Source organism: Prosopis cineraria, unplaced genomic scaffold (genome assembly GCF_029017545.1).
Source record: "Prosopis cineraria cultivar Desert tree isolate PC_DT_omini unplaced genomic scaffold, ASM2901754v1 PC14, whole genome shotgun sequence".
NCBI classification, from domain to species: Eukaryota; Viridiplantae; Streptophyta; class Magnoliopsida; order Fabales; family Fabaceae; genus Prosopis; species Prosopis cineraria.
Window position 1 is genome coordinate 25,803,551 of NW_026555345.1, and position 72,089 is coordinate 25,875,639.

Here is a 72,089-nt window from a genome sequence, read left to right on the forward strand (position 1 = left end):
ATTTTCTGATATAAAAAAGATTTTTTAAAATTTTTTTATCTCTAAATAAGAGATGTTGTTAGAATATTTTTTAATGAATGAATTATTACATTTTTATTAAATTAAAAAGAGAAAAAGATAAATATTCTCATTAATTTATTTTTAAAAAATTTATTTTTTATTTATAATACTTAAGAATAAAATTAAAATATTTTTATACTTTTAATTAAATAGTTAACTTTTATTAATTTATGTAATTTAATTAAAAATATTTTACACGTAAGGATGGAGGAATATATTGGATCATGTAAAAATTGAAGATTTAAAAACTGACATCCTGAGGAAAAATGAGAACATGAAACACGTGTATGGTGATTCAAATAATGGAGTTACAATTCACAAGGATTAAAAGCGGAAAATTTCTCTCGGCCTGGTTTTTGATCTGGAGGGACCTTTCAGGGGAGAGGAACTTTTCCATTTCTTTCAATTCCATTTCCCTTCACCTCTTTCATCTCAATTATTCATTAATTTTATAATGAGAGAAAAAAAAAAGTGAAGACACCCTTAATGCTCTTCTAGGCTATTATCGAAAAATTATCTGTAGCTTATGAGTTACGAATGCACGAGCATGATAAGTGATAGGAGGACTTGAAAGATCGATGACAACGAGCGTCAACTAGTCAAGCATTGTTGAGATTTGGTTCTTGGGAGGAAGCATTATCGGAGTGAGCAATAAAGACAACTAAAGAGTAAGCAAAAACAGGATCAAGAATGACTTGTGAGTTATGATGATAGGGATGGGGACGGCGATGTGATGATTTGCTGAAGAGCAACGACAACTTGTAGCGGCAAAAAGGAGAGAAGCATATTGAAGAAAGAAGAGTAAATATTAAATTGAATGAATCATTATCATGAATTTAGATGAATTAGGGGATTTAAGGTTGGTTTTTTTTTTTAGAAGATAGCAGCTAAAGATTTCTGTGTGAAATTTATATCAATTAAAAATCAGTTGTTGTCAAAACCTGAATGAAAAACAAGCTACAATGAACTATTGTTAATTTAAAATGAGTTGTTATTAAAACCTAAATGAATACTTATTAATAAGGACTAATCCGAATCCACAAGTATCCACTCGAATTTTGACAAGTGATCTTTGACTGATATAATTTTTAATCAGTGATTCTTCATTGCTATTTTTCCTCTTTTTTTTGCCTTCCATCCTTAGTAGATATGGGCTGATATGTGATGTGGAGTAAGATTTAGTTTAATTTTTTTAAATCTAAAAAGAGTGAAAATTATGAGAATTAATTAAACAAAATATGCATATGCAGGCTTAAACGGGCTGGCCCTCGGCCCTATGGGGCCGACCTGTTTAAGCCCTAGATTAAACGGGCTTAAATGGACCAGCTCGTTTAAGCCCGATTTATTATTTTGGAATCCTATTTTCAAGCCCGGCCCTACTATTATATGGATTTAAATGGGCTAGCTTGTTTTTCCGGCTCTAGAGCCACACCAGCCAACAGAGATGCTAAAGGGTAAGGTGAGCCACTTTTAGATGGAGAGAGAGGGGGAGAGAGAAGGAGAGAGAGTGGGGAGGAGACTGAGAAGAGAGTAGGGTGGAGGGAGAAAAGGAGAAAGATAGGAGGAGAAAGAGTTTTTTATTTTAAAAAATATTTTAAAATGAGGGGTCCTACTATTAATATATTTTATGATAAAAATGTTAAAAAGTTTAAATGTGGAGCCCATATAATGGGAAAATAACGTAGGGGCATGACAGACTGAATTTCTAAAGTGAATGGATAAAATTGATATCAAGTTAAGTTTAAAATTATTTATTAATTTTTGTGTATAATTTAAGAATAAAATTAACCTTTAACTCAATATATATAAGGGGTTAAGGTGATTTTTGTCTTTATATTTCCTTTTAAGAGCAGTTGGCACTCTATACTAATAAGTAAAGCACTTTTTTCTAAATTATTATTTAAAGGAGTAAAAATTTCCCTCCATTAATGATCTGTAAATTGAAGGAGATTTTTACTCATCTAAAAAATAATTTAAGAAAAAAAATGTTCTACTGATCATTCCAGATTACCCAATATTCCTCGAAGGAGAGTATAGAGGTAAAAATTTATTTTAATTTTAAGTATATTTAGTAAATTTTTCAACTAACTATTTATATTTTTTTTAATTGTTAGAAAGGACAATAATTTGTTATTAAGATTTTAAAAATTTAAAATCTGTAATTATTATTATTGTTTTTAGGAATCTCTAATTCTTATTTTCCCAAATGTTAATCCCTGTAGCTATGGTGTCAAATTAACCTTCATACATTTTACTGTCGCTTGAAGACCAAGTAAATTTTGTATGATCCAATATATATTATAATTGTACTTTAAAAATTTGAAAAGTTACTCTGTATTATTAACATATTAGAAATATGAAAAAATTTTCTGATATAAAAAAGATTTTTTAAAATTTTTTTATCTCTAAATAAGAGATGTTGTTAGAATATTTTTTAATGAATGAATTATTACATTTTTATTAAATTAAAAAGAGAAAAAGATAAATATTCTCATTAATTTATTTTTAAAAAATTTATTTTTTATTTATAATACTTAAGAATAAAATTAAAATATTTTTATACTTTTAATTAAATAGTTAACTTTTATTAATTTATGTAATTTAATTAAAAATATTTTACACGTAAGGATGGAGGAATATATTGGATCATGTAAAAATTGAAGATTTAAAAACTGACATCCTGAGGAAAAATGAGAACATGAAACACGTGTATGGTGATTCAAATAATGGAGTTACAATTCACAAGGATTAAAAGCGGAAAATTTCTCTCGGCCTGGTTTTTGATCTGGAGGGACCTTTCAGGGGAGAGGAACTTTTCCATTTCTTTCAATTCCATTTCCCTTCACCTCTTTCATCTCAATTATTCATTAATTTTATAATGAGAGAAAAAAAAAAGTGAAGACACCCTTAATGCTCTTCTAGGCTATTATCGAAAAATTATCTGTAGCTTATGAGTTACGAATGCACGAGCATGATAAGTGATAGGAGGACTTGAAAGATCGATGACAACGAGCGTCAACTAGTCAAGCATTGTTGAGATTTGGTTCTTGGGAGGAAGCATTATCGGAGTGAGCAATAAAGACAACTAAAGAGTAAGCAAAAACAGGATCAAGAATGACTTGTGAGTTATGATGATAGGGATGGGGACGGCGATGTGATGATTTGCTGAAGAGCAACGACAACTTGTAGCGGCAAAAAGGAGAGAAGCATATTGAAGAAAGAAGAGTAAATATTAAATTGAATGAATCATTATCATGAATTTAGATGAATTAGGGGATTTAAGGTTGGTTTTTTTTTTTAGAAGATAGCAGCTAAAGATTTCTGTGTGAAATTTATATCAATTAAAAATCAGTTGTTGTCAAAACCTGAATGAAAAACAAGCTACAATGAACTATTGTTAATTTAAAATGAGTTGTTATTAAAACCTAAATGAATACTTATTAATAAGGACTAATCCGAATCCACAAGTATCCACTCGAATTTTGACAAGTGATCTTTGACTGATATAATTTTTAATCAGTGATTCTTCATTGCTATTTTTCCTCTTTTTTTTGCCTTCCATCCTTAGTAGATATGGGCTGATATGTGATGTGGAGTAAGATTTAGTTTAATTTTTTTAAATCTAAAAAGAGTGAAAATTATGAGAATTAATTAAACAAAATATGCATATGCAGGCTTAAACGGGCTGGCCCTCGGCCCTATGGGGCCGACCTGTTTAAGCCCTAGATTAAACGGGCTTAAATGGACCAGCTCGTTTAAGCCCGATTTATTATTTTGGAATCCTATTTTCAAGCCCGGCCCTACTATTATATGGATTTAAATGGGCTAGCTTGTTTTTCCGGCTCTAGAGCCACACCAGCCAACAGAGATGCTAAAGGGTAAGGTGAGCCACTTTTAGATGGAGAGAGAGGGGGAGAGAGAAGGAGAGAGAGTGGGGAGGAGACTGAGAAGAGAGTAGGGTGGAGGGAGAAAAGGAGAAAGATAGGAGGAGAAAGAGTTTTTTATTTTAAAAAATATTTTAAAATGAGGGGTCCTACTATTAATATATTTTATGATAAAAATGTTAAAAAGTTTAAATGTGGAGCCCATATAATGGGAAAATAACGTAGGGGCATGACAGACTGAATTTCTAAAGTGAATGGATAAAATTGATATCAAGTTAAGTTTAAAATTATTTATTAATTTTTGTGTATAATTTAAGAATAAAATTAACCTTTAACTCAATATATATAAGGGGTTAAGGTGATTTTTGTCTTTATATTTCCTTTTAAGAGCAGTTGGCACTCTATACTAATAAGTAAAGCACTTTTTTCTAAATTATTATTTAAAGGAGTAAAAATTTCCCTCCATTAATGATCTGTAAATTGAAGGAGATTTTTACTCATCTAAAAAATAATTTAAGAAAAAAAATGTTCTACTGATCATTCCAGATTACCCAATATTCCTCGAAGGAGAGTATAGAGGTAAAAATTTATTTTAATTTTAAGTATATTTAGTAAATTTTTCAACTAACTATTTATATTTTTTTTAATTGTTAGAAAGGACAATAATTTGTTATTAAGATTTTAAAAATTTAAAATCTGTAATTATTATTATTGTTTTTAGGAATCTCTAATTCTTATTTTCCCAAATGTTAATCCCTGTAGCTATGGTGTCAAATTAACCTTCATACATTTTACTGTCGCTTGAAGACCAAGTAAATTTTGTATGATCCAATATATATTATAATTGTACTTTAAAAATTTGAAAAGTTACTCTGTATTATTAACATATTAGAAATATGAAAAAATTTTCTGATATAAAAAAGATTTTTTAAAATTTTTTTATCTCTAAATAAGAGATGTTGTTAGAATATTTTTTAATGAATGAATTATTACATTTTTATTAAATTAAAAAGAGAAAAAGATAAATATTCTCATTAATTTATTTTTAAAAAATTTATTTTTTATTTATAATACTTAAGAATAAAATTAAAATATTTTTATACTTTTAATTAAATAGTTAACTTTTATTAATTTATGTAATTTAATTAAAAATATTTTACACGTAAGGATGGAGGAATATATTGGATCATGTAAAAATTGAAGATTTAAAAACTGACATCCTGAGGAAAAATGAGAACATGAAACACGTGTATGGTGATTCAAATAATGGAGTTACAATTCACAAGGATTAAAAGCGGAAAATTTCTCTCGGCCTGGTTTTTGATCTGGAGGGACCTTTCAGGGGAGAGGAACTTTTCCATTTCTTTCAATTCCATTTCCCTTCACCTCTTTCATCTCAATTATTCATTAATTTTATAATGAGAGAAAAAAAAAAGTGAAGACACCCTTAATGCTCTTCTAGGCTATTATCGAAAAATTATCTGTAGCTTATGAGTTACGAATGCACGAGCATGATAAGTGATAGGAGGACTTGAAAGATCGATGACAACGAGCGTCAACTAGTCAAGCATTGTTGAGATTTGGTTCTTGGGAGGAAGCATTATCGGAGTGAGCAATAAAGACAACTAAAGAGTAAGCAAAAACAGGATCAAGAATGACTTGTGAGTTATGATGATAGGGATGGGGACGGCGATGTGATGATTTGCTGAAGAGCAACGACAACTTGTAGCGGCAAAAAGGAGAGAAGCATATTGAAGAAAGAAGAGTAAATATTAAATTGAATGAATCATTATCATGAATTTAGATGAATTAGGGGATTTAAGGTTGGTTTTTTTTTTTAGAAGATAGCAGCTAAAGATTTCTGTGTGAAATTTATATCAATTAAAAATCAGTTGTTGTCAAAACCTGAATGAAAAACAAGCTACAATGAACTATTGTTAATTTAAAATGAGTTGTTATTAAAACCTAAATGAATACTTATTAATAAGGACTAATCCGAATCCACAAGTATCCACTCGAATTTTGACAAGTGATCTTTGACTGATATAATTTTTAATCAGTGATTCTTCATTGCTATTTTTCCTCTTTTTTTTGCCTTCCATCCTTAGTAGATATGGGCTGATATGTGATGTGGAGTAAGATTTAGTTTAATTTTTTTAAATCTAAAAAGAGTGAAAATTATGAGAATTAATTAAACAAAATATGCATATGCAGGCTTAAACGGGCTGGCCCTCGGCCCTATGGGGCCGACCTGTTTAAGCCCTAGATTAAACGGGCTTAAATGGACCAGCTCGTTTAAGCCCGATTTATTATTTTGGAATCCTATTTTCAAGCCCGGCCCTACTATTATATGGATTTAAATGGGCTAGCTTGTTTTTCCGGCTCTAGAGCCACACCAGCCAACAGAGATGCTAAAGGGTAAGGTGAGCCACTTTTAGATGGAGAGAGAGGGGGAGAGAGAAGGAGAGAGAGTGGGGAGGAGACTGAGAAGAGAGTAGGGTGGAGGGAGAAAAGGAGAAAGATAGGAGGAGAAAGAGTTTTTTATTTTAAAAAATATTTTAAAATGAGGGGTCCTACTATTAATATATTTTATGATAAAAATGTTAAAAAGTTTAAATGTGGAGCCCATATAATGGGAAAATAACGTAGGGGCATGACAGACTGAATTTCTAAAGTGAATGGATAAAATTGATATCAAGTTAAGTTTAAAATTATTTATTAATTTTTGTGTATAATTTAAGAATAAAATTAACCTTTAACTCAATATATATAAGGGGTTAAGGTGATTTTTGTCTTTATATTTCCTTTTAAGAGCAGTTGGCACTCTATACTAATAAGTAAAGCACTTTTTTCTAAATTATTATTTAAAGGAGTAAAAATTTCCCTCCATTAATGATCTGTAAATTGAAGGAGATTTTTACTCATCTAAAAAATAATTTAAGAAAAAAAATGTTCTACTGATCATTCCAGATTACCCAATATTCCTCGAAGGAGAGTATAGAGGTAAAAATTTATTTTAATTTTAAGTATATTTAGTAAATTTTTCAACTAACTATTTATATTTTTTTTAATTGTTAGAAAGGACAATAATTTGTTATTAAGATTTTAAAAATTTAAAATCTGTAATTATTATTATTGTTTTTAGGAATCTCTAATTCTTATTTTCCCAAATGTTAATCCCTGTAGCTATGGTGTCAAATTAACCTTCATACATTTTACTGTCGCTTGAAGACCAAGTAAATTTTGTATGATCCAATATATATTATAATTGTACTTTAAAAATTTGAAAAGTTACTCTGTATTATTAACATATTAGAAATATGAAAAAATTTTCTGATATAAAAAAGATTTTTTAAAATTTTTTTATCTCTAAATAAGAGATGTTGTTAGAATATTTTTTAATGAATGAATTATTACATTTTTATTAAATTAAAAAGAGAAAAAGATAAATATTCTCATTAATTTATTTTTAAAAAATTTATTTTTTATTTATAATACTTAAGAATAAAATTAAAATATTTTTATACTTTTAATTAAATAGTTAACTTTTATTAATTTATGTAATTTAATTAAAAATATTTTACACGTAAGGATGGAGGAATATATTGGATCATGTAAAAATTGAAGATTTAAAAACTGACATCCTGAGGAAAAATGAGAACATGAAACACGTGTATGGTGATTCAAATAATGGAGTTACAATTCACAAGGATTAAAAGCGGAAAATTTCTCTCGGCCTGGTTTTTGATCTGGAGGGACCTTTCAGGGGAGAGGAACTTTTCCATTTCTTTCAATTCCATTTCCCTTCACCTCTTTCATCTCAATTATTCATTAATTTTATAATGAGAGAAAAAAAAAAGTGAAGACACCCTTAATGCTCTTCTAGGCTATTATCGAAAAATTATCTGTAGGGAGTAGGGACCTGGTATTCCTATTCCTAGCCTAGCTAATTGACTCATGCCCGACAAAATAATTTATGTCTACCATGAATATTATTTTTTTAATTTTTTATAAATTATTTTTATCAATTTTATTAATTAATATAAAAAATATAAAAAATAAAATATTCAAAATTTTAAATATACTTTTATCTAATAAATTTAAAAAATAATGTCATGTTAATTTTTTTATAAAAAATAATTTTAAAGATATTTTTTAAATTTTATTTAAAAATGATATTGTAATTTGTAAATGGGGTTAAATAAAATTTTTAAAATATGCTTTATAAATCAAAAGAAGCACTTCACATGCGTATAATTTGCTTGACTTTTTATTTTTTTTTAAATGAGGACGTCGTTAAAATGAATAGGTGCGGCCGCTTTCCAAACAATGGTGTACGAAGATTCTTCACTACCATGGAGACTTCACTTTGATCAACAAAGAAAAACAAGAAATTTCCATCACACAAATTCTGTCTCTCAAACCTAAGTCATTACGTTAATTATTATTTATGATTCTTTTTTAAAATATAATATAATTTGAAAACAATAAAGTTTTTTAATATTATTTTTTAAATGAAGAGAGAACAAAATTATATTGTAGTTTGATGCTTAATCGTGTAAAAATATTTTTAAAAATTTTTAATTTTATTATGAAAAGTGAGTTTGTAAAGTATTACTCTTTTTATTAAAAAATGCTGGGCTCATACTACAATATCTCTGGCTCCTCCTCCTTCCATGAAAGAGGATTTTCCTCTTCCAACAACATTTTTAGGGTAGAAATCCACATCTAGGATATTAACCAAGACATCGACGACTGTAAAATTCCAGAAGTTGATAAAAATGCCCTCTATAAACTTGAAGGAAAATTCTTCAACAAATTTGATTATATTATTAGATTGGTTGAAGATGTAATTCCTATCAATCTTTTAAAAGAAGAATTTTTTTTCCTATGTGATGAATCCATTAAACACCATCATAAGAATTATAAATTTTTGCACATTGGATGTGTCCAAGTTGCTATCAAACCTCTAGTTAAAAAAGGATTAGATGTCTCTTATCTTCTTTGTCTTAGGGATACTCGACATGAGTTATTTTCTGACTCATTGTTAGGCATTGTAGAAGCTGGCCTGCATGCAGGGCTAATCTATTTCAATAGCTACCCAAACAAAACAATTAGCCTTATGGATGAAAACATCATAGATGTTTTAAAACTAAATGTAAAATTACATGGCTTTTGCATGCAACTAGGATCTATCCCTGTAGAGCTTGCTTTATAGAATCCAATATAAAGTCATGAACTTTTCAAGTTCTAGAGTCTTAATACTGAAAGAAGATGGTTATACCATTGTATTCGTAAGTTATGGACAACTCATAGCTTATGTTTAGATAGTTTCCCTAAAAACTTGTCAAGATAACAAGATCAACCACCAATTAACAAAAGAACAAGCCCCAAATAGGAAAGGTCTCGATTCTTTTTGTGAATAGTTTGGGTTTTCATCCTGTAAGAAACAAAAATCCAAATCCAAACCTCCTCAAAAGTGTTACCATAAATCTCCAAGAAGAATCCCATACCAAAAGTATAAATCAAACACACCAACTCAAAAACTTAAATGAGAATTAAGATCCAAACCTCTTGTTGATATCCATAAGAAAAATATTACATGTTACAAATATGGCAAGCCAGGCTATATATCCAATTTGAAATGGAAGCATGAGTTATAAAAATGAAAGAAGGAGTCGTCACACTTCCATTCACATCACCCCCATTAACCAAAAACGTCCCAAAGATAATTATAACCAATAACTAGCATAATGTTTGTAACCTCCTTTTACTTGTCTGTTTCATTCAAAGTCCTAGTAGTATAAATAAGACCAATGGCTTTTGCTGTAGCATCGTTCATTTTTGAAATAAAGATTAGATTATCTCGCTTTGTTTGCTTTCTATATTACAAATATTATAGGCTCAGAAAGAAAGTTAGAGTCTTAGAAATTGATGAAAAGATACTTGACCAACTCAATAATGTTATAATAAAAACTTCTAATGAAGAAAGTAATGAGTAAACTTCTAAAAATCTTAGCCAAATCTAAAATGATGACCTTTCTTCCTTTGAAGAAGAAGAAATTAACATCATTAGAAAAGAACATGATTTCCTATTCGAAGTCATTAATGCCCTTACAGATCTCGAAGAAAAAAATATTATCTCAATAAGCTCAAGGAAATGTTGGGAGAAAATCATTCCCCTTCTTCAAACTATAAGACCCCTCTAATTATAGCTAATAAATATAGTTTGACTGAAACCTTAAAAAATTTAAACAAGTCCCTAAACTAGCTACAATTTAGGATCTTCAGCATGAAATAAATAATTTAAAAATCAAAATTAAAGATCTCAAAATACAACAACAAAGAGAAAGTTTAGTCTTAGAAGAAATAAAACTATCCAATTTCCAAGAATCAAATTTTGAAAATCAACCTGAAAAATGATGAAGAGCAACATGAACATAATAATGAAAATGAAGAACTTTCTAAACCATTTCTTAATTTAATCTCAAGATTAAAACTTCAAAAATTTTACATTAATGTAAGAATAATCATTAATCAAGAATTTATTTTTGATCAAATAGCCCTATTTGACATAGGAGCAGATTCAAATTGTATTCAAGAAGGTCTTGTCCCAACCAAATATTTTGAGAAACACCATAGCAATATTAGGCACGGCTAATGGGTCTAGTCTCATTGTCAGATACAAAACTACAAATGTCATTATAGAAAATCAGGGATTTCAAATCCAAACTCCATTTCTTTTAGTATAAAACATAAAAAAATTATTTTAGAGACTCCTTTTAGGGTTTAGGAAAACTTTTTTCTTTTTCCATTAACACTAATAGAATAATCATTTAATATTTAGGAAAGCTAGCTCTCTTGGAATTTATTTCCAAACTAGTAATAAAGAAGTCAATCCCATTCTTATTAAAGAAAAGTAAATTAATTTCTTAAAAGAAGAAATTTCTTTCAAAAATATGGAAACTCAATTAGTTGAACTAGAAGTTAGACAGAGGATCCAAGATTTTATAATCAATATTTTACAAAATATATATTCAGATCTCCTTAATGCTTTTTGGGAGAGAAAGAAACATTTGGTCAGTCTACCTTATGAAAAGGATAAGATTCCAACAAAAGCTAGACTAATCTAAATGAATCAAGAACTTCGTGAATTGTGTCAAAAGGAAATTCAAGAACTCCTCGCCAAAAAATTAATTAAAGAAAGTTGTAGTCCGTAGTCTTATGCTGCCTTTTATGTCAATAAAAATACAAAAATTGAGAGAGAAGCTTAAAGGCTAGTGATTAACTACAAACCATTGAACTAAGTACTCTAGTGGATTAGGTGCCCTATTCCTAATAAAATAGACCTTCTTAATCACCTACAGTTGGCAAAAATCTTCTCCAAATTTGATATGAAAATTGGATTTTGGCATACCCAATTGATGAAAAGGATAGGTATAAAACTACATTCACAGTTCTCTTTTACCAATATGAATGGAATGTCATGCCTTTTTGATTGAAAAATGCCCCCTCCAAATTCCAGAGAATCATGAATGAAATCTTCAATCCATACATCAAGTTCATCATTATTTACATTGATGATGTTTTAGTCTACTCACAATCTATTAGATCAGCATTTTAAATATATTAACATATTCATCAATATTGTTAAAAGAAATGGTCTTGCTGGTTCTAACACAAAAATTAGCCTTTTCCAGACCAAAAGAAGGTTCTTAGGGCATCATATCCATCAGGGGATGATTACTCTTATTGACCAAGCCATCCAATTTACGGATAAATTTTTTAGATTAAATAATTAATAAAACCCAACTCTAAAGATTTCTAGGATGGTTAAATTATATAGGAGAATTTGTCCTTCAGTTAAATAATCTTATTAAACAACTCCATGATCAACTGATGAAAAATTTGCCTACATAGACAGATATCCATACTCAAATTGTTAGACAAATCAAACACAAGTTAGAGAGCTCCCCTGCCTAGCTCTGCCAAACCCAACAAACAACAACAACAACAACAACAACAAGCCTTTATCCCACTAGGTGGGGTCGGCTACATGGATTGCAAGACGCCATTGTGCTCTATCATTTATTAAGCTTTTAGAAATATTATTAATTAAGAGATCACGTTCAACAACTTCCAAGAGTGTTCTCTTAGGCCTTCCTCTACCTCTCTTAATCGGACTCAAAGTTATATGTTCCACTCTTCTCACTGGTGCCTCCCTTGGTCTTCTTTGTACATGCCCAAACCATCTCAACCGATTTTCTACCATTTTTTCCTCAATAGGTGCCACCCTCACTTTTTCACGTATGTGCTCATTTCGAATTTTATCTTTACGTGTATGTCCGCACATCCATCGTAACATTCTCATCTCTGCTACTCCAACTTTATGCTCTTGCTGTCCCGTTAGAGCCCAACATTCACTACTATATAACATTGCCGGTCTGATAGCAGTACGATAAAACTTTCCTTTAAGTTTATTAGGCACCTTACGGTCACAAATAACTCCTTTAGCTTTTCTCCAATTAAACCACCCAGCTTGAATTCTATGTGAAATATCTCCACTGATTTCGCCATCATTTTGGATAATGGCTCCCAAATATCTAAACTTTTCCACTTGAGGTATAATTTGATCTCCCAATTTCACTTCCAAATTATTTTCGAATAGTCCTTTATCAAATTTACAATATAAATATTCCGTCTTACTTCTACTCAACGAAAACCTTTCGACTCCAATGTCCTCCTCCATAACTCAAGTTTGCAATTAACCTCTTCTCTTGTCTCTGCTATAAGAACTATATCATCCGCGAAGAGCATACATTTCGGGATTTCCTCTTGAATATGTTCCGTCAAAACATTTAAAATCAAGTTGAACAAATAAGGACTCAGAGATGATCCCTGATGTAGCCCAATCTTTATAGGAAAATCCTTTGTTTGACCACTAGGCGTTCTTATACTAGTTTTTACCCCCTCATACATATCTTGTATGGCTTTAATATAAGCAATCCGTACTCCCTTTTTTTCCAACGCTTTCCAAAGCACTTCTCTTGGTATACGGTCATAAGCTTTTTCCAAATCAATAAAAACCATGTGTAGATCTTTATTTTTACAACGATACTTTTCCATTAATCCCCTTAGTAGATAAATCGCCTCTGTAGTTGATCTACCTGGCATAAAACCAAATTGATTCTCAGAAATACTTGTCTCCAATCTCAACCTGTGCTCAATTACTTTCTCCCACAATTTCATTGTGTGGCTCATGAGTTTAATCCCTCTATAGTTAGTACAATTCTGAATATCTCCTTTATTTTTATAAATAGGAATTAATGTACTTCTCCTCCACTCATCAGGCATTTTCTTGGACCGTAAAATCACATTAAATAACTTAGTTAACCATCTCACCCCTTCTTCACCTAAACATTTCCACGCTTCGATAGATATACAATCAGGTCCGTTAGCTCTACCATTTGCCATTTTCTTAAGAGCTTCCTTTACCTCCTTATCACGTATTTTTCGATAGAATGACAAATTTTGTTCTCCTTCACCAGTTACTAAATCCTCCAAGTTACTAGATGAATCCTCTCCATCATTGAAAAGTTTAGAAAAATAAGTCTCCCATCTATTTTTAATTTCATCATCTGTAACTAAAATTCTTCCCTCTTCATCCTTAATACACCTTACCTGTTCTAGATCTCTTGATTTTCTTTCCCTACTCTTGGCAATCTTATAAATATTTTGCTCTCCTTCCTTCGTCTCAAGGTTCTTATAAAATTCTTCAAAAGCTTTAGAACGAGCTTCACCCACAGCTCTCTTAGTTTCCTTCTTAGCCATACGGTACCTCTCCCAATTTTCCTCATTGTTACACAAATGTATGGCTTTAAAACAGTTCTTCTTATACTTGATTTTGTCCTGTACACTATTATTCCACCACCAAGACTCCTTATCTCTCGGACCAGGACCTTTCGATTCTCCCAAAACTACTTTTGCAACCTCCCGTATCTTTTTAGCCATATCCTCCCATATGATGTTAGCACTTCCCTGAGAATCCCAAATTCCTTTATCCAAAAGATTTCGCTTGAAAATATCTTGCTTCTCACCTTTTAATTGCCACCACCTAATCCTTGGTGTTACTACTTGTCGACGTTTTTGGATTTTACTCATAATACACACATCAAGGACTAGGACCCTATGTTGTGTCGTTACAGCATCTCCAGGGATCACCTTACAATTTTTACAAAGTTTTCTATCTGTGTTCCTAACCAAAAGAAAATCAATCTGCGACCTTGAGGCTCCACTTTTGTAGGTGATGAGATGCTCATCTCTCTTCTTGAAACAAGTGTTGGCAATCTTAAAATCATACGCCAATGAGAAATCAAGAAGAGTTTGCCCTTCATTGTTTAGCTCTCCAAAACCAAAACCACCATGCACCCTCGCATACTGACCAGCTTCCCTCCCGACATGCCCATTAAAGTCTCCTCCAATAAAAATCTTTTCACTCTGTGGTATGTGTCGAATCAACCCCTCCAGATCCTCCCAAAATAATTCCTTAAGACTGGCTTCTATCCCGACTTGCGGCGCATAAGCGCTAACAATATTAACAGTCTCACGTCCAATTATCATTTTTAAAGAAATAATTCTGTCTCCAATTCTGCTAACTTCTACAACGTTCTTCTTCCACTCCTTATCTATAATGATGCCTACTCCATTGCGTGCACTTACTTTTCCTGTATACCAAAGTTTGAAACCTTGAATATCCTTAGCTTCTTCTCCACGCCATTTTGTTTCTTGCAAGCAAAGGATATTGATTTTCCTTTGAATCATAACCCCTACAACCTCTACAGATTTACAATTTAATGTCCCAACATTCCAAGTACCAAATCTAATTTTGCTCTTATGGACTAACTTCTTTAGCCGCGTGCGTCCAAATGACGCGGTAGCCCTTGCTCATTTAACACTACATCCGGGCGCCGATGCAGCGGCTCTAACTCACTTATCACTGTACTCGAGCCATGCAGCGCGTTACTTACGGGCAACGACCTAGCATTAACATTATAACGTCTATTGTCCATGTTCATGATAGATTCAACAAATTTTTACATTGGCTGTTGATGGCCTAACACAACCCTCCTCCTTTACCCGGGCTTGGGACCGGCTATAAACATAGGCGGAGTTAGCTCTGCCAAACCCACATGCATTAAAAAAGACCGATGTCTCTGATATTATATAAGAAAGAATCCTTAAATAGAGACTTGATGAGAAGGAAAGTATTATTGACTTCATATTAAAGCATTGGAATCCAACCTAGTAAAATTATTCAACAGTAAAAAAAATAAAATTTACCATTGTTTTATATATCACAAAATTTCAAAGTCATTTATTAAACTATAATATTTTAATTTTAGTCAAAGATATTTTATAAAAAGATGTTAAAACCATTGTATCAAAACATATTTTTTCTAGATGGCAAGCTTTATTAAGCATTTTTGGTTTTGATATGAATACGTCTGAGGCTCTACAAACTCTTTACCAGACCATTCACGAGAGAATTCTTGCAGGGAAGGTAAATCATTCTGCCTCCCAAGAAACCAAAAGAGATGGAGAAAATTGATCTAGCATCACTCTTATCAATTGGGTCATTGGTCCAAAAATTAAATAAGTCATCAACTCAAACCAAAAAACCAGGGTTATCCACCTTTAAAACCTTAAAGCAAGAGGCATCATCCTTAACAACCCCAAAACCATTAACTTCTTCCAAACCAATTTCCCAAATAGTAACCCCAGATCTTTATGCATTTCCAATTCAAACCATTCAAACCCTAACCAACCAAGGATTAACACATTTACCAAAAAAATCAAAGGCAGAGGTTGCTAAGGAAGAAGAAAATAATATAATATCCCTTTCTTAGCTTGTTAAGAGCCTAAAAAATAAATAAGTAACTGTGGCAAGCCTAAAAAATAAACAAGTAGTTGAGCTTCCTAAAATTGTACAAAAGCTAAAAACCAACTATATCCCATAGCTTGATAAGGCCATAGAAATTGTCTGAATTGAACCAGAATTTTTCCTAAAAAATCTAAACATATAGGCTGTCAAATTTTTCCTTTAGGGTTTTACTTCAAGCCCTTAGACTTAAACAAAATCCAATAGTTTTATGAACTTATATTAGTAGACACCAAATCTATAACCTTGAGATATAACCTAGATAAAAAGATGGAGTGGTCAATAAAACCACATGGGTCCATTTTACCTTACAAATATTGGAAGTACTTACTTCTATTAACTGGGGTTAAAACCCTAATAAACTAAAGAAATTTTAAGTCAGATTTGATTTAATGTGATATAATTATTAGGATTACATTGATGCCTAGTATAACACGTTTTGGTACCAAAACAAATATTGGTATCATTCATGGTTCCTTTATTTCAAAAAGGACTGTAATCCCTATAAGTTTTCCCAGTGGTTTATAAAATGATGGGATTACTTTGGATTTATTGAGGAAATTCTACCCCCAGCTATTAAACAAAGATTTTCATATTTTAAATAAAAAATAAATCTCATAGATGATCCCTTCCCTGCTTTTTTACATTTTTCATCAAACTATCATTGTCTTGGATTTTTGCTTGGCATTACAAATATACCAGTCCACCTAGTGGATATCTTGTTCTCTAGAGGGTTTCATACATAAGGTGGTATGCAAATTTTTAAGACTATAGAGCTGATGTCTTTGCAGTCTAGTCATAGTTCAAAAAGAACCTTAAATAGCTCGTCACCTTAGAGAACGATAAGTTTCTTAACCAAAAAAGCCAGATTCATGCATGCTTAGCTTCAACCTTGGATAGAGAGACCTTTATTAACTAACTAAAAAGTGCACTAACAATTGACTGTTGACCCTGCTTCTACCTCTATCTCTATTGTAGAAACCCTAGAAGAAGACTTAGCACAAGAAAATGAAGATGATTACTTTGAAATTGATCTAGAAGAAGATTAGCCAATTTGAAGAAGATTAACCATTAAAAAAATTCAAAAAAAATTTGACTGTTGATAGTTAACCATTTGACCAAGTGCTGATCATTGATAAGTGGTAACATGCAGACATTAGATGAAGATTAATTAAGATGAAATTCAATCATTAGATTGAAAAAAATCTTGATCGTTATATGTATTTCCAAAAATATCTATATAAAACCTTGTAATGTCCCTTTCAAGGATAAGTTTTGAGCTAGAGAGAAAGAGAGAAGAAAGAAGGGAGAGGTCTTAAAGAGAGTTCTCTTTGTAAGCCTCATTCTCATTCTTCAATAAAATTTTTCATTAACCTTCTACTTTCTTGCACTTTCTTCTTCTTCTATTTCCTTTACTTTCTTGCACTTTATCCTTTTCATTTATTTTGCATTTTGATTTTTTTTTTTCACCTAGACCGTGGGGACTGCCACTTTTCTGGCTTTGTTTTGAATTCTTGTTCTTTATTTTCTATAACTTTTGTTAAGATGGTTTTGGCTACCGCCTTTCGGGCAACCTTTTAGTTTCTTGCATTTTATTTTTTACAACTTTGTTTTAATTTCTACATCTTTGCTTTACATTTTTGATTAACTGTGATCTAATCAAGCAGTCCGTTTGCCTCCTACTTCTCTCACATATTCTCCCCTTTTTCATCTTCCTTTTTGGGCTTTCTCCTCTGATCTGGTACTAACATTTTTAATTTACAAGAGTTAAAAATTCATAAATAATTTTTAACTCTTGTAAATTAAAAATTTATTGCTAGAATTTACCATACTGTACCCGTCATTTATTTTCCCCCCGACAGTAGCAATACTAAAAAATTATATTTTAAATGATGATTATATAACTGTTATTTATTGAGAGGACTTTAAATATCAAGCACATAAATGACAATTATTAACCATCATTTATGGGCTAAAATAACTATCATTAATTTTTGATTTTGTAATAATGATCGCATTTTATTTGAAAATTGATCACCTTATACATGGTGTGCATTTTTAACAATATTTTCAAACCCAACCTGGATAGTCAAACCATTGCTTGAAGAAGAAAGTAGTTTGGTCAAACCATTTCACCTGTTCTAGCAGTTGATCTGGGTTGGCTAGCTTTAACTCGGGCAGTTCTTGGAGATCTCGAGAAAAAACCAAGACCTATAACAGTTGGACCATTTTGACCCATTTATATATATATATATATATATGTATATAAATATCGCTTTTTATTGAATTATTATGTCACTAATTCTATCACCAGTCTAATTAATTAAACCATAAGAACTGTGACCCATTGACTTTTTTAGTTCATTGCCTAGTCTGATTTTTAAAACATTATTTTATAGGTCATTAAAAGAAGTGACTTTTGCAGATATACTTCATGTTATAGGAACAAATCAAGCAAATAGCTCAATATTTATTATATTTTACATTATAGCTAGTTTATTATATTTGTCAATGAAATACTGTTGTATATTAATGATAAATTATTTGTAAATTTTTAAAATTTCAATGATAAAGCCCTTATATATCAATGATAAATTCTTTATATATCAATGTAAACTGATCACACTCTAGATTTTCAAAAATTTGATCTATATGTTTTGGGCATAAGATTTTTTCAGCCAATGAGCCAATTTATCCTTAAAAAATTTGTAGCTAATTTTAAACATAAATAAATAAAAAGTATCTAACATAGTTTCATATTTTTTTAGAAATGTAAAAAAATGAAATTAAAATATTTTTAATCTTTTATGTTTTATTTTGTAAAATAGAAATTGAAAATATTTTATAAAATAGAAATTTTTAAAATAAAATAATTTTTTATTTTATAAAAATATGAATTTTAAAAATATTATTTAAGAAACAGAAAGCATTTTGAGATCTAAAGCAATAGTGTAATAATATCAATGTAGATCCAAAGTACAACATATTTTAGTGTACATTTGCAGTAAAATCTTTCTTTCCTTTTATTTTTTGGGTAACCATACAATAAAATCTATTGTTGTACCTTGCTACATTGGTAGTCGCCAGTCCAATTTTAAGCCCCCTTTTAATTAACAGGCTTAAAAGAGACAGGCCTGAAAGCCTTTTTCTTGATTTACTCTTGAAAAGCTACAGAGCCTAGATTGAAGGACCCGACATGTATTGGGCACTAGTCACACGCACCCAGTAATATTTATTGTGAAGAACTGAACATTGTTCGGACTCCTATAGTTGGAAATAACCAAGTTTATTAGGACTTGAAGAACCGTCTGGATTTCAGTCCTTTTTTACAGGGTTTATTAGGGCTAGACCCTCAAGCCCTGTTTCTTTTAAAAAAATAAATTTTAAAACCTGAATCCTTATTTAAATAAGGTCTATAAGTCCGACCTTTTAAGTTTAATTTTTTTTCCCAACTCTACATACTCCGTGAAAAGATAAGCATAGCTACGTTCGAACTTGGGGAGGACCACGTACACTTTTGTCACATGCATCCAATTTTTGTTATAATTATATCCAAAATCCAATGGCCCCATAGATACACAGTGAGAAGAATGATATCTGATGAGTGATGAGTGTCACGCAGCATCACTTAGCTTCCAAATTTACTTATCGAAATCTCAAAATCTAATCTCAACCGTCGGTGTTGTTTTCCTTTTCCTTTGTTTCTGATTTCCTTTTCCTTCACGTGTTTATTTCTTCGGAGGGAAGCCCATTTTCACACGGAACCACGCTCTTCTTTTGGAATAAACGAATAAATTATTTATTAATCTTGATATTATTTGAAATTTGAGTTATAAATATCACAATAATAACTCAGTTGTTCTTGTTGACTTTCCATGCCTTTTTAGTCTATTATTGGAATTTCATCCCTTCTTTTTACCACAATATAAACCATTTTTATAATTTTTTAGTTTAAAATATAGTACATTAAATAAATTTTATATTTTTACCTTTTTTATCACTTGTTTTTAAAATTTTTTATATTTAAAAATCATGCACGTGTTATTATGAATTTTTGAGATGGTATAAATAGAAAGATATTAACTTTTTTAAAGAAATCAAAATTTTAACTAATATTTTTCATAAACTATGAATTAGTTAATAATAACATATATTATGATGAGGAGGAAACATAATTTATCATCAATCAATTGTCGCAATTGCTTAAATGTGTACAATTTATCTAATTATGATGACCAACTATAGTGTAGGGGCTATCAATTCCAGCAGGGACCACTTTTAAACCTTTTATGCATGAATAATCCTTTTAAATCAGCAAGGAGCAATATATTTTTTTTTAATGAAGCATTTAAATCTGATAATATTAATAGCAGAGAACGAAGTATTTCTATTCAAAATTCATTAGAGGTCAATAGATTGAATTAGAATCTAAAAAATTAAATTAAAGTGACTTATATAGGAAAATAAAATTCAAGCTAAAATTAAACAATTAAATTAAAAAAAATCAATATTAAACTGAAAAAGAATAACCTCTTAAAAAAATATAGCTCTATAAAAATATTTTTCCTTGTTTTAGAAGAGGAAATTTACATATATTTCGTAAGAACTTTCAAAATATATAGGTCTAAGATCATCTAAGACCCTAAACTAGTTTTGGTTGTAATGTTCTTTTTCAATTTTTAAAAATGATGTAATCTTACCCTTATCGTTAACAAATATTAAATTTAATTAATTGTTAATTGACCACAAATTTACAAAATATGACTTCAAAAATTACAGAAAAGAACCAATAAAAGAAATTTTTTGTGGGTCATTTTCTATAATTTTGTTCCTCATATGTAATTTTGAATTTTTTTGTACTTTTTTGTCTTTTTCTATAACTTTTAACATCCTTTTTTTTTAGTTTTTAATCAACTAACAATCAAAGTTAAATTTTGTTAATGATAGGAGTAATATTATATCCTTTTTTAAAGTTAAAAAGGAACTTTATATTAAAAGTGAGTCTTGAATCTTAGGCGCTTATGAATTTATAATTTAAAGGTGAAATTACCTTTTAACCCTATGCAAATTACTTATCAAAGAAATCTTCAAATGGATAAAACCTTAATGCTTTCAAACTAAAGCACAACCTTGTTAAAATGATACAATTTGTGCATAATTTAATCTTGGTGAAGAAGATAAAGTTATTGATGGTGTTGAATTAGCAAACCCAGCAGTTGAGCTTTCTTCGGCTTGAGATTCAAGTTCATATATTTTGTTCATACATGATGATGAAAAGTAGACATTTAATGATCTTCTATTTTTGTTTGTACTTTAAATGTGAAATTTGAACTTTAAAATTTATTAAATAGTTTAGGATTAAGTTCAATTTTGCCAAAAATAAAATCTAGTTGAGTTTTGAAAATGAAAAGATTCAAAAAATCTTTCGGATTCAAATCCTTATATAATAAGCTAAGCTCGTAAAAACCCTCCCAACCCGTTCTATATATGCTCCTCTTAAACATTTTTCATTTCTTTGCTCCTATTGTTTTAGTTCTTGAGTTGTACATGTTATCCTTGTACAGGAGGCATGTTAATTTTCTTTGTATCGTTGTAATTTTATCATGTATCCTGATAAGGACGTTGTCTTAGTTCTTATCCGGATCCATTTAATTTTGTCTTCGAGCATGGGCGCGGGCCCATGTGAGAATTTTTCTAAATCAACTCAAAAAATCACTCAAAAAATCATTCATGTACATTTTATTTGTTTTCCAGCTCTTTCGTCCTCAAAATCTCAACCCTTCCTTCAGCTGTGCATGCACCACTGTAACATGCACGTTCAAAACAAGCTTTTTTTTTTTGTTTTGTTTTGGCTTACAAATGGCGCAAGAGGAGACAAAATTGAGTGCGACTCCTTTGTTGCCATTCAGTGTAACAAATTACAAAATATTCAGTGAAAATCTACAGTGTATTGAGAGTCATTTGTCACAACCACAGAGTGGAGGGTCACTTTTGATGTCCATCACCATCGCTTATTGTGATGAGCACAAATCTCGATTGTCTAGATTTTATTTTGGGCGGTCCATATTTGACACAAGTTTATTTTATTAGGAAAAATCATAATCAAGGACCTTGAAGATAATTAATTATGTGGCAAGACCAAATGATTCTGATGTTAACTCTGCAGGACCAAAAACCCTACCTATGTTGTCAAAAAAACAAAAATACCCTTTATGTGTATGTTATGTACTTTTTTAACAATAATTCCCCATTAAAAAGAAAATCCCATTTACATTTTAACCACAATCAATTCCCTTCTTAATAACTCTAAAAAATTAACTTGGTGGTAAAAAGGAATAGGTATTGTAATTTGGTGAATAAGTTTTCATTTGAGGAAAAAAAGTCTCATTTCTATTCTAACAACAACTAATTTTCCTATTAACAACTCTAAAAAATTAATCTTGTAATGCAGAGAAACAAGTATTGTAATTTGATGAACAAGTTCCTATTTGAAAAAAAATAAATTTTATTTTCATTGTAACAATAATTAATTCCTTTATTAACAATTATAAAATATTAATTTGGTAGAGAAGTTTTTATAATTCAATGAACAAGTCTCCATTTAAAAAAACAGTCTCATTTTTATTTTAACAACAATTAATTCTCCTACCACAAGAAAAATACATCAAGGGTAGTTTTGTCTTTTCACAAAAATTTCAATTACATTGGTCCTTTAGTCTTGCAAAGTAATATCATAATCATTTGGTCCTACAACATAATAAATTATCTTTAAGGGTCCTTGATTTTTATTTTTTCATTTTATTATTTTAACACGAACAAAATTAAAATCATCAGAATTTAGTAACATGAATTTGTAGTAATAACAAATGAAATGCCACTAATATCAAAGTCAAAGTAAAGAGGTGGTATTTCTTATATAAAATATTACTGCTTATAAATTATTCTTTTTATTTACAATTTTAATAAATAAATAAAGGTGGCGTCTTTCAAAATGAAATGTTACAACTTATTGTTAATCAACAATTAAGTAGCATTTCAATAACAAAATGTTAAGTATTTTCTTCTATTCGATTATATATTCATTTTATCATAATTATTTAATTAGTATTAATAATAAATATACATTTGTATTTAATAATTAAAAGTAGAAAAGTGGCATTTTCAAAACTTGAAACGCCACTTCATTTCTCTCTTAATGATTTAGTATTTTTTTATCATATTAAATAATTATTTTATAATAATTTATTTATTTATTAATTGTAATTAACATATAATATTATTTATTAATTAAATTTAGAAAGGTGGCATTTATTAAGCTTGTAAATGCCACTTATCTACTCTATTATTTATTTAGTTTTTTATTATAAATTATTTAATTAGTATTTATAATTAATATATACCTTTTTCTGAGCTTGAAAATGCCACCTCTCTCTTATAAATTATATTCTTTATTAATTAATATTATTTTTAATATATATATAATTATTAAATATTAAAAATTAAAAAATTATTTAAATGAGAGGGATAGCATTTCCAGGTGATGGAAGTGCCACCTTTCTCTTATAAGTTAAAATTTTAATTAATTAATATTATTTTTAAAAGATGAGCATTTTAGACCTGAAGTATTATGCAAAAAGTGCCCTGGACCCTGAACTTCTAAAATGTGTAATATGAACCTTAAAGTTCTAAATTCATAGTAAATTATCCCCCACCATTAACTTACACTTAATGCCATTATTATTCAATTAATGGGGCCTAATCAAAATACTGATGTCGTAGTCCCTTATTGATATATCATTTACTAATGAGCACTATAACATCCTAAGTTTCATACCTTGAAATTTCAAGTGTTTAGAAGGGTAAATTGGTAAATTTAAGTAAATTTGAAATTAATCATGTTTTTTGGAAGATTAATATGGTTACCAGATCACTGGGCAGCCTTAGAAGAGAGTTACATCAAAGTTCGAGCAAATTGGGGCACAAAAAGGGCCTAAAATAGTGTTAGGCTAGTTTGTGCCACACGTGGCGATGGATGAACAAAGTCTGCATTTATTAGACTCGTGATTAGGCAGAAAAACAAAAGAGAGAAAGAGGAAAACATGAGAGAGCGACGATGAACAAAACTTGAGGCTTTTGGGGTTTAACCTTGAGAGCAATTTGGAAGTATTTGAAGCAAAATTTATTCTCGGATAAGCTTCCTATACTTCTCTCTTTCCCCTTTTATTCAAATTTCTAAATGTTTAAGGTAATGTAGGGCTTGATTTTGATTTTTCTTGTATGTATGCGCCAGCAAGTATGAAACGACATTTCAAGAGCTAAAAAGGAAGTTGATGTTTGCTCCAGTGTTTGTCATTTTTAATCCTCACCTATCATATGTCATTTATATAGATGCTTCGTTGAAGTGCTTAGGGTGTGTTCTGATGCAAGATGAGGGGGTTGTTGCCTATGCTTTGAGACAATTGAGACTACATGAAGAAAACTATCTAAAGCATGATTTAGAGTTAGTAGCAGTGGTCTTTGCCTTGAAAATTTGATGACAGTACATGTTTGGTTCAGTGTTTGAAGTGTTCAGCGACCATAATAGTTTAAAGCATTTAGTAGATTAGAAGGAGCTGAATATAAGGCAACATAGATGGATGAAATTTATCAAAGACTACAATTTTGAGATCAAGTACCATTCAGGTAAAGCTAATGTAGTGGCTGATGCACTAAGTTAGAATATAGTGCATGTCGCTTACATGATGATTTGGGAGCACAACTTGTTAGAAACATTCCTGGATACTTAGAGGAAAGCACTACAGATGACATTGTGCAATGTGCACTTTACAGTAGTAATCAATGAGTTCTGGAAGGAATTGGGAGCTGCTCAGTTTGAGGATGAATATCTACTTGGAATATGCAAAGATTTTGAAGAGAGGAGAACTATAGAGTTTGGGCTTAATGATGAAGATTATGTGACCTATCGAGGCTAGATCTGTGTGCTAAGTGATGAGGAGATAAGGAAGACGATCTTAGAAGAAGCACACCGTAGCGAGTACACTGTTCACCCAGGTGCCACCAAGATGTATCAGGATATGAAGCAAATGTGGTGGTGGCCAGGAATGAAGAAAGATGTTACAAAGTTTGTGGCTTAATGTTTAACATGTCAAAAAGTCAAAATTGAGTACCAAAGGTTACATGTTCTGTTACAACCACTTAAGATTCCTAAGGAAAAAAGGGACAGCATATCTATAGATTTTATTATTTGCTTGGCTAGAACTTGGTTGGGTTATTATGTAATATGGGTGATTATGGATTGTTTGACCAAGCCAGTGCATTTCCTTGTAGTGAAGATGACTTGTTCACTGGAAAAGTATGCCAAGGTCTTTGTACATGACTCTAACTATGGTCACGATTTACATTGAACTTCTGGAGAGCATTGCAAAGAGCAGTGAGAACTAGTTTGAGGTTTAGTATAACTTATCATCCACAGACGGACGGCTAAACCGAGAGAATTGTCCAGACATTAAAGATTATATATATATATATATATAAGTGGTGCTCTTTTATTTAAAAAGAAAAGGGGGATTGGTGATTTTTGCTCTTACACTTTTTTTTTATTAAAGGAAGGAGATGTGGCCTCTTCGCTTTTATTTTTTAAAAAGTAAGTAGAAAGGTAACATGGCGTGCCTCTATTTACTTTTTAAAAAATAAATAAAAGGGAAGAGAAGGAAACACCACCTCTCTTCCCTTTTATTTTTTATAAGTAGAAATGTAGCATTTTTTCAATTTATGATATTTCATTAATTAAAGAAACATCATTTAAAATTTAAGATGGCATTAAATCTTATAATGTTTTGTAAATGTCACAAAACTAATATTTTAAATACTACTTAAACTCATTTTTAAAGTAGTGACTGTTAAAATTGGTCTTGGATGATTTAGATCTCACACAACAAGAAGAACCCAAATTCAGCCGCACAGAGGATCAAAAGCTTTATCACGATCCTGCACTGGCTTCCGCATGAAGAATTCAGTGATGCCCTGCATGGGAGAGAAAGTTCAGTAAACATTACTTTATTAAAAAAATAAAAAAATAAAAACAAACGACGAGCACATTGTTGGAATGTTAAAGAGTGTTAATATGTGATTAGTGTATATTAACCACATTAGTAAGTTGGTGACCTTAAGTTTTATATAAAGGTGCCGTATCTTGTTAGAGGTTAGGAAAGTCGTAACCTACCTCAAGAGAGATGTTAACATAGGTTCTCACCTCATGATTTGTAATCCCTTCAAAATAGGGTTGTATTATTTCTTTATATTTCATCATTGAAGGATGGTTAATGCGTTATAATGCCATCAATGTTTTTCTTTACATTGTTCAACAAACATCATTAAAAGCCGAATAATCTTTATGATAAAGGACAAAGAATGCCGACTCATTTCTAATCCTATAGAATACTGGTGACGATACGCTGATCTCATGGGAAATGAAAATCGCAAACTGATCTTTTGTTGATAATATATTAATATTACGTTGATCTCGTGGGAAATGAGAATCACGAACTGATCTTGTGTTGATAATATTCTATATAATTATAAAACAATAAACAATACGACAAGACTTATTGGCCTTCAATCAAATCATGTAAATTTTAATGTATTAATTTAATTAATAACAAAAATTTATTATAGAATAAAATGATATATAAAAGATTCGCATGTCTTGATTTAATTTGATACAAATACTTTAAGTATATAAGGTAAAGTAAATAAATTTTTTCCTAAATAATATTCTATATACCTAGCTAGTCCCTTACGTTAATAAGCATACTCATGCATTATCGTTGACTTTAAAAATGTTATATTTTTTTAAATATTTTTAGATATTTTTACACCTCAATCCTTACACAAACAAATTTATCTGTGACGATGAACTATCGTGTAGAGGCGCCTATCTATGCCCGCAGGGACCAATTTTATATATTTTCTACCTTCCATGTGTGCATGTTTTTGAAACTTTCAGGAAATTTGGATTTGAATTTAGTGATATAAATCTACCCACTTAATGAATATCTTAATTATAGTTATTGCATTTCTTCAACGCTTGAAAATTATCATTTATCAATATATATTTTTTTTAAAATTTAAAACAATCTCCAAAAATTTAGAACAGCCACTGATTTGATTTGATCTGATTGTAAGAGACAAGAGATGGTGCTTTCTAATTTCTAAGTGCCATACGATAAAATATCAAAGATCCATTTGATTAAATTGGAACTTACTATGATACCACTTGGGACACTCATTGATACCTAGTTCTGTTCAAAACAGCCTATTCAGACAAATATAATTTGCGCATGAAAATGAGGAGCACCAGGATGAAAGACAATTTTCAATCTTATTTATTCTTTAATGATTATATATACAGGCATTATAAAGTCGAAGTATGAATGAATTTGGGTTGATATAGGGAGTTATAATTAGGATAAAATTAATCTTAATAATTAATATATAATAAAGTGATAAACATCCATAAAATTCTAGAATGTTAAAGCATGTTTGCTTTTTGTTTTTGAAAACTGTTTCATACTTTTAAAAACAAAAAAATTAAAACTCATTTGGTTAAATGTTTTGGATTTAATTGTTTTTAAAACTGTTTTCATTTATTATTTTTTAAAAATAAAAAATATAAATGTCTTAAAGTTATTTTTATTTTTAAAACACAATATATTTAATTATTGAAAAATATAGTTACTTTAATTAATTTTTATTATGAACTACCACCATCAGTTAACAACCTGCAATCATCACTGCCAACCTACTTTTTAATTTCAAAACTTTTTTTAAATTAATATAATTAAATAGATTTTCATTTTGTTTGGATTTAAAAAATAATTTAAAAAATTATATTATAAAATAATTTTTCTTTAAAAAAATGGAAACAAAAACCAAACGGGCTCTTAAGATCTGGTGTTCTCGTTCCTAGTAGTCGTTACTTTATTTCTCTTCGTGATATGTGATAAAGCTACTTCGCTTCACATTCACAATAATCCAATATACGTGCGTGATAGTGGCTATAGGCAAAGCCACGTGATAATGGGGCGTGCAACCGGCAAAATTTTACATATAGCATGCAAACTTTTGTAACTTTGCATTCCTTATTCATGATATTTTGCATTTTCTGAATCACATAAAATATATTTGGGCCTAAAAGCTTATTATGTAATATTTTAATCATCAAAAAATATATTTACATGAAGGCCGCACCAATCAATATGTTTATGTTATTATAATTTTGTGTCCTTATTTTTTTGATAAGATAAATTTTAAATAAGTTATATCTCAATAGCTCACTAGTATCAGAACATGCCTTAAAGTTCAATCTACAAAGTCCTTATTAATTGGATTTATTGGTGTTCTAGTGTATTCATTATTTTTATTTACTTAATTACTACTTTTAAACAAATTATTAAGTTTTAAATTAAAATATCTTGTATTCTGATTGAAGGTCCTGGCACTTGATAATGTCACATCCAACATAAGTGGAATTTAATAATTTAATTAATGTATGTATAAGCAGTTGTCTACTTGTCCTTACTTAAAAGGGACAGTTATGTTTTCAATGCAGTAATTAATTTTCTTGCGCAGGACTTAACTATAATTCTTCCTACTTAAAATCTTCCAATAATTTTAGATATGGATCAATCCATGCAAGCAGTGACACGTGTCTTCCTTGTGAACATCCTCCTTCCTTGCCTTCTCTTTGAGTACTATAAACAATGATAGCTTAATCCTAGTCTTAATTTCCCTCTAAAATTTCATTTAAATTAATTTTTAAATATGATATGTTTTAATATAAAAATTATAAAAAATAATATTAAATCTGATTGTCTTCACTGTACATTAGGAAATGAGTACCATGATACTTATCAATTCTAATGAGATCTAACCCATCCAAAATTAAAATTTTTAACTTTTATTTCATATTTATTAAAATAAAAATATAAAAATTTTAATAAATCTGTCCACTATCAATCTGACAAGTATAGATTTAATTTAAACGATCAAATTTAATATTAAATTTTTTTATAACTTTACAGCTTCACGATTGAAGATATAATCTACATATATAACCCAATTTAATAGTAAATTTTTATAAATTCTACAAATTGACCATTCCATTTAGTTGTGCTCTGAATAATCTAAATTTAATATTAATTTTTCTATAATTTTTATGTTAATAAATATAATATTTAAAATAGTTAAAAATATTATATTTTAAATGAATAGTAGAGATAATTTCATGGTAAAATCAAAGGCCCATATTGAGCCATCCTTGATAAGAACAGAATGTGGACGCCTATAAATAACATGCACGCCTTGGGTTTCTCTCACGTTCCAAGTTACAGAGCTTGAACATCGAGAGAGATTTACTGTAAGAGCAAGATGCCTGCAAGGTCCCTGATCATAGCCCTCTCCTTCCTCCTCTGGTTTGCCTTCACCACCACCAACCCCTTACCAGTAGCCTCAGCTTCTGGTGAAGAACCAGTGATCGACATTCAGAATGAACCAGTTGTCCCGGGTCAAGAGTACTACATAGTGTCAGCCATATGGGGAGCTGGAGGTGGTGGGGTTTTTCCAGGAAGAACTGTGGATGCCTCCTCATGTGCCTATTCTGTTCTCCAATCAGGTAATGACATGTTCCAGGGCGCTCCACTAAAATTCCATGTTAAAGGAACAAGCACAGGCAAGATTTATCCAGGTTCCACTAATCTGGAAATCGAGTTCGTGCATAAGCCAGCGTGTGCAGAATCCTCCAAGTGGGTGGCCGCTTACGATGAATCTGGATCATCCTGGAGTGTGGTGATAGGTGGGCCTGAAGATCATCCAGATTCTAAGTTGGTGAGTGGGGTTTTCCGGTTCGAGGCTCTCGGATTTGGGTACAAGCTTGTGTTTTGTCCCTACAGCACTGTCATCCGTTCTTCAGGGAATTGTTATGACGTTGGGCTTGATGTTGCAAACGGAAGCAGGAAACTGGTTGTCAGAAACCAAAATAGTGGAAATCCCTTCTGGTTGGTGATCCAGAAAGTTGCTTCTGGTAAAGGGAAGTTCAGTATTATCTGATAAATGTTGCTTATCTTCTGTCTATGTATGGGGACGTCGGCCTTGTATATTATCGAATAAAAAAGTGATCTCCTGCGACTTGCAAGAAGTTTGCTTTATGCAAATTGAAGTTAGTGCCAGCAGTTTGCATAATCTTCATGTTTAATTTTAAAAGCCAAAACTATGATATTATAAAAATATATTCAAACATCTATATGTTAAAACTATATTTTTTTAAAAAAATCGAAACACCTCTTATACCCTGATTTATAAAATAGAGGGGATATGTGAACAAATTTTGATGATGTATAATTGAAAAGCTAGAAAAAGATAATAATAATTTATGAGATAATTATAGTTTTAAATTTATTTAGGACATGTTTGGTAACACCCAATATTGAATCAAACCTCAATTAGGTGTTAAAAGCAATTAGAAATTTTTGCATATTGCTTGATAAGAAATTGCTGAAAAGGGCCTTTAAGGCAAAAACCTCGTTTCGACTAAAGCAGGAGAATTGAACTTCTAAACGCGTGGCTGCCAGATTTTCTCTCTCCTTATCCTCTCCCGCTCGACTACTCGTCATTTTCTCGCCTCTGACCTCTGTCTTCAATTCTAGCAGCAAGCCGCTGCCTCTGTCTCTTACTGTTGCAGTTGCCTACCATGTCCTTGCTCGCCGCCGCCGCCGCCGCCAACCATGGACATTGTAGTGGTATCGTCGAGGTTGGCGTTGTTGTCTGTTCCGTCGAGGTTGGCGTTTCTTGGTCCGTTGAGTTTGTTGTTACTCTTTCGTCTGTGTAGCTCGCCGTCCGTCGTGGTAGCTGGATCTGAACCTCTCTTTGTTCGCTGTTCGCCGTCGTCCCCGGATCTGCTCTCTCTACAAGAACCAGGACAACTTGCACGAACTGATGGAGCTCACATGCTCTGAAGCGGTGCAGCTACATAGCAGAAAGGATGTGGAGAAGCTGGTAGAGCATCACGAAGCCGACCACAAGCTATCGTTCTGGATGTGGGGCTCAAGCACGAAGGTGTATCCCGTGGTGCTCATGCGGCGACGTTTTTGTTCATCACTCATCAGAGATAGCAAGATTAGTGGAAGGGTGCGTGTCGCTTATTAAATGTTTGGCTCCACTTCTATATCCTGATAAATGTCATTATGCATCCACCAATTACTTTTTATTTACCAGAAATTGAAATTACTTTTTAAAATTGAATAGTTCGTAATTTATCATCAATTTTATTCTAATTTTTTAAGATTTAAGATTTTTTATTTATCATTTTATTTTAAATTTTTTATTCTATCTTTTCTAAAAAATTATTTAAAGTTTACTATTTTTTCTAAAAAATTCAATTAAATACAAATATATATATATATATATATATGTATGTATGTTATAAAATTCATTTTTTTTGGCATTATATATTTAAACTAGCTGTTGAATTACATCGTCTAAATAAGTTTTAATTTGTTAAACCGGCTTTTAATAAAAAAAATCTAAACAAATCAAATTACAATTATATATCTTTATCCTAATTTCATTTTGCAAACTTCAGAGCATTCTAACTTCATTTTTTACCTTTTAATCTAAACACCCCCTTTGACATGTATATATGGGTATTTTTATATTTTTAATAAAATTATGATTTTGGGTTCATAATTAATTTTAACATTTAACAGTGGTGTTTATGTATATTTTAAGAAAATCATAATTTTGAATTCACAATTTATTTTGACATGTAATAAAGGTTAGAACTAATTAGGATATTTGGACATATATTTTCACGAAACCATAATTTTACTTGATTTTTAATTTTACTTTGAAATTATAAAATTACAGTTAGTTATATATATATATATATATATTATAAAATTCATTTTTGTCATTATACATTTAAATTAGTTTTTCAATTACATATCTAATTAATTTTTAATTTTTTAAACCAACTTTTAATTAAAAAGTATCTAAACAAATCAAATTACAATTATATATCTTTGTCCTAATTTCATTTTGCAAACTTCAAAGCATTCTAACTTCATTTTTTACCTTTTAATCTAAACTTCGACATGTATATACAGGGGTAGTTGTATATTTTTAATAAAATTATGATTTTGGGTTCATTATTAATTTTAACATTAACAGTGGCGTTTATGTAGATTTTAAGAAAATTATAATTTTGGATTCACAATTTATTTTGACATATAATAAGGGTTAGAACTAATAAGGGTATTTGAATATATATTTTCATAAAACTATAATTTTTACTTGATTTTCAATTTTACTTTTAAATTATATTAAAAATCAATATTATTAATTGTCTTTCTAAAGCAATTATACCATAAAAAGAATAGCAATTATACCATAAAAAGAATCAATTATATTTATAATTGATTACATAAATTAATATTTTTTAATTTTAATCCAAACGCACTCGCCGGCCTTAGGCTATGTTTGGTTTGGCACATCACTCTTACATTTTTATTTAAATATTTTATGCTGTACTCCCTCACTTAAAAAATATAAGATATTTTTAACTAAATATCACTTTCAAAAAATAGTTATTTTTTTTTCAAACTACCATCATACATCTTTTCATATTTACCTTTATTTAATTTAATATACTATTTTATTTTCAAATAAATATAAATTAATTTATTTATTACGGGAACTTTAAAAAAATACATTAATTAGACAATGAAAATACTAAAAAAGCCTTATATTTTTAATTTAAATATCTAATCCTTCAAAAAATGTCTTATATTTTTTAATGAAGGGAGTGTATCGTTAATGCCACATCAAACTAGTACTTGCTTGTTCAAAATTCAAGTGGTATAAGCGGAGATGAGTAGTCAAAAATTAAAACACTCAAAATATGTAAAAAAAATTTTAGCTGTACGGAAATTCTTTTTTATCGATTGCGCTGCTCACAAGTAATCCCTTCGTTTATATTTAATTTGTTAGATAAACTATCACTTTTGATTTTTTTTAATAAGAAAAATCATATATTTTGATAAGCATTGATTACATATTTTTTAAATTACCCCTCATAATTTACATTAATGAAAAATAATTAATATATACTTATGTTAATTAACATAGGATATTTTAATTCAATTTCTTTATTTTTAGACACAATTATTGTAGTTAACTTATTTTCTTAAACTATATGATACAATTTTTTTTTATCTTGTATATAGATAGGATGGAGTATCTTCATATTAAAGAATTCTATTCGAGGTATGGTCAAACATTAAAAGTAGACATTTCTTTTAGTAGAGATTCAAAATTCACCATGTTATAAAATACTATAGCACCTAATCTGTAATATCTCCCTTACTAAATATGATTAAGATTCTGAATCCATGTTAATCAAGGGATCAATCCCAAGAAAGATTATCAAGTTTGTAATTTAAGAAAATAGGACCCTAGGTTTTCATATTTTAAAATAGAACCCTAGGTTTTCATATTTTAAAATACTTTGAAAACCATTCATTAACATCTAAACAGAGTAAAATAAAGTTATGAAAGTATGGGATGCTTCAGGAGAGTGAGAGTAGTTGAAAGCAGTTGAAAAATTTCAAGATTTTGAAAATAAAGCAGTATGCAGTGGATTGCCACTCTCTGTGCATGGCGTGGCATATTGCACATTCATGACAGCAAATCCGGGCAACTTCTGGCTTGCCCCCCTTTTTTTTGTTCGATGACCAAATGATATGATTTAAGTGTTTACAAAAGTCTCTTTTTATAATCTAGTTAATAGCATGAGTTTTACTTTCAAATTAAATCACACAAAGGGGTTAGATACCCAAACACATTTTCACAACTTTTTTTACTTTTCACAACTAAAGTGGTGTCTTAACACCCAAACCAAATTTATTAAATTTCTCTAGTTACACATCACATTAAATCACTCAATTATTGCAATTAAACTTGATTAATTCTTTAATAATTTAAGGATTAAAATTTGAATATTACGCCTTTCATAGAAGCCTAGACCAAATGCCTGTTAGTATCGTAGGTGCCTATTTGGATTTGCATTCAAAATTAATTAATTGTATTTGCGTTCAAAATTAATTAATTGTATGGAAATTATGTTTTGGCAAAAATTACCCAACCACCTATGTTACATGTTAAAATTAATTATGAATCTAAAATCATGTTTTTCTTAAAAATGTCTAAACACCCATTATACATGTTAAAATCAAATATGAATCCCAAACTATGGTTTTTTTTTTAAAAAAAAATCTAAACACCTTTTATTATGTCAAAATCAATTATGAACCATAAGATATGATTTGTATAATTAAAAATTATACAAATTTTGGATAAATTTTTCGAAATGTATAATAAAAAAATTAAATAAAAAAGTAGATTGTAATAGCTTATAAAATAACTGTAGTTTTAGGTTTGTAATTGATTTTGGCATGTATGTGGATGTTTGGTTATTTTTAACAAAACCATAGTTTTTAAGTTCAGAATTAATTTTAGCATGTATAATGGGTGCTTATTTTTTTTAAATATGGTTTTGGATTCGTAATTAATTTTAACATGTAACATGAATGTTTTGATATATATTTGCAAAATTATAGTTTTACCTTATTTTCAATTTTATTTTTCAATTTCACTTTTAAATTTTGATTAAAATCAATCTGATTAATAAATTATATACCATATAACGTAATCAATTATATTAATTAATTTTTATAATTAATTATACAAAATTAAAATTCAAACACACCCTAAAGAGTACTATAGTGCACCGAAACTCAAGCTCTCAGCCTGCCTTTGGCCAAAAAAAAAAAGCTCTTAGCAGTCCTTCAGTTCATGCACCAAAGTACTGTCCACATTCGAAACAAGTGAAACCTTTTTTGGGAGAATTACAGTTAGGTCCCACACAAGAAAATTAATTACTGCAAGGTTTATTGATAACTGAACTAAATTACATTGAAAACTGGTTCTGTTGTCAATGCAGTTTAGTTCAGTTGTCAATAGAATTTATAATAATTAATTTTCTTGTGTGAGACTTTAATATCATTCTCCTCTTTTGTTTTGGCCAGAAAACAGGTTAAATAGCGAAAGAGGAGACAAAATTAAGTACAACTCATTTTGTCACCATCGTCAACAACACAGTCCTTTTTTTTTTCTCTTTTTTTAAACCTTAAATCAATGCAAGAAATTATAAAAGTCTACAGTGTGATGAGAGTAATTTATCTCAAACACAGAACGAATAAGCGTTATCATGAACCCGAGCTAGCTTCCAAATTAAAATCCGTGACTCAAAATTTCAACCACTGGTGCTGTTTTCTTTTTTCCTCTAAAATCTCAATCCTTTTAAGTGTTTTTTGTTTTTTAAATATGTATGATTCACATGGTCATACAAACTCTTGAACCAAATTACTTGTATATATCCGTCAAATCAACCTATAAATAACCCTCCTTGCCTCTCACCACTTCAGAAGAACCACTCATAAAAACAGACACAGGGAGGAAGAGAATATGGGTTTAAACAAGATAGGTCTGGTGCTGTTCCTGGTAGCGGCGGCGGCCATCACTGCATCTGCGGAGGCTCGCTTGGATGTAAATACCGTCGTGGCTCAGGCGTTGATGGGCGGCGAACGGAACTACATGGTCAAGTCCACCACCAGAGCCTGCTGCGACAACTGCGCTTGCACCAAGTCAAACCCACCTAAATGTAAGTGCAATGATGTATTGCCAGAAACTTGCCACTCTGCTTGTAAGAATTGTATCTGTTATCTCAAATATCCTCGTGTGTGCGTTTGCATGGATATCACCAACTTCTGCTACGATTCTTGCTCTTCTGCTGCTAAACCTAACTAGCTAGCACCCGATATCTGAGAATATGTCTCTATTGTCAACAATAATCAGTGGTGTAATGTTATCTTATGTGTTGCCAAAGCCTATACTACTTATGGCTTTGTTTCTGTATATGTACGTTATCTAATTAATTGAATAAAATATCTTGTGCCTTGCATGCTTATGCAGTTTGCTTTTTGCAAACTCGTTGCTTGCGTGTGGGCTCATGATCTTGTTTTATGGCCATGTTTGTTCTGTTCTTGTAATGTTGTTTAGCCATGAAAGAAGGAAACAAAAAACGCGACTGATCATCATCATCTCAATTTCATCAAGATAGTGGAGGGATTAGGTCCTATTATTCACTAATAAAAGATAGTGGGGACCGAAGTCCTATTGGCATTAGAGATTTCAAATTTCATCGGGAGCCCCTCGCAGTACTAAATAACATAAGAAGATAACTTCAAGACCATTTTAACTATGATTATAATTATAACCTTTTAAATTATTTTTAGGCCAGTTATAATTAATCTTTTCAGTTTGAATTGCCTTACGAATAACTCTCCAATTATATGCCAAACATTTTGTGATTAAGAATCACTTTTTAATTAATTTTCACAAAAAATATATCTTAACAATAGAAATAATTTATAGAAGAGGCTAATCCCTCATAATATGGTAAAGCAAGATCTGAATCTTTGTTGAAAGAGGTGGTGTTCACATTTAGTGATATTCATATTGTGTGACTAGAGAATTTTGGGTTAACTTTCAATTCTTATGATTAAAGTGACAACAATCAAACTAACTCGTAGATTATACAAATAAAACACACCCCACATGTTGATGCAAAATCTTGAAAAACTGAGTTTATGAGTCCTTTTATTTATTTTTAATCCAATAATATATTGGACGTGGGAATTTTTTTTTCTCCCACACTGTCAAATTTAAGACGACTCACCCTTGACATTCCAAAATAATAAAATAAGATTGGAGAAAATATCACATTGGATGAGATACTAAGCTCGTACCGTCATGTGCTTATCATGTCGGGTTATGGCAAGATTCCGACACAACCCTTCACAACGATCACAAGGATTGATGATGAATAGAGCCAATAATTTAAGTCAAATTTAAAAAATTTTAGAGTCAAGTTTGAGAGTTTAGAAAATTTTTTACTTCAAGCTTATTTAGGTTACCTAAATAAGCTTGAAGAAATCCGAGCCAAGCTCAAATTTAAATGAATTTAACTTAAATATCCAAATTTTTTATTAAAAATAAAAGAACAATAAGATAAAATTTAAAATATTAATTTTTTAATATAAAAATGAAATTTAAACTAGCTGAAATAAGCTTGAAAGCTTGAGATGTGATGGCTATGCTTAGCAATATGAGTTTTTTATATAATTGGATATTTTAAGTCTAGTCTAAATAAACTTGACTTACCCAAATTATTGACTCTGAGACGATGGCTGACGTTTTCAAGTTCCTACCATGAACGTATACATGCTTCCACTTTCCAATAATTAATTCCTCCCATGAACGTATACATGCTTCCACTTTCCAATAATTAATGTTTTGTTTTATCTGCAATTAGGATAAACTAATATAATATAACCTTTGTATCTGGATCCGTGGAGGCGCACTTTAGTTGTAGTATAGGAGATATCAAGAGGAAGTTAGTATGCTTTACATTGAACTGCTTTTGGAACGTAACTGAAACAACCCAAGTATTGTTGTATTTGTACCAAAACAAAATGTGCAGGATGTTTAAAAAGAAGAGCATAACGTATGGCTATTCAAACACTTCCATAACGTCCAATATTCTTCTGTGTGCTAGTCCTGGAGAAGTCATAAGCAACACTTGCAATATCAGGAAGTCAATCAAAGACCCTACTTTCAATCTTCTTGTTTTCATCTGTCTCATGCACTATCATTTAGGTTATTCTAAATCAAGGTAGTGTCCTCATTTCAACCCCAAAAGCGACTCCACAATATTCGACGACAGACCTATTACAAAAGGCTACTGTATTGAAGGCACTGGGGAATAAACTTAATTTTTTGCTTAGGAGACTTCCTCTTCTGCTTTGAATATTTGGTCCTTTAATGGCTTTCTTATGTTGATTTGTGATAGTGATTGTGCTTTTTAACTTGACTTTGTGTTCCTGGAAGTGAACTATTGAAATTGACAAAATGAATATCATTGATAATTGAATATCGGTATAGCAAGGACTACATTTACATGTACACCAGAATCATTAAAATATACATAACTAATTAAGGTAATATACAGCAAAATACAATTACGACAACAGTATTAAGTTGGAGCTTACACCTCCTATGGAAATGAGCTCAAAAAAAGGTTTAGAATGAGGAGCCTAAGTATAAACATCCGTAAGTTGATCAAAAGAACGCACAAGAAAGAGACGGATGATCTTTTCTTTAAGCTTCTCATGAGCTAAGTGGCTATCAAGGTCAACGTGTTGTACATTTGCTAAAAGTAGGATTGGCAGCAATTTGAAGAGCAGATTGACTATCACAGCAAATATTAGCAGGATCATAGCATGTATGCTCAAGATCATGGAGAAGATATAATAACCATTAAAGCTTACAAGTTGTGGTTGTAAGGGCACAATACTTGACTTTACTAGAAGAACGAGACATTGTAGGCTATTTCTTAGATTTCTAGGGAATTAGAGGAGGACCTAGAAAAACATAAAAAACCTCGTCCACATAAACAAGTATAGCAGTAAATGAAGAACCAGTGGATTTGGGGAATAAATAACGGTCAAAAGGTGATTGGCTATACTTATAAGAAATCAAGGCTGCAAAAAGCTTAAAACACTATTGTCTACTAGCTTGTTTGAGGCCATAAAGTAATTTTTGAAGCTTGCACACCATATTTGGCTGATGAGTAGAAAAATCAAGTGAAGGAGTCATGTTCACCTCTTTATGGAGATCACCATGAAGAAATGCATTATTAACATCTAACTGGTGAAGAAACCAATTTTCAATAGCAACAATAGAGAGAAGTAAGCTTAATGTAGTCATCTTAGCCAAAAGGAAAAAAATATTAAAAAATCAACTCCCTCAATTTGAGTGTAACCCTTAGCTACTAGGTGGCTTTGTGCTTATCAATAGTACCATCAGCTAAAAATTTGATCTTAAAGACCCATTTGTATCCAATACCTCCTTACTCGGTGGTAAAGAAGTAAGTACCCAAGTATGGTTCTTTTCAAATGCAGAAATTTCAACAGCCATGGCATCCCTTTAAATGGAGTGTTTAACAGTTTGTTGGTAGGTTTTAGGATCAATCACAATAGAAAGTAAGAGAATAAAATGTTTATAAGAAGAGGAAAGATGAGAATAAGACAAAACAAAGGATAAAGGATGACAAGGAGTACCTTTACTAGATGATTGGTTAGGGATGAGTAGATAAGAAGGATGAGTATGAGATTTAGTAGGGCGACATAAAGGAGGAGCAACAAAAGAAGAGGGTGGAGGAGAAGCAGCAGGAGGAGAAGGGAAAAGGGAAGACTCATTTGTAAAATCTCCAAGTAGATAAGTAAGGTTACCCTTAATAATCTACTCTAATCTCTAAAATTAATTTTCAATTAAAAGTAGGACACTTATTTTAAAACTCACTCATTTTTCATAATATCACACAATTAGGGTGTTCATATCATATTAAAATGCTAAGAGTCTATATCAACCCTTAGACTACACACAATGGACTATTCGTGCAACACATGCACCACAACCAACCAATCACAAACATATCAAATTTTTAATGCTTAACCCCCTAGATTCATAAAAACTTAAGGGGGAGCCAAATATCTATAAATCAACATAACACTTATCATAATCAATTATTTACACAACTCCCTACTTGCTATAGTATTTTGGTTTTATATAAACTTTACAAACACATATCATATAGTTTAGGGCACAAAATACACAAACCAGTCATTTTCATAATAATAGTGTAAGTAGTCAAAATGAACACATAATAACCTAGTTGGCAATTAACAAAACAAGATACACATAAACCAAATGGTACTAGGCCTACTATTAGCATTTTAACAGAATCTTATGCCTCCAGTCATTTTCCTCGATCCTAGTTTAAAGAGTTAGTTTTTGTAATATTGGAGAACGAGGGATAAGTACAACTATTTAGTAACCAAGGTCAATCTAGTCTATAAAATTTCATATCAATTAATGAAAGATGCAAATGGCAACCATAAATCATTTTGCAATCAAGAAAGATTTTTAAGTTTTCTTGACTATAAAACTAACAACCATATGGCTGGGCCTCATATTTATCTCTTCATAATGCATACAAGCATATGTAAATGTGGGGTAGCAATGATAACAAACATGCTTCCTTATAAAACTATAATAAACCATAATAATAACAATCATGTGATTGGAAATATAAAATGCATGATCAATGCCAACCTTATACCATCCTGATCCTCTGCTATAAAATTGGTGGCTATTTAGTTGCTATGTCCATAACTCAAACTAACTAAGCATTCCACTTGTGAGGAGCTACTTGGCCAAGGCTACCTCAATCACTTGTGATCCACAATTTCTCACAATACTAACAATTATAGGGTGTCATACCCTTAATATAGCCTTATGAACTGGTGGAGACTAATTAGGTTCAAGTCACTCAAAGACGAGTGGTACAGTTCTTAATCAATTATAGGATAATGGCTACCTCTTAATTCTAATAGTTAGTGTCGATGCTAGCTTTCGATTCTAATGGTAAGCCACCTTTATCATGTGAATTTACCACTACTCCTCTCCCTAGGCGAACTCCTGTTATAAATGATCATGCTATGTACATATTAACACATAGTATGCAAAACTACTGACAACTATCACATTACATCATACTCATCACAAAACCATCTTTATTGTACTCTATAAATCTCATCATGCTCCATATATCTCACGATATTCATATTCATATACACTTACAAATATATATATATATATATATATGCATGCTTATATTCAATAGATTTATAAACACATGTAAAACCTACGTATTATTTTTTATTATCTCACTACCACACTCTCATATTATTGAATATGAGTTTATAACCTCAACAAATTTTTTATCATTCCTTCTAACATATAATTAATTAATACACAAAAGCATAGACCAAAATTTCTCCTTACTACCTCAAACCTTTAAGAAGTTAAAAGTTTAGCTCTTAAAACACAGACTTTCAAAACTTTTCTCAAGCTTGAATGGTGCTAAAAAGGCTACTTTACAATTCAACCACAAGAAGAAACATTAATATCCTCATTTGAAAAATTTCTAACACTTTCTCATCCTTCTAACTCACTCAAAAATGAAATCTCCCATTATTCAACATGCCTATTGAGTTTACTGGGTTCCTATAGCCCACATTGTTATTACTGAGCCTTTAAACCACAACTAATGGCTATTAAACACTCCCAACTATCATTATTATGACCAAAATTCAACCATTAATGACACTTACCAACATTGACTCACAAAAACATTAATATTAAGATTTAATAACCTAAACAACTCTCATTAACTCTATTTCATTTAATGAGTTCGAATCCATTACCTATATGGACTAAAAATCACCATTCCAACTCAAACCTTAACCTAACTCTTCAAGGAAATGGATGAGAAAGGGAGGAAAGGAGTTTAGGAATCTTACCTTAGATGCTCAATAGCTTAAAAATGCTCCCAAACCTCTAATTCCATAAGCCCTAGTAGAGAACCTCATGTCTTCTTCATTCTTTTCGTTTCTTTCTCTTATTTTTAAATTTTGATGCAACCTTATTTTTGTAAATTTTTGATCATGTGCTGTAGCGCATGCATCACATGCTGTGACACATGGCACAGAGAGCCCAAGTTTATGAAATGGCACATATGTGCTATAGCGAAGGTGGTACACACTATAACATGTGGTGTAAAGCCTCTTTCTTTTGTTCTTCTTATTTTTTTGATACTTGGGTCACCTAACTTCACTTTAGATCTAAATTTAGGACTGAAAACACAATTAAACCCATTAATTAGACCTCTCTGACCACACACCACACCAATTTACCTAATTACCCTTTAATTATGCTTAGCTAATGATGACTCTCTATGTTTTTATATATTTTGAGAAGTTAATTAGTTAATTGGAGAGTCATCTAGTTATTTTTATTTATTTATCTTGTGTTTAGTGTTTATTTTAGTGTTAGCTAGCTTATCTTGTAAATATTGTATTTTAATTTTGTTTTAGAGTATTTAATATCTTTTATTAATTTGAGTCATTTTGGATGTTAGGAAACTCTACAAGAGCTTGGAAGAGGCGGAGAAGAAAAATATGATGAGTTTAATGAAGAAAGTAGACTTTAATGATCACCCACTGCAATGAGTCAGTGTTATAAGGTAAATTCTGAACTAGAAATAGAGTCTGTTACAGTGAAATTCACACCAAAATGCACAGTTTCAGCTTTTTTTATCAAATGATAAAAGAGAAAAAGTAGGGTTTTTTAGAGGAGCCTTCATTTTTGACATTCTATAAAGGTCTAGGGTGATTTTAGAGAGCTTGAGACAATTTTAAAGCTTGGAAGCAAAATAACTCATGACCATCTACATTTTCATTGAGTTTTCTTTCACTTTTCTCCTTTCTCCTAGTTATCTAATTTGGTCCCATTATTCTAATATTTTGAGACTGTATTTAGCTATTACTAGCCGAACCTTGATGTTTTTGAGTCCTATGAACTTATTTGCTTCTGTTGTATCTTGATTTACCGATTATTTCATGATTAATGGATGTTTTATGTTTTAATTCTAATTTTTAATTTGTTGCTTGATGATTAGCCAACATTTAGTGATAATTTTAAGGAATAAAATGAACTTGGAAAAGGAATTTTTGTTTAGATTATTGGAATTGAATGCTTAGGATTAACTATTATTAATTTGCCTCTAGAATATGAATGTACTTAAAGGACCTAAATGGTTAGAAGGGATTTGAACTTAATGCTCTTAATCTAATTTTAGCAAAGAATTGTTGGGTTATAATTATGTAGGATTTTGGGTAATCAGAAGATATTTAAGATAAATTCTAGTGTCTTAACTCGTAAAACTAAAATTAAAATCAATGTAATTGGTAGGTTGAGTGCAATGGAGCAAATGAGGGATTAAAACTCTAGAGTGTTTTTCTAATTATTTTTTAACTTTAGAGTGCTTTAAAATCTTAGTTTCCTACTTTACATTTTTTATTTTTAATTTGAATCATTTATCACTATAAGTTGCTCGCTTAACTTAAATAAAATTGAGAATTTAATGCCTATTTTTCAATTTACTTAATTTTCTATGGAATTGACCTTGATTTGCAATTAGCTTCAATTGCTTGCTTAACTTCAATTTGCCATTTGTGTGCATCAAGTTTTTTGTAATCAGATTGAAATCTCTAGGATGTCACATCATTGTTAAGAGATAAAGGAGGAAAAGATTGGATGCTAGGAATATTAGAAGTAGTAGAAGATAAAAGAGAAGAAACAAAGGAAGGATGAAAAGGAAATGCAAGTTCATGGAATTGAACATCTCGAGAAAGAAACACATCATGAGTATGTAAATCTAGTAAAATAAAAGCTTTAGAATTAGAAGGATATCCTAGGAAAACACATTTATGGGCATGAGGAGAAAATTTAGAACATTGAGCAGTAATAGTAGTGGCAAAACAAAAAGAATTAGAGACCCTAAGATGAGAATAAGAAGGTGGTTTTTAATAGAGTTTGTCAAAAGGAGTGGAATTGTTAATAATAGGAGATGGAAAGAGGTTGATAAGATGAGTGGCATGCATAATAGCAAAGGACAAGTAAGTAATAGGAATATTAGATTAGAACATCAAGGCTCTAGAAACATTCAAAATATGTTGGTGTTTTTTTTCAAGTAAATTATTTCATTGAGGAGTTTCAATACAAGAAGTTTCATGAATTATACCTTTGGAATAATAAAACTGAGAAAAGGAGAATTTTAAGCCATTATCAATTCTAATGACTTTAACATAACAAGAAAATTTTGTTTCAATCATTGTAATAAAAATTTTTAAAAGCTATCGAGTGTCTAATTTAGAACGCATAAGAAAAACCTGTGTGAATCGAGAAAAATATCAGCTATAGTCAAAAAATGGTGATAATCTTGAATAAAAGGAATAGAAAAGGGACCTTAGATGTCAATATGAATGAGATCAAAGATTTATTACTTGAACTTGTACTAACAGCAAAAGAAAGGCGTTTTTGCTTTGTAATATGACATGTATCACAAAGGAAGGGTGGAAAGTACAAGAAATAGATGGTATTTGCTAATATAAAATAGTAAGAGTAGAATGATAAAGATAACCCATTTGTAAATGCCAAAGAGTATGATCTTAATTAAAGAAGAAGCAATAGTAGAAATTAGGGTGGTAGATGGAAGCTAAAGGTTGAACTATGGCTTATTTGCATTCAAAATTTAAACCCTTTAAAAAGCTTAGTTGTACCAATCATCAATAAAAGATGGAGTGAGAGAATTTGATAAGAGTAAGAGAAAAAAATGAGACAACATTAAAGTCAAATGGTCATTTGAGAAACATAATATTGAAAGAAAAATTGCGAAGATAAAGAACATCAATAAGGGTGATAGTGGAAGAGATTTTGACAGTGCCAAAAATAGTAACAATAGCATGAGATCCAGTATGGGAGAAATAGAATGATAAGAGGCAAACCAAAGTAAAGAACTACAAACATGATTAGTCACCCGAATCAATGATCCAAGTGGTGTTTAGAGAATGAAGATTACTTACAGGAGGTTAATAAACAACCAACTTATTAATAGAAGAAGAAGATCAATAATCTAGTTATAGCAAGGTAAGAAGGCATTGATATTGATTAGTAGAAAGTTGAGGAAGAATGATTGTTGTGGAAGGAGATGAATCTAGTGATGCAATAAAAGTTTCTTAAGTAGAACCAAAAGCTTTAGTAGACAAATTATTCTCCCCAGCAAAAGAGTTATAGAATTTGAAGCTAGGAGGAAAACCATACTTCCTATAACAAGTTTCCTTAGGGTGGCATGGTTTGCCATAATTGGTACAAAGTTTTTGGAATCTGAAGCAAGAGAGAGTTCCTGTTCTTATTGAAGAACCACAAAAAAAAACTTTGTTAATAGAAGGTAAAGGATCAAGAAGCATAATTTGAGACTTGACAAAAATATTGATCATTGAGACCCTTGAGAAAATGGATAACATAATCTATGTCCCTATAAGTGAGCGTGCTATCAATGGAACTGTAAGAATAACTCTTGATAAGCCATAAATTGGTCAATTTATCCCAGAGAATCTTCACTTGAGTAAAACATTTACTAATACTTAGGTCACGTTTCTTCAGAGAGAAAATCTCTTCCTAAAGATTAGCAATATGAAAAATGTCAGATTGAGAGAAACACAATTGAAGGATTGTCCAAATATCATGAGCATCATCAATCACAGGATACTCTTTGCGATCATCAGTGATAGACTTTTAGTGAGTAAACCTTGAATGGGATTGTTATAACATTCCCAAACAAAAAAAAGAGGATAAGTAGAAGTTGGTGGAGAAATAGAGTCATTGATGAACTTGAGCTTATTCTTTAAAGGCAAGGCCATACGCATAACACTAGCCCAACAGTGATAATTCGAACCATCTAATGGAGGAGACACTTGGACAAGGGTTGGGTTCTCATCAAGGTGAATGTAATAAGGATTGGTCTGATTGAAAGGAGCAATTTGCTATGCAGGGACTCAAAGAATGCTTGTAGAGACATTTATATATCCATGAATAATGTTATCATATCAACAATAGAATTTGAATCATAATCTTATAAATTATAGGTTAAATTTTTATCAACTGAACCAATCTTTATTGATTATAATCTTTTTCATATTTGTTTTTTTTTGGATGAATTATATAAAATGTTGTTCCCTTTTTAAGCACTTGGATATGGAGTGGTTGGCTTAGCATGACATTCTTTTCTTCTCCCCCAGGAAGAGCGTCCGATCAATGATCATGGATAGATGGGCCCGTTGAATAATTACTTGGGCCGTTGCTCTGTAAGGATTATTTATCTAGTTCATTTTTGTCGACTGAGATTTGTTTTGGGCATTTTCACTTTCTCCTTTGTTTGTCCAATAATTTATGTTCTAGTCACAAACGACATGGATATGCAAATTTTTCATTCAATATTCAACAGAATATGGGGGTGGAAAGATTTACTTATTAATACCTCAGTTCAATTAATAAAAATTTAATCATAATTCATAATCGTGAAATCAAATTCTAATATCAATGTGAAAACTTTATGAATGAACAATTTGTAAGTATTTTTATAAATGTTATTCACTTTTTTGAACTTTGAAGCAAGTTCTAACTTTAATAACTCTCCAGACTTAATTTATCTAAACTTTTTTTTTTAGTAAAAGAAGTTAGTGAGTAATAATTTGTTTGGTATTTATGCTGAAAAGGATGTTTTTTGCTAGACATATATTCTTAAAAAAGCTCAAACTACGGCCTGTCTAACTTACTTTATAGTATAAAGTAGAAATGCGTCAAAATGCCATGATTTGTTACGTACTGGAAGATTTTACGGTTCATGCCTTTTTAAACTTAGTAGTATAGTTTATTGTGCTTTTATTTATATAGTGCTAATTAATGTGAAGATGGTGGGGTGCGATGGGTATGTAATGAGTTGCGGCGAAGGGTATGGGCGGCCCAGGGGTATGGAGGTAAGTGATGAGGTGGGGGCAGGGAGACATTATTTGGTGATAAAGTATTAAAGATAGATATTGGGATCATCGTCACCATATTTCCTCTCCTTCCCATCCACAAGATACAGAGAGAGAAGTCTGGCCAAAATATTAAAAAAAAAAAAAAGCACACACACATATAAAGATAGAAGTACCTTTTGTCTTAAGGGGATGTGTGTCGCCATTTTTTTTTTAATCATAAATCTTTTCATTGGCCCTCAAATTTAATGCTGGTGAGAGATGGTGCTTTATTAAAATATATATTTAATAAAAAATAAATTCAAGGAACTTTATATTTTCTGAAAAAGGATCATAAATTTTTTTAACTTTATTGATCCGATAAAATATATTAAAAATAATATATATAAAATAAATATAAATTGATTATAGTAAATTGCTTAATTAAGTAAAAAATAATATTTTATATACAATAATAAAAATATAAAATTGTTAAAAAAATGTGCCAAAGCACCACGTGAATTATTATAAAAAAACATTTTGATTGAGGATTTATAATTTTTTACTTTTTTTGTTTAAAAATATAAGTTATTTTTTGAGGAGTTAAATATTTAAAAATGTAAGGCATTTTTAGTTTTTTGAGATGTAATTATTATCTTTTTTTTTCAAAAGTGTTTCTATTAATAATAACTTTATATTTATTGTAGGATATTTAATACAAATAAAGATAAAAAGATAGAGTTAATTTAAAAATAAATAATTATTTTATTAAAAAATAAAATTTAATTAAAAATATTTTATACATCTATTGAATAGAGTATTAAAGTACAGCCCATTGCACCCAACATTGTCATATAATTTTAAAATTTGAATTTTTTTAAAAAGGAAGTATTAGACTTGTCCGGTCCAGTTTCCAGTCCTAACAACAGTACCCAATTCTTTACCTGCCTCAAGCACTCTAAACGGTTTTATGATTAAAAAAAAAAAAACAGAACATTATGCTATCGAACCGGTCAGACCTGTCCAATCCATTTTTTAAAGCACTGGTAAATTGTGCTTTAATCACGAGAGGCAAGAGAAGGGACATATGTCCCACGCACCCTCTTCCCAAGAGATACATTGCGATCCCTCTGCCTTATCCGGGTCCCTCCTTTCCTTAATGGTAGACAGCTTTGTGTCGTTACCGTCGTCTTCGTCTTCATTGCAACTTATATTACGTGCTTTGTTCTTTTCATCTTTCAGTGCTACCTTCGTCTGCCATCTTTTTCTCATGCTTTTTCACCTTAGTCATATTTGAGTGCCACCTTAGTCATATTCTTCTTCAATCGTTATCATTACATTTATTTTTTAAAAAAGATTCTCAGTAAGAAGGCTCTTTTAATTTTTTCATCATTCGTTGAAATTCATATGTAATATCTCTTGCGTTTCCATCTATGTTTCTTTTCTTTCTTGTTTTTTTAATATTTTAAATAATTGAACATATATAGTATATATTTAATTTGAAAAATATTAAATTAATGTTTAATATTTGAAGCCAACACGGTTGAGCTAATCGGACGAAAATTAATTATTATGCTTAGTTCATATTAAGATAGAGTTATTATATATTGGTTTTAATTTTGCTCGTGTGTGTGTGTATTAAAAAATTATATACTCTGTATGTATCCTGTCACTTCATAATAATTATATAGTCTCTGTTTCAATGTAAAACTAAGCATTCGTGTCTAGTATTACATTTGAATCCAACAAGATTCAGCTGACCTTTGGCCAAAAAAAAAAAAAAACAAGATTCATTTGACCAAATCATCATATTGATTTTCATTTTGGTGGTCTATCCCTTCATTATGAATATAATGTGTCTATCCATAATTCTCACTACGCTAATCAATTTCAATATTTAAATAATAATTTTTTTTGAACAATACAAAAATGACAAAGGATACGGTGACTAATGATCTTTACTTAGGAATCACCCAGTCTAAAATGTTTTAATTAATTCTTAATTATCAACATGCTGTCCATTAGATACAGAATCCCTTCTCCAACCCATATATACCAACAACTAAATCATATTTTGATAAGTTGGATTCCATTACACTAAGAGATTCCTCCCGTTTAAAAATATAAAATATTTTTTGAGAAGTTGAATGTTAAAAATATAAGATATTTTTAGTCTTTGAGGTGTAATTATTATCTTTTTTTTCAAAAGTGTTCCTATGAATAATGACTTTATATTTATTGTAGAGTATTTAATAAAGATAAGTATGAAAAGATAGGGTTAGTTTGAAAATAGATAAATATTTATTGAGAGGTGATATTCGATTAAAAATATCTTATATTTTTAAATGGAAAAAATATTGATGATATACAGTGATTGTATGCACTATAATTTACATTTGAATTTTATCTCTTGTCTCTTTCCAATCAATCAAATTAATAACAGTACATTACAATAACTCCCCTCTATTTTGTTAAAATTACAGAGACCTCTCATATATTTTTAAAACCGATACTCTAGTTCAATTTCTAATAGCATTAGGAATATTCCGTCAAATATTATGACATACTTTAATTTTAATTTTTAATTACATTAAAAAAATTAAAATTATTAATTTTCCTTTATAATCTAATTTTATGTTATCTCCCCATCAATTTAAGGAACTTTAAATAATTAAGAAGATAGTTAAATAAATTAAAAAAAATAAATACTCCTATAAATTATAATGACTAATTTATTTTTTACTATATATTACATCATTATTTCATCAAGTTTTTTATATACATGTTTGAAATATTATTAGAAAATTTTTGTATTTATATTTTTTAAAAAATTACAAAAAAAATTTCCAAAGTTAATTAAAAAGTTTAAAATATGAATGAAATTTTAAAAACATATGCATTATTTTGTATATTTTAAATAATTTTTAGATAATACTTCAAAAAGACATTTTAGTTCAATTTATATAACTTGATGGTCAATTAATGGTTGGGTAGATGGAAATAAATTTTTAAAAATAGAAGGAAGGTCAATGCATTTTTCTCAATTAATAATAAACCAAAAGACATGGAAGCAACATATATGGACTAATTATTAGTAGTAGTGACGTGTGTGTGTGTGTGTGTGTGTGGTGGCATGAGGTTATTTGTCTCCTACTGCAAAATGGTTTTGGAAGCCAGCTACGATTAATGGGCACTCAAGCTTAATAATAGTCAAACTTTGCCGACATAGACAAGGTTAGACACATTGTTCTGGACTTGTTCGGTTCTTGTTTATAGTTTAAAAATCCTAAAACGTTCTTGATTCATTGTATTTTTCCTATTCCTCATGCACAAGCACATGCATGATTTGGTTTTACTTTGTTTTTTTTTTTGTTGTTGTTTTTTACGTTTAAATTTTCATTCAATAAGCTCACTGCTGTTCAAGATTAACAATTAACCAGCCGTTCTTTTGGCTGTAAAAGTAAATGAGACTTCACAACATTATTTCATAATTAATGTGATTAAAGTAAAAAAAAAATAGCATCAAATATAGTTTTATCTCAAAGTTTAAATTAATATTACTTATAACATTTCTTAAAAGGCTTTTGTAAATTTAAGCACAATAGACTGCACATTCACTTGTGATTTCTAGAAAAGTTATATTGAATACTAGTTTCCAATATCATGAACAGTTCACTAAGGAAAGTGTGTTTAATGAAGGGCGTGGGTTGAATAGCTTATTCTAGGATTTTAATTCGGGTCATGTGATATGTAATTGTGTTAAATAAAAATTTTAAAAGTATCTTCGAGATACTTGTGTGGAGTTGTTGTCGATAATAACAGTTCTGCATAACAGGGATTCAAATTAATTTGGTCAGGTTGTGGTGATAGTATTTCCTGATTTTTTAAAATACTAAACGATAGAATTAAAGACTACTCCCTTTTTTTTTTTGGTGTAGTCAATAATTAAAGACTTTTGGCGACAAAAATTGCCACTGAAGTCCTTGTCATACACGTGATGTGAAAGTAGTGCTTTTTTTTATCTCTGACCACATCTAAATAGATTATGTTTCACTATTAATCTATGGATTAATTAATTAATAACTTTACCGGGAAAAGGTCATATCAATAATTAACATGCATTAACGCAACGGTTTGGGAAAATATATAATAAAGTTTAGAAATAATCTGAAAATGACATAAAAAAGGAACATCATAATATAAAAATTTAGCTGAGAATTAAATTTGTACTAATCACCAAATACAAAGTCGGATTATGAGATAATACTTCACATATGTCGTGTTTTCATAGAATCTGCATATATCAATATCCATCTTCATTTCAGGGAATCCATTCATATATCCATCTGTCATGATCAAATTCTATGCTGTAGAATTTTCGAAAATTCTTTATAGCCAGCACCTGACGAAAATTAAAGCAATGAATAATCTTTTACATACCTTGAGGCAATTAAAGTTTATTGAATGTACAATACATAACATTGTTTTTTTATATAGAAAAACCTCTAATTTAACTAGATGCATCTTAGTGTAAAGAATGAGACGCGTTGTTTATTTTAATTTAGGAAAAATATGACTCATCATAAATTTTACTCCCTCCATTTAAAAATGTAAGACATTTTTAATAGAATCTTACCTCCAATAAAGTGATTACCTACTTTCAAACTAATACTATCTTTTCATATTTATCTCCATTAAACACCCTATAATAAATATATTTTGAAAAAAGGTAATGATTATACTTTAAAAGACTAAAAATGTCTTATATTTTTGAATATCTAACTCTTCAAAAAATGCCTTACATTTTTGAACAGAAAGAGTATATATTATACATGTTTAAAAATAATTAACATTACATCCATCTTTCACTAAGTCATATTTTATATTATATAGCTATTTCATTACTAAGTCAAATTAGAGTATTGTCAAATTTAATTAGAGGTAGCTCTCACAAAGATGGCTTTTGCACACACAAACTCAAACCCAAACCCAAAATCTTATATTTAAACGGCCAGAATTGCTTCTACTAGGACCAAGGCCACTTGTTGGTTCACAAAATCTTTTTCACTTGTGATTTATAGCCTGTTTGGATAAACTTCAAAAATACATTTAAACTACATATGGGTTGTGTTTTTGTTAAATTCAACAAATAGTTAGATCCATCAAATATGCTTTGTTCAAGATGTAAACTATAAATCAAACTCACACTTAAATGGAATCATGCTGTCAAAAACACCTTGTAAAAAAGCTCATCAGCATCAAAATCTTCTCGTGCTTATAGCAGTTGGGCAAACTTGAAACCACGCGCAGACATGGATATCCATGGGTACTGGGTACATAAATTATGGCCCTGCAAAGGAAGGGCAAAGGAACGAAAGATTCCTATATATCTTTCAAATCTCGTCCATAGGAGCAACTGATGGATGTCAGAAAAAGAGAGCATGTGGCCCCAGATTCTGGAGTTGGTCCCCCCTTTTCCATACTCAATCAAGTGAAGGTTTTTGGAAGGATTTTTCAACATGGCAGTGCCACTTTTGAAGCACCGTGGCTTTTTAGTTTGCAAGGAGGGGCCACTTCCCTCTTTTGGAATTCTGGTCCTCATATCTGAACCATACGATAATATCACTAACCTTGAGATTCTGTGTGTGCGCGCGCGTGTTTGTGCACTTATAATTCTCTACATATACAAGCACGCACACACGCACAATGATCAGTTATAAACTTAATGACGAGGTTGCTGGGCATATGAACTAACAAGGACTTGCATGAAGAGGCAGAGAGTGTAGTGCAGCCAAGGATGACTTGCCGGAGCTATATCCTATATATATGTATATATATATGTGTACTCGCAATATATATTGCTTGTAATGCATGGCCGGCAAGTTGTCTTTGGCTATGTTAGGCTCTCTTCTTTCTCATGTAAGTACAACCGTTAGGCTCAACCGAATATTTTGCATTTGTCAGATTCAAAAATCCTGCTAGCTTCTTCGTCGAGTCTTGATGGCCGGTAAAGATCGTAGTGCAGTTTCTGCGGATCAGAGTTAATTTCTTTTTTTAATCATTTGCTGCTATAAAACAAGTCACAGTTAGATTTAGAACCCAATTACAAGGTAAGGAAACTAGACTTTCACGTCGAAATTTAGGATTCTTGAACTAGCTTTGGGACGGTAGTTCTCCCACATGTTACAATCTCGCGCGCGCGAGCGCAGGGGTGAGATTGATTATTTAGATGTCCCTTAGACAAACTGAATCTAGAGTAGTTTGAATAATCAATTTAAAAAAATTAATATTAAATTAGACCATCCTTATCAAATCTTTATTGTCCATATTGATAATAAGGTAGATTTATTAAAATTTTACATTTTTATTTTAATAAATATAAAATAAAACTGAAAAATTTAGACCGTCTAGATTTTTGATTGCTCATGAGTACAGAAACTAAAAGCGTTTTCATTTTGGTGCAGTAGGTTCTTCTTTCTGTGATATGGCAGAAAAGTTTTGATTGAGAGAAACATTTCAGAGAAGAAAGTTCATCTTTATATAAGTGGTTTTTGGGTTTAATTTTGGTTAGGTTTCTGTGAGGAAGTTTCTCCACGTGTTGCTTATCATTAGAAAGCTGGTTATGTAGTTTTGACTGGTCGGTGAGACGGCCTTTGATGAAGAATAATGAAAGTGTGTGTGTGTGTGTGGGTATTAAAAACAAAAACAAAAACTGATAACGTCGTGAAATAGAATTATGGTGCGTTGTTGGTGGCATAGATTTGGTTGGTTGTGTGAGAAAGTGAACATAGCCATGTGAGGGAATTTTTTTTATTTTATATTTTTTAAAATAAAATTACATACGTTATAAAATTTTAATAAATATGTTTACCAGTCTAAACAGATTTAATATGAATAATTTAAATTTAATTTATAAAAATTATAAAAAAAATTTAATATTGAAACCTCTATTGCTTAGACTATATATAAAAAGTTAATTTTTAAAAAAATTAATATTAATATGATTCATTTATATTAAATTTGAACAGTCCAAATACATAAATAAATTTATTGAAAATTTTTACAGTTTATATCTTTTTAAAAAAATATAAATAAAAAAAAATTAAATTGAATGGCTGAACCTCCTCACCTTTGGCACGGAAAAGAGCTTCCCTGCCAAACTACATGTGCGAGAGAGAGCGGGGTTTCCCTAGTGGGCCCATGCTTGCTCACTACTTCCCTTCTTTTTGGCTTTTTATTTTCCCCATCATCCCAATCATAGGAGACAATTTGGGCAGGTCAAGTTTCACGGCTGGTTCAGTTCCAGCCAAATTTATTTTGATGGAACTTAAAATATCTTAGCATATAAAAAAAATCACATAACCAAAATGGGTTCTAATCTTTTAAGTTTCAGGCTAATTTAAATACTTAAATTATTAAATATTATTTTTATTTTTTAAATTATTTATTTGATTTCAATTTTTATTTTTTGAAAAAAATAATACTTTTGATTTTTATCTTATTTTATTAATAATAAAAATAAAATTTAGATATTCGGGCTAAGTCTATTTAGGCTTGGGCTTAGTTTGGATTTCTTTGAGTTTATTTGGTGGCTTAAATAAGTTTGAAATAATTTTTTTTTTAACTTTACATTCAACTTTAAAATTTTTCAAACTTCTTTGGGCTGCTTCATTGAATTTGGCCAAATTATTGCATTTAGTCTAAAAATGACTTTATTTATACAGACACATGCATATATTCTTTTACAGGGAATCAATCTCACTGCTTTTCACTTTGTTTTCCCTCCACTTTTTTTTTGGTTTTTTTGTTTTTTTTCAGTTAACTTCGAGTCTTTTTGATCAAATTTTGAGTGACAAACCAACTACAATTATTTGTTTTTTATATTTTAATATTTTTTTTGTAATATTTAGTTTAGTCTACCAAGTGAAAGCGCTCTTGCTACCAATACATAGGGAAGTGCTTTTAATAAAAGTGCTCCTGTATATTTATAAAATGCTTTCAAAATATTCCTGCGGGTAAAAATATGTGTTCTTGTAGAATTTTTTTGGTAGTAGATTTGTCGTGTTCCAGCCACAATGTTATTCAAGAAAATCACAGTACATGGAATATTTAAAGAAAATAAAAAAGATTTATTGCACATCCATCTTGAGAATACCTTGCTTTGAGATAAGCCAAATTATAGTCATGTAGGCTGGCTGAAGCCACCAAGGAGTGCTTTGAGGGAAGAAAGCCGAATTTTTTTAATTTCTTTCTTCTCAACTCTTTTCTTAATTTCACTTTTATTTGTTGTAATTCAAGGATAACCCCTCTAATTCTAACGGTGTTAATGTTAAATTTCAGTACATCAATATTCCCTAAGTACCGTAAAATTTTCTGCAGAATCTTTCTTTACAAGTTGGACCTTACAATAATTTTATAACAATTAATTATCCATTATTATTTTTTGCTGGAAACCAATTGTAAATTGTGTTGGATAATATAAAATATTTCAAAAGGAATCATTATAATTTAATAATATTGATTTTTATAACCCCTATTTAAATTTTATTTTTACCAACTTGGAGTTATAGCTTTGAAGGGGGTTTTAATCACCTTTTATTTGATTTAATGATATTAAAAGGTTTAATATTTATTTAAAAAACTTCTCTAATGTTCAAAACCACCCAAGTTATGAGGCTTAATTTGTTTTAATTATTTTAAAATCGGTGTTTGATGGTTCATTAAGGGAACCTTCTGATTGTGACTATATATAGCCCAGGGAGTGCAGTGTATCTGGTGCCAAACTCTAAAATTCTTAAGATCCTCTAATGTATTGTGTTGCTTGAGTATATTATATTAGTCTTTGTTGTTCTGTGACCTTGTTTAATTTGCAGGATGAGTCTGTTTAATTTTGAAGAGCTGCCGTATGAAGAATTTAATATGGCGAAATAGCTCTTAAGGACAGTATCTTTATTACGACTCAGACTTTAAATCTACCCGCTGGTTCCAACAAATTGTAACGGAGTTGCAAGTTGCAAAGCTATGGTTAAAAAAAATCCAAAAAATTATCAAAATGGAATCGTCCACGCAGATAAAACGAGCTCACTGAGAGTAAGCTTATGATATCCTCCACGGCTGTACAATTTGTGTACATGAGATATCCAATGGATTAAACAACAAATAATGTTCCTCTACAAATAATGGCATTATAATTAATCAAGGATAAAAAATTTAATCAAGTTAAGATACGAAAGAATTGTCAGTATTCGTCGTAATTTTTTATAACCTAATTTAAAATACTAAATATATCAAAACATTACTACGAGTGACCGCTACTTAACAAATACCAACTACTACGGAAACCATAGTTTGATGAGATAATTGTGAAATAGTAAGCATGCAACCAACATAAAAGTTTCTTTCAAACAATTAATAATAGAAAAAGATAATGTTTTTTATAATTTTACTTTTGAAAGTTCGTATTCATTTGGAGGACCTAAATATAACTATATATATATATATATATATCATGGGACACAACACAATCCATGCAAGTAATAAATCTATCGTGATTAGCTGTTGTGATTAGTTTATGTAAATCTATTGGGGTCTTCAAATTTTAAATTAAGATGTGATATTCTTTTATTATTATTTTTAAGTTAGGTATCAACCAAAACATGTGTAGGATTGGCAAGATTGCTGTTAGCAATTAAGTGTAGTCCCTTTAAAAGCATTTCCAATCATGCATGAAAATATAATATTTGGTGTATAGTGAACCTTTAACAAGTGTCCCGTACGTGTTTAGTACCTTTGTAAGCATTTCTAAAATACAATATTTTAAGTAAAATACTATAAGATCTACACTACACAAATTTTATTTAGAAGACTGAGATTTGAGATAGAAAAGATACACTAAGCAAGTCACTGATAAAGATAAGTGGCTGGTAAAAGTTATAAATAAGGCCATAAGTAAAAATGATTTTTAATGAATAAAAATAAAAAGGGATACGAAATTTTGAAGTCCAATATAAGATGAAAAGACATATAAAATTTATTTATATATTTTTTCACATTTCATTTTGATTAAAAACGGGTTTGTATGATCATGATTATTTATATTATGATACTGTTATCTAAGAAATGATTTCGTTGTTAGTGTACTATATCTAGCTTTCATAACCCTACGGATCAAGCAAATCGCTAAAAATAATGGCCGTGTTTGGCGGATAGATGTAAATGTTGGAAGAAAATTAAACACAAAGCCAAACGAGTTGATTTAAGGCAAAGTCACTTTTTGGTATATACATTGAACCATCATATATAACATTTTCTTGAAGTCTCGCTTAGTATAAAACATATATAGGGTATTAAGTAAGTTTTATATATATGTATTTTCAAATATACCCTTTATTATATTCCACTTAGATAATCAACGAGGATATTTTGAATGAGTTAGATGTTAAATCTATTTCATTGAAGGGTACAGTTGGAAAGATGTTAAAATTTTTAGAAAATCAACATTTTAACCAATTTTGTTTTGAAAATATAAATTAATTAATAATAAATTATATTGTGGTTCGGAGAAGTAATGTAAAATTTGATTGCAAGTTATAATATCTCCCTTTTCTAATCACAATTAGCTAGCAAATCTAAGGTATTCAAGGGTCTAACCCTAATAAGGATTACCAAGTCTGTAATTTACAGAAATGGGATCCTCAATTTTGATAGCTTAAAATAGATTAAAATTACTTATTAAACTTTTAATCAGAGTAAAATAATATTTTGAAAGTATAAGATATCTCAGAAGAGTAAAAGATTCAAAAGCAGTTAAAAACAAGTAGTGAAAAATAGGGGACGTGGCACGGCTATCCCCTTCTATGCTGTGCGTCGTGATGTGTTGCACATTATTAGATAGCACATCTGCTGTCATTTGACAACAAATCCCAACATATTTCAACGTGCCCCATTTCTCTGTTCGATGTCTGCATGAGATGATTTAGGTGTCTATAAAAAGTTCTTTTCACAAACTAGCTAATGGCATTAGTTTTTTTTTCCAAATTAAGTCACATAAGGAAGTTGGACACCCAAATCTATTGTAAACCATTTTCACAATTTTCACAACACAATGGTGTCTAAAAAACCCTACACAAGTGTCAAATGTCATTCTTAACACTTAAACCATACTTAAAGGACTTATGATTACTTATACAACACACCACATGCACATTTGCAATCATAGTATCAAATTTTCACTTCTCAACCCCTTTAATACCAAAAATAAAAAGGGAAGGTTTTAACATTGCATCTCAACATCAACATTAACAATTATATTCAAATGAACATTCCTACACTTGCATTAGTATTTTAGCCTTATCAATACTTCAACAATTTACATACAACATTCCAATGCCCAAAATACATTACAATTTCATTAATAACCATATAGTGCAAGAGTAATCAATACGCATCCTAATTGACAATATTTAATCTATTATACAAAAATAAATGAGAATAAGAGGCTTTACAGTAAGAATTCTAGATTCCTAAGCCTTTATAGCTTTTTTCTTTTTACATCAGAACTAGAGCCTATAAAATATTGAAAGAAATGGGTGAGTTTAACCACTTAGTAACTAAGGTACACCTAACCTATGCATAAAGTGAGTGGATTACTCAACAACATTCAATTACATGTGATACAAGTTATAATTCCACAATTCATTTTACTTTCACATATATCATCTCAAGTCACATAGTACATTAACACAAGACACACATACATGTGACAATGACCTAAATTATTATCACGATTTGTCACAAACTTAAACAATCATGTGTCATGTTAGATAATTACACATTTATGATTAAACTACCTTATACTCTCTTTATATTTTTCAACTGGAATCATGGGCTATAATATCAAATAGGGCTCCTTCCATATGATTAGACCATCCAAGCTCACCAATTATGAGCGTAACTTAGCCAAAGATCACATGACTTACTCTCAAACTATGGTTTCCCTCCCTCTAGAATCTCTGGGGTTTCGTATACCCTAAGCTAATCTCCTCTATAAATAGGTGAAGATAGCTAAGTCCTAGTCCCTCGACAAACAATGAGATAAGGCTATGCCCTTGTGTACCGAAAGGGAGTCGTGTATATCATATGGATTTTATTTACTCTTCTCCCTAGGTGAACTCCCGCTAACTGATCATGCAATGTACAAGATTCACTATTTTCACAATTCATTTACTTAGTGACAACACATTGGGCTCACACTATAACGCTACCCAAGTGAGCATCAATGTCATATTCACAAACTTTCTTCACTTCAATTCTCAATTTCTCATTTAGCTACGCATATCACATTCACATATTAATATAACCACATTATCATCACGTCACATATTGCATACTTCACATTATAGCACATAGTTATAGCTTTAAAAATGACTTAGAATTTAATTTCACTTTTCAATTCAAATAGGATTCCTACAACATCATAGGGTTCATGGCGTGGTTGCACATTCATAAATTCAATCACACATGCAATAAAACACATTTTTCATATTCAAATTCAATTAACAAACAACTACTCAAAATATAGTTTCCCCAATTACCTCAAACCTTTAAGAGGTCAAAAGTTTACCCGTAAATAACTAGCTTTTAAGTTTGCTTCCCAAGCAAAATATGGTGCTCAGATGATTAATCTCTAAACTCATCAACATTGTCATCAACACATTTTCAACTCTCACATTTTCACTTTTACAATACCCAATGCCTTTACTTTTTACATTCAGGCCTACCCATTACATTTATTAACTTTCTTTAGCTCCTAATAAGTTTATTAAACTCTCATATTGTTATTAATGGCTTTCCAACCAAGGGCATTTTTGGCCATTGATGCACCCATAACCACCAAAACATGTAAACTTATTATCCTCAAGTTTAAATACCTTAAATAACTCCCATTAACTTAATTTGAGTCAATAGATTAGGATCCATAACTTATATGGACCAAAAATCATCTCTCATTATCAAACCCTAAGAAAAAACTTTAAAAAAATAGGTTGGGAAGGGAGAAGAAGAGGTTAGGGAAACTTATTCTTAAGGTTTGATAGTTTCAAAATGCCTCTAACCTTCTTGGAATTGAAGCCTTAACAGAGCAAGGATAGGATCCTTATTTTTTCCTTTCTTCCCTTTCTGATTTTTGTCTTAGTTCATGACTTATTTCTATAGAAATTGTGCCATGTGCCATAACATATGGCACAGAGAGGTTTTACCTCTTTGCTTCAGTCCATTACACCGTGGCAGACTATGTTCATGCTGCAGCGTGTGGTACAAAAGCACACACCTTCATTTTCTCTCCCTTTTGAGCCTACATGGCCTTCACTTGATCTCGGACCCACATCCTAAGATCATTTCCAAGCCTAAAATAGTTTCTTTAATCCTCTTGAACCACCCCTACATCAATTTCACTAAATTAACCTTGATTAATTCAGTAATAATTCAAAGATTAAAATTTAGGATGTTACAAGTGATGCCCACAAAAATTAAGAGAAATCACAAGTGTACGGATTGTAATTGAAGCTAGTGATAAATCAAGGTCAATCATTCAAGGAATTAATTAAAATGGCGACTAGGCATTAAATTTTTAAATTCATTTACATTAAGCAAACAAAACTTAAGATTGATTTTAGAACAATTAAAATGGAAATATTAAAAGTGATCAATCAAAATAATTTTCAATCCATAAACAAGCTAAAATCAATCAAGAGAAAAGCATTCTAGAGTCTCAATCCCTTATTTGCTTCCTAACCCTCTCATTATTACATTAATTATCTTGAAATTCATTTTTGATAATCTAGAAATCTAAATTAATTCAAAGTATCTTTTGATTACTAAAGACCCTAATAAATTCAATTAAGAAAAATATTACCTTAATTAATTAATTACATTAAAGACCCTAACCTATGAAGATTATCTAGGTCCATTAGATACATTATTGTTCTAATAGCAAATTAGCTAAACTAATCCTAGGCTATTAGTTCTCAAGGTTCAATTTAAGTTTCCTCTTTCAAAGTTCAACCAAAATGCCCAAATCTCACCTAATGGTGGCCAAACACTAAACAAGAATAATATAGCTCAAGAACAAGTAATCAAAATTTTATTCCTCAACAACTAAATGATAAATCAAAGGTTATTTATACAAATAGGTTCATAGTCTTCTAGATCAAGAAGATTTAACTGCATATAGTTGATATGAAAATTGTAACAGTAAAGAAAAGGTTTGAATCCATCAACATAGAGAAAAAGAAGAAGAGAAAATACTGATAAAGTGAGGCAGAATGAAGATTTTCTCTATTTCTTCTCAATCCCAAGCTTCAAGACTCGAATTTGAGGCTTTATTTGTGCTTTATATGCTTAGTACTCTGATTTGTCTTACTCCTAGTCCATCTATAAGTAATAAGCTAGTGGAAGTATTAGAGTTTATTAACAACGATTAAGATAAATTTGATAAGGCAACTCTTGTACTAGATGAGTTGAGTAAAGAGATAGAAAAGTACTAATAGTTATTAAAGTCATGTCATCCCAATGGCACAAGAAACATTAGTAGTTGTGTGTACTTGTTAGTGGTTACGTATGAAGACTTGTTCATTCCCTAATGTTTAGTTATTGATCCCTTCACTATAGTTGTTTATTTAGATTGTTTGACTTGTTTCTATGTAGTTTTTTTTGCAAAAATTCCCTTTGGGTAAGGGGGCAGATTTTTTGATGTAGAAGCAATTAAGAAGTAGACAAAGAAGTGAGTTAATGATAGAGTCAACCTTAAGAAGAGAAATTCACATTAGATTTTGTAACTCCATTAGATGGGAACTAAGAGAAGAAATCCAAACACGATGCTATGTGTAATACTTTGCTAATACATAGTAAGATTTACCTTACTCATCCACAATCATTTAAAAAATTAAGGTAATCATTGGACTAATCTAATTAAATTATCAAGTTTGTAATTTATAGAAATGGTATCTCAAGTTTTCATAAATCAAAAAAACACTATTTAATAATCACCTAATCAGAGTGGAAGAACTCAAAATCAATTAAAAAATATTAAAGAATGAAAAACATGGTAACATGCCGCAACTATCCTCCTCTATGCCATACCCTCCTGTGCCACGATGTGTTGTAGTTATCAAATAGTAGGGGCAACTTCCACTGCATTTCATTTCTTCATCCGTTGTCCAAATGAGGTGATCTAGATATCTACAGAAAGCTCTTTTGATAAACTAGCTTATGGCATATTTTACTTTTAAAGTATTTCATACAAGGAAGATGGACATCTAAACACATTTTCACAACTCAAGGGTGTCCAAAACTCCATACATATGCCAAAAGCTAAAACTTACACCTAGAGCATGCTTATTGGACTTAAGACTACTTGTACAATACGTCAAGTACATATATACGTAACAATTTTAAAATTTTACTACTCAACCCCTTTAATACCAAAAATAGAGGGGGAGGTTCTAGCATTGCATTGCTAATTCATTTAATTTCATGTTCAACAATATGAAAATATTCCCAATAATTGCACTAGTATTTTGGCCCTATAAACACTTTAAAAATCTACATACAATACTTTAGAGCCTTAAATACATCCCAATATTATAAACAGCAATATAGTGCAAGTATAGACAAAATGCATTATAATTGGCAACATTCTAACTATTACACAAAATAAATCAAGTCAGGAGGCTTTGCAGAAGGAATATTAGATTTCTAAGCCTCTTAAGCCTTTTCCCTTTTTGCATCTAAACTAGAGTCTATAAATATTGAAAGAGAGGAGTAACTAAAACTACTCAATAACTAAGATACATCTATCCTATGCAATTACATATCAATTAACAAAAACACATAAATGGAAGTTGAATACTTGATTTCATAAAATCATCCATAATATACATTGGAATTACACTATTAACTTATTATCAAATTTTCCACACATTCATATCATGAGACATGTTGCCACAACAAAGACAATTATGTGACAATGGTTTGATCAATAATGATGATGCATGTTGCCACAACCATGTGACACATTGAATAAACATATGTATAATCAATTCTTTCTTATACTCTCCTTATTTCCTCTAACTAAAACTGTGGGCCACAATATCAATTAAGGCTCCATCTGTGTGACTGAACTATCCAAGCTTACCAATTATGAGAAATGACCAGGCCAAAGATCACTATACTCATTCTCGAACCATGACTTCTTCTATTCTCAAATCTTTGAGGTGTCATATGCCCTAAACTAATCTCCTTGACAAAAATGTGGAAATAGCTAAGTTCTAGTCTCTTGATAAAATATGGGATAGTCCTTTAATAAATAGTGGGATAAGACTAGTCTTCGTGCACCGAAAGGCAACTATAAATACCATATGAATTTTATCCACTCTTTTCCTTAAGCGAACTCTTGCCAAATGATTATGCAATGTCTTATGCTCACACATACACATTTACAAATGCTTGTAATTCACAATCACAAGCTTATTATCATAAATCATATGATTAATCTAAGCACATGAGCAAGACAATCATTTTCATTTTTCACTTATAATTTCCACTTTCAATCTCAACCACATTTACATTTTCTCCACAATACTCAATCATTATATTTCAATCAATCGTAATCATCACATTAGTCATCAATTTCTCATTCTAATACATATTCATAGTTTGAAAATTATTTTAGATTCAACTTCACATTTGAGGTCAAATCAAGGTCAATACACTATCATATGATTTATGGCATTCTTTTACATTCATAATTTCAATTATACATGCAAACAAATCCATTTTTGCATTATAATTCAATTAATAAACAATTACCTAAAATAAGTTTCCCCCACTTACCTCAAATCTTTGAGAGGTTAAAGGTTTACTCTTTAAACATATGCTTCCAAACTTTTTTTCCAACCTAAATATGGTGTGAGGATGATTAATCTATAATTAATCAAGTCCACAATCATCAACATTACTATATACACACTTCAAGCTTTCATTTTCTATTTTTAAAATACCTAAAGCCCTTATTTCTTATATTTATACTTACCCATTGGATGTATTAACTTCTATCAATCCCAAACTAACAATCATTAATCTCACATAGGTTATTAATGCTTCAACAAATCTCATAACTCACATTTAATGTCTATTTTCAAACATTTATGGGCAATAACTACTATTAATATCTAGAACTCTCCATTCAAGGTTACAACAACTCAAATAGCTCATACTAATTCTATTTAAGTCAATGGATTCAGACTCATAACCTCTATGAACCAAAAATCATCCTTCTTCAACAAACCCTAACCATAAACTTAAGAAAATGGATTAGGGAGGGAGAAGAAGAGGTCAGAACACATACTCTTAAGGTTAGATGGCTTAAAAACACCTCCAAACTCCTCAAGATTGAAGCCTTATAAGAGCTCTCCCAATGCTCCTCATTTTCTCTTTCTCTTTCTTTTGATTTTTGAGTTTGTTTATGAAGTATTTCTATAGAAAACGAGCCATAAGCCATAGCACATGTCTTATGTGCCGCAACATGTTGTATAGAGAGGACCTTTTAGTTCGTCAGCTTCATGCGCTGTGATACACTATGCACGCATCGCAACATATGGCACAGAGGCTTCTCTCCTTATTTTTCTCCACTTTTGATGCCCAAGTGACCTAATTTCACTTTGGGCTTAATGTTTTAGCTAAAATTGCAACCAAAACACTCATTAGCACTCTCTAACCATACATTATAAAAATCCTACTTAATTACCTTTAATTAGGTTAATTATCAAGGGATTAATTTTTAAGATGTTACGTCATGCTACAACTCCTTGTAAGTAACAATGCCAAGAAGAGGCGAAGCTAAATTACTTGTTCCAATTATTAACAATCAATGTTATAACTTTTGGCATGTTAGTGTTGTCAAAAAATTCCTTGGAATTGTTCTTTTTTGTATATATATGAACAAGTCATTGGATGGGAATGAATTAAACATTTATGTTCATTTGCATTGAAGTAACTGAGTGAGGTTAGGATTCATTATGGGTAAAATCTAGGGCAAGGCGATAAAAAGACTTCTTTATTTTTTGTAATTTTTTTATTTTTTTTTAAAAAATTTTCCCAAAGTTGTAAGCGAAAGTCACAATTTTCATTCTCTCTAGTTCCCCAAAGTTGTAAACAAAAGTCATGACTTTAATCAAAACTTTTGACAGTAAAAAAGTTTTTGCTGAATTTTTTTTATAAAACAGGATATATACTCCCTCAAAACTTCTTCCTAGTACTATAACCACCATAAAATTAATCTCTAACCACCACCCATAAAAAAAAATTCCAATCAAAATGCAATCAAAGTCCAAAAAGAAATAATTTTTTATGAGAATCAAGTCATCAAAATTATCATTCACTTTATAAAGCTCAAAATAGTTTCCAAATTAATCGAAATCCATAAAAGCAACTTAAATGACCTTACTTCCCTAAAATTTTCTCATCTGTTTATATCCTTTAGCCTCTTGCCATGTGCCTTGCTTCTCCAATTGTCTCCACCTCCTCATACTTCCAACTAAACTTACAAAACATAAAAGATCAAGTATAACTCTGCCAAAAACAAGCAAACTACAAAAGAAAAAGATTAGAACTTAGGTTGCTTCCCAAGAGCACTTTATTTATAGTCCTTCAACTTGACTCTTTAGCATAAATACCTAATTATAGGTATCAAAGACTAATATCATATTGTCTTCATTTCTCTTCACATGACAAGGCTTCAACAAGAATGGGCGTTCATCTAAACAAGCAACACATGTTCCCTTAATCAAATTTGATTTCATGGTACATAATCAATATGACCATTATATTGGCAAGCTCTAATGCAATTTTTTTTGCAAATATCATTTAAAGCCCCTAAATATTTTGAACAATTAATGAAATCAACTTGACTCTCATAAGTAAGAGTTAAAACTTCAATGAGAGGATCAAGTGTATGAACTCTTGGGATTTCCTTTATGCTCTTTTCTTCAAAATCACTTGGATAAAGCTCCACAATTGGAGTATCAACTAAACACACTTTGTTCTCTTCCTTATTAACTTCCAACTCATAATCACTCTAAAAAACATCACAAGCTATTGGTAACACTTTCACACTCCCTATGGTCATTTGTTCACATGCTTCCTTATCTATTACGATAAGATCATTTGATATCTCATTGAAAATAGTTTCTTGATTCAAAGACTTGATTGTAGAAACCATGTTACTTGCTTGAAGTGTTAAATTTTAAAGAGCTAATGCATGTTCATTAATTTTCTTTTCCTGCCAAGCTTTCATTTTATTTTAATTATCTAGCTAGGATATGTTAAAGCATATCTTCTATTGTAGACTTCTCCTCATGAATGGAGTGCTTTCATCTACATGAGTATTGTGATGTGTGATGATGTGGTGCATATGAGGAGAGAGAATGAATAAAATCCCAAGACATTGTTTGTTCATGATTCCATCTAGGTTTATAATTATTATAATGTAAGTTAGTTTGGGCCCTAGTGTAATCATCCTTTATATAATCCAAAGGTGAGATATAGGGCATTGCTCATTAAAGTAACCATCCCCACAATAATTATAACTATACTACTACAAAATAAGCTTATAGAAGCGTTTTCTTTTCCCTTAGAAGCGCTCCCATATTGAGCGCTCTGGAATATATAGGAGCGCTTATGTATGGGACATAGGAGTGCTTCTAGAAAAGTGCTCCTATATATAAAAGAATAATTTGCAGAGGCAATAAACATACGGGAGCGCTCATTTCATGAGGGCTCCCGTATGTTGGCATATAGGAGCTGTGACATCCTCAATTTTAAATCAAGACTAATTAAGTTTAAATAGACTAATTAAGTGTATTTGTGAGGTGTGTGGTCAGAGAGGCGTAACGGTCGTGTTTGGTCTCAATTTTAGTTCTAAATGCGGGACCAAAGGAGAGTTGGGTTACCTAGAATGAAAGAGGAAGAATTTCTAAAGGAAGTGATTATGTGCCACGTGCCACGGCTTGTGGTTGGTCTGTTGCGGTGCATGCATGACAACACGCCTGGATGAGGCCCTTTGAACCATGCACTATGATGCATTATGCATCTGCCGCGATGTATGGTCAGAATTTTGCAGTATTAAGTCGCGAATTTAAAGTAAAAGAAAAGAGAAAAAAAAAGATCTAAGAAAGTGACAAAAGAGGTAAGCTAGGGCTTGAAGAAATTGATTATTGGAATAAATTGGAGCTTATAAACACTAAAAGTAAGCTTCCTTGCTTAAATCTTCCTCTCTTCTTCCATTTTCTTGATGGTAGAGGTTAGGGTTTGATTGATAATGATGATTTTCGATCCATAAAAGTTATGGGTCTGAACCCATTGACCTGAATAGAGTCAATGAGAGTAAATTGAGCTAAGTAAACTTGGTATTTATGATTTTATGATGATTGGTGGTTGGAGGACATTTAATATCTGAAGTTCTCATAAATTTGGTGGTTGGGAATAATGTGATTTCATTAATGCCTATCTAAAAGCTTAATGTTATTAATGAGAGTTAAAGGAAGCTAAAAAGCCTTATGGGTACTTTTACATGAGTCAAGAATAAATCTTGAGTATTAAGAAATGATAAAATGTTAGTAGAAAATAGTTCAAAAATGAATATTGATGTTTTGCATGGTAAATGCTTGTAGTGTAATTACCATTGGCACCATTCAAGCTTCTTGAAAGCTTCAAGAGTGAGTAGTTGAGGGGTAAAACCTTTGACCTCTCAAAAGTTTGAGGTAACCAGAGAAATTCTATCTTTTGCTTGTGTGTGTTTATTAGTTTATTGATTTATGATTTATCATTAAAATGTATAAAATAAAAAGAAATGAAAGTGTGGCTTAATTTGTTAGGAAATTTACTAGATCAAATTTGTGAGTTTTATGCCTTGTGATGCAAAATTTCTTTGAGAATAATAGTAGTGGATTTTCGTATTAATATTTATTGGGAGTTCAATGATTTTGCAAATTATGAATATCTAATTTCAATTGTTTCACTTGGGTTAAAGTATTAATATTAACTGTCACTTGCATTTAAACTAATTGAATTGCATTAGTATGGGTTAGTCAGACCTTAGTTACTGAGTAGTTGTACTCACCCCATTATCTTTTAATATTATAGAAAATAGCTCAAGAGGTATGGACAGAGGAAAACACCTAGAGCCTTAAGATCGCGATCCCTTTATAATAGGCCTTTTATTTTTAGGTAAACCTATGTGTATGACAATTTTAATTGCCAACTAGGATTTCTTTTTTGTTACTTACTTGTATTATGTAAAATGTAAAATGTAATTGTATTTTAGGCACTAGGGAGAGATTTAATTTTTATGTGTTATGGTGATAGGGCCAAAATACTAATGCAAGTAAGGGTAGAGTATATTATGTGATGATCTGGAAGCATTTAATAAAAATTGTGGTAAACTCCCCCTTTTTATATTTTTGAGTTTAAGGGGTTGAGTAGTGAAAATTTAATTTGGGAATATTCTCTGTATTATGGTGCATTGCACGAGTTGGTCTTGATGATTTATATGTGGTCTTATTGGTGGTGGTAGCTATTGGTCCCTGGTTTTTAGTTGGGATAGTTGAGATTGTGAAACATGTTATAAAAGTGTAAGTTTTGAAAAGGGTGTCCAAATTTTATTTTAAGAAGAATTTGAGTCAGAGACTAATGCTATTAGTTAAAGCCCGGAAAGAACTTTTCGTAAACACTTAGTTCACATCATTCAAACATCGGACGGAGATTTAGGGCGCGTCAGAAGTTAGCCCTAATGCTGTCAAAATTGACAGCAGAATTCACTGTCAAAATTTGTGTAATTATGCCACGATACATGTTGTCACAAGTTGCAGTGCATGTCATAGAGGCGAACACGCCACGGCGCATGTTCAACAAGCCACAATGCATACCTCAAAATTTTTCAAAATTTCTTTTGTTTCAAATTTTTAAACAAATGCATTCACTTATGCAATGATCATTTGCTTCTGTGTAATTGTGAACTTTGATTTGTTTGATTGCAAAACTTAAAAATGATTTTAGTTTTATAAACTTGGGGTTCCCATTTTGTTAACCAATGAAAATTTTGCATTTTGATGATTATTATAATTCCATTTCCTAATTATCTGGGACTTGAATTTAATTATGAGATTAGAAAGAGGAGATATTATAGGAGCGCTCTTGAAATGAGCGCTCCCATATGTATCCTATACAGGAGCGCTCCCATAGATTGTATTTATCTTTTTAAAAATATGTTTTTCAAAATTTCTCCCTTATGTCTCTTTTACAATGACTATTAATCATAATATAAAAAATTAATTCAGAAATAATATCAACATAAAAATTTATATACAAGGAAAGAACTTAAAATTAAAACAACAATTTTAATTTCCTAACTAGCCACTTTAATTTCTAACAAACCTATAAAATGAAACTATTTGTATTTTTTTAAAATTAAAATCTAACTTTCTATCACAAACAGCTAGTAATATATTCTAATCACTTTTCAACTAAATCTTCTATTTGCTCCATAGTAAAATGCGAAGATCTTGCTCTAACAAAATACTACACAAGATATGAAAGTAATATCTAAGCAATTAACATTATATTAACTTAATTTCAAAGCTTTTGACTTACATTTTCAAGAATGATCAACTCTTGTTGTGTGATTACTTCTCTCATAAACTTCATAACATAGTATTCATGCATAAAATAGATGTCATTATCAAAATATGATAGAAATAAATTTCACCTTAATTTAAAATACTTTAGGGATGAAGTTATATATATATAATACAAGTATTTGCTGTCAAAAATCTGATAGAGTCTCCCTTATAACTTGGATGTTCTAGAATTTTTTAAAAATTCTACATCAATCCATAATAGTATATTTAGAATACCATACATAAAATAGCAATTAAACAATCATTAGATACGTACGAGCTTGTTTTATTAAGAAAATAATACAAACCTTTATTCTTTTTCATGAATAGAACTCAACAGGATCAGGCCTTTTGGTGTTTGGAGAGGGACCTTCATCATCCCAATAACGTGCTATAGCCCTATAATATAATGATTAAGCATACCAAGTAAAAACTAATTGTTATAATAAACATATATAAAGAATATAAAACTAAAAACTTATTGATGAAATAATATCCTCATAGATTTGTAGTTCTTATAGTCACTATCTCTTAATGAGTCAAGATAATAAATTACAGGGACGAATGGATTGATACAAATAAGCACCCAATGTTTCCTGAAAAAATAAAATATTTCATTAACTAAAATATTAACTAAATTTAAAAATAAACAATAATAATGATTTACCTTAGATTATGAGGAGTTAAAAATAACATGTTTCTTTTACATTTGGCTTTGAATGCATCAGTAATCTTTTAAGAATAGTACTCAACACTATAGGTACTAGTATTGTGAGGGCTAATAAATAAAAATTTTGTTAGCAATGAGCTCGGTACCACGAAAGTATGATATAAGTACCTAAAATGAAAAAAAAAAGAATCATTCACAACTAAAATTAAATAAATACCACAATAAATAATAAAATTTAGAAAGTACCTGATGTATAAACTAATTTGTGTGGTTTGTAGCCAATCCTTGGTCAAAATATCATTAATATTTTTAGTCGCTAATTTTTCACTATTCATTTCATCATAAATCTCCTTTTCAAATTCTACTTCATGGATCTTATTTTTAAATGTTATACACATAAAAAAAGTTCTCCGGTAGGTTCCGTCTCCAATTTTTGTAGCACTTGTTTCCTAAACATTTCAAAATACGTGCTCATAAAGATATTTTTTGTAGTAGTGAATGATTGATCTTATGATACAATTTTCAACACATAACTATTATGAAAGTGTTAGAGCCACTTTGTGGTGTTGTCGGCAAAATAGTCAAGGTTACATGCAAAATCATGTTTGCTAATTTGAATTATATTGTTTTGACTTGATAATTGAATTTATAACGAACAGTGAAAATTTGAATAGAGAAAAATTGTGTTTTTCTTGATGCTTTGTGTGAGAGGCAAAATTTTTCAGGCTTGTTAGGTTAAGTAATTAGCTTAACCTATGCGTCGGTTATAACTCGAATTTCAAGTCATGACAACCGCCGCACAATTGCATGGTGGCTAGATACATTCGATGCCATCCTAATGAATTAAAATCTTAAAAAGAAGTTCAAATCCCATTGGACAGTTCCAATTACACACATTCCCATGCATGGTTTGATTTTTACTTTGCCTTTTGAGGATATTTTTGTTGACTTTATTGTCACTTAATTGGCATCCTGCCGCCAAACATGGCCAATTATTTTTTTTTATTTGACCTCCTTCGTAATTTTCCCTGAACTATCAATCGTTATTTTGTAGTTCGACCAAAAAAATTGATAAAAACAATGGAATAATTTTTTAAAAAAATGAACCAAAATTAAATTTAATCAAATGTAGGACTAAACATGACGAATGTGTTTTTCTTGGTTGAATATGAAGCATGTTCCTTAGAAAAAATATACATATATATAGATATATATTAGGCTTGACTATGGAGCTTAACGATGGTATATTTGGTTGTAAAGGAGCTAAATGGAGATGGAAACAATCTGAGTATGTTTTTCATCACTTTTTTATTACTCATCAAGCTTCCTTATTAATATGCTATCATTTTGGACTAATTTGGGTTTTCTAATGAAGCTCAGAAATTATAATAGATATTCAATAATTATTGGGTTGTGTGAGATTTGAATCTTGTGATGTTGGGTAGATAATTTGCTTGTAGGATAGAAATAGACCTACTGACAAAATTAGGATGATTAATAATTAATAACATGAGAGATTGTATTTCAGTCACACAAAAAAAAAAAAACATAAGAGATTGTAAATGAATTAATTAGGAAGCCTCTTTTGACACACACGCACACACAGAAGTGGAGTTGAATCCTAGACTCTAAAATACCATCAATTTCAATAAAGATTAAGTAATTCATATATTATAAAATCAACAATAATTCTAAGCTATTACTATTTCCCTGAATCATCACTACTACTATATGCAACTTCATGTGTTTTTAGTCTTGTTTTTGAGAAACAAAAATTAAGTAAAAGTGATTATAAGTTTAACGGAAAACAATTTTATGCAATTTTTAATGGCTTTTGTTAGATATAAGTTTCTTTAATGGGAAAACATAGTTTTAGGTCCCTGCACTTTATTCAAGTTGTGCTATAGACACTTGTACTTTTTTCAGTGTTTTAGGTTTCTATACTCATGCTTTTCGGTATTTTAAGTCCATCTATGAGCGATGTTATAAAGTCTAAGAATACCAAAAATTAAAAGTATAAGGACTTAAAATACAAAAAAAATATAAAAACTTGTAGCAAAACTCAAGCAAAGTGTAGAGAATCAAAATTATATTCTTTAATCATTTGAAATTTACAAAAGTTTCTGACAGAATTAATGGTGTGATTTAAGTAAA

At 30.3% G+C, this 72,089-nt stretch overlaps 2 protein-coding genes and 1 non-coding gene across 3 annotated transcripts; 2 read left to right on the forward strand and 1 right to left on the reverse strand.

The window, feature by feature from the left end:
- Nucleotides 1-21,400: 21,400 nt before the first annotated feature.
- LOC129294012 (U6 spliceosomal RNA) lies at nucleotides 21,401-21,503 on the reverse strand. Its single transcript, XR_008589256.1, has one exon. It is a non-coding gene; the product is annotated as a U6 spliceosomal RNA (small nuclear RNA).
- Nucleotides 21,504-29,237: 7,734 nt separating this feature from the next.
- LOC129293648 (kunitz-type serine protease inhibitor DrTI-like) lies at nucleotides 29,238-30,120 on the forward strand. Its single transcript, XM_054931721.1, has one exon. It carries the CDS (start codon nucleotides 29,311-29,313, stop codon nucleotides 29,986-29,988), a length of 678 nt encoding a protein of 225 aa, XP_054787696.1. The 5' UTR covers nucleotides 29,238-29,310; the 3' UTR covers nucleotides 29,989-30,120.
- A 5,287-nt stretch (nucleotides 30,121-35,407) lies between these two features.
- Nucleotides 35,408-36,018, forward strand: LOC129293880 (Bowman-Birk type proteinase inhibitor-like). The gene has a single exon (XM_054932003.1). The coding sequence runs from the start codon at nucleotides 35,461-35,463 to the stop codon at nucleotides 35,800-35,802; it is 342 nt and encodes a 113-aa protein (XP_054787978.1). The 5' UTR covers nucleotides 35,408-35,460; the 3' UTR covers nucleotides 35,803-36,018.
- The last annotated feature ends 36,071 nt before the right edge of the window (nucleotides 36,019-72,089 follow it).

Coding starts and splice junctions, on each gene's coding strand:
- LOC129293648 (XM_054931721.1), top strand. CDS start 29,311: ATGCCTGCAAGGTCCCTGATCATAGCCCTCTCCTTCCTCCTCTGGTTT.
- LOC129293880 (XM_054932003.1), top strand. CDS start 35,461: ATGGGTTTAAACAAGATAGGTCTGGTGCTGTTCCTGGTAGCGGCGGCG.